General features: G+C 41.4%; 3 protein-coding genes across 5 annotated transcripts; 2 read left to right on the top strand and 1 right to left on the bottom strand.

Moving 5' to 3' along the window:
- Positions 1-14,927: 14,927 nt before the first annotated feature.
- Positions 14,928-29,592, bottom strand: CMC2 (C-X9-C motif containing 2). The gene is made up of 4 exons (XM_082861843.1): positions 29,460-29,592; positions 23,206-23,321; positions 18,827-18,898; positions 14,928-15,280 (listed from the first exon to the last, which is right to left on the bottom strand). Exons 2-4 carry the CDS (start codon positions 23,284-23,286, stop codon positions 15,194-15,196), a joined length of 240 nt encoding a protein of 79 aa, XP_082717969.1. The 5' UTR covers positions 23,287-23,321; positions 29,460-29,592; the 3' UTR covers positions 14,928-15,193.
- Positions 29,593-32,524: 2,932 nt separating this feature from the next.
- On the top strand, positions 32,525-50,303 carry CENPN (centromere protein N; the record flags this gene model as incomplete). 3 transcript variants are annotated; one of them, XM_082862738.1, is made up of 10 exons in its annotated part: positions 32,525-32,705; positions 33,959-34,004; positions 35,853-35,912; positions 36,213-36,289; positions 42,335-42,511; positions 44,305-44,406; positions 45,702-45,765; positions 47,288-47,400; positions 49,436-49,562; positions 49,822-50,303. In XM_082862738.1, 10 exons carry the CDS (start codon positions 32,535-32,537, stop codon positions 49,902-49,904), a joined length of 1,020 nt encoding a protein of 339 aa, XP_082718864.1. In that variant the 3' UTR covers positions 49,905-50,303. The 3 variants fall into 3 exon arrangements, with proteins under 3 accessions (XP_082718864.1, XP_082718865.1, XP_082718866.1); XM_082862739.1 differs by lacking the exon at positions 35,853-35,912 and having other exon boundaries at positions 32,535-32,705; XM_082862740.1 differs by lacking the exon at positions 44,305-44,406 and having other exon boundaries at positions 32,535-32,705.
- A 3,253-nt stretch (positions 50,304-53,556) lies between these two features.
- ATMIN (ATM interactor) lies at positions 53,557-69,498 on the top strand. The gene is made up of 4 exons (XM_082862737.1): positions 53,557-53,835; positions 64,055-64,180; positions 64,762-64,961; positions 65,660-69,498. Exons 1-4 carry the CDS (start codon positions 53,806-53,808, stop codon positions 67,473-67,475), a joined length of 2,172 nt encoding a protein of 723 aa, XP_082718863.1. The 5' UTR covers positions 53,557-53,805; the 3' UTR covers positions 67,476-69,498.
- The last annotated feature ends 2,591 nt before the right edge of the window (positions 69,499-72,089 follow it).

Raw genomic sequence — 72,089 nt, 5'->3', positions numbered from 1 at the left:
AACATCATCTGAAACCCAATCATACTCAAATTTCTCCAACTGTCCCCCAAAATGTCTGTTTTTCAGTTGGCTTGTTCCCATCAGAAGCCAAACATGATTCATACATTTGGTTCTTATGTTTCTTAGGTTTCTTAATCTTACACCACTCACAAAAATGCACTCAAAATGGATTAAAACTTTAAACGTAAGACCTGAAACTGTAAAGCTCCTAGGGAAAAAAAAATAAGAAAAAACCTCCTTGGCACTGGTCTTGGCAACAGTTTTTTGCATATGGCACCGAAAGCATAAGCAGCAAAAGCAAAAATAAACAAGTGGGACTACATCGAACTACAAATCTCTGCACAGCAAAAGAAACAATCAACAAAATGAAAAGGCAATCAGAATGGAAAAAAACATTTGCAAACCATATATCTGATAAGAAGTTAATATCCACAATACATAAGAAACTCCTACAACTCAAGAGCTAAAAAAACAACCAACTTAAAAATGGGCAAAGGAAATGAATAGGCATTTTTCCAAAGAAGACATATGGATGGCCAACAAGTACCTGAAAAGATGCTCAACATTAGTAATCATCAGAGAAATGCAAATCAAAAAAACCACAGTAAGATAACACCTCACATCTGTAAGAATGGCATCAAAAAGACAGGAGATAATAAGTGTGGTGAGGATGTGGAGAAAAGGGAGCCCTTGTGCACTGTTGGGATATTGGCAAATATGAATCCTCCATGTACAGGGCAAACATTCCAGGAAAAAATAGCCAGGTCTAAAGCTCTCTATACAGAATGTTCCACTTTCTCAGTCCTCTACCCTACAGTGTTGAGTACAAAGCAAATACTCTGAGAATTTCATAATGGCTTTGCTCCAGAGTTAAGTAAGATTTTGCTGTCATATTCAATATGACAATCTCTCACGTTAACACTTCCTCAATATAATATATCACCAATAGGAATGTTCTCAAAAACCTCAATACAAAAGCCATTTCAGGAAAGTGCTTAAAAATGCTTAAAAATTAACTGCAGAAAAAGAACAAAGCCAGAGAAGTAGTGACAAGAGTGGAAGAAAGGGAGTTCCCTGGTGGCGCAGTGGTTAAGAATCCACCTGCCAATGCAGGGGACACAGGTTCGAGCCCTGGTCTGGGAAGATCCCACATGCTGCAAAGCAACTAAGCCCGTGCGCCACAACTACTGAGCCTGTGCTCTAGAACCCGTGAGCCAGAACCAGAGCCCGCATGCCACAACTACTGAAGCCCACATGCCTAGAGCCCGTGCTCTGCAACAAAGAGAAGCCACCGCAATGAGAAGCCCACGCACTGCAACGAAGAGTAGCCCCCATTCCCTAGTGGCTCAGTGGTTGAGAGTCTGCCAGCCGATGCAGGGGACATGGGTTCATGCCCCGGTCCGGGAAGATCCCACATGCCACGTAGCGGCTAGACCCGTGAGCCATGGCCGCTGAGCCTGTGCATCCAGAGCCTGTGCTCCGCAATGGGAGAGGCCACAACAGTGAGAGGCCCACGTACCGCGAAAAAAATAAAAAATAAAAAAAAAGAGTAGCCCCCACTCACCGCAACCAGAGGAAGCCTGTACGCAACAACGAAGACCCAATGCAGCCAAAAATAAAAATATAATTTAAAAAAAAAAAAGAGTGGAGGAAGGTTTTTAACTTCAAAGAAGTAGTCATTTTAAGGAAGTAGTTAGATCAGGAATAGTCTAAGTCAAATTTTCATGTGCATACAAATCGCCTGGGCATTTTGTTAAAATGCAGATTCTCAGGAATTTCCTGGTGATCCAGTGGTTAGGACTCCATGCTTCCCTGCAGGGGACACGGGTTAGATCCCTGGTTGGGGAACGCAGATCACATTGCTCGGCGAGGCCAAAAAAAAAAAAAGATTCTCAGTCGGTAGGTCCAGAATGGAGTCTAAGACTGCATTTCTAACAAACCTCCCAGGTGATGCTGAAACTGCTGATCCATGGACCAGTTAAGTAGCAAGAGTCCAAACATCGATGAAGACACCTGGAAAAGAATGCTCACAGGCTTCCCTGGTGGCGCAGTGGTTGAGAGTCCGCCAGCCGATGCAGGGGACACGGGTTTGTGCCCCAGTCCGGGAGGATCCCACGTGCCGCGGAGCGGCTGGGCCCGTGAGCCATGGCCGCTGAGCCTGGGTGTCCGGAGCCTGTGCTCGGCAACGCGAGAGGCCGCAACAGTGAGAGGCCCGCGTACCGCAAAAAAAAAAAAAAAAAAAAAAGAACACTTGCTCCCTAACAACTCCTCTCTTTGCCATGCCCTTCTCATCTCCCCTTTACTTCCAACCCCTTTCACTCTCCACTCACCCCCTAGGAATGAGAAATTATTCCTTTAACTGTTTAAAATACAACCATTCCCAGTGAGCAAGTTAAATTTTATGCATGGGACATCTGTTTCTGGTAGTATGGATGATTAGATCATCTGAACACCTTCCTACTAAAAAGCTATTTTAAAATACTAGAGCACATATTTCAAATGAGTTTTTTAAGGTACAGTTGAGCTCACAATAAAGTAAAGAAAATCCTTGAGGGTTGAAAGCACTGTTAAACCAGAAAGGTACGAGCATCAGGAGGTGCTGTGCATCCTGGACCAGTTCCAGTAACCTAGAAATAGGTTTTCATTCACACACTGAAAAAAGATGGAAGACACTGGGTCTGTATGAGGAGTGGTGTAGGAAGTAAGAATACCACATAGTGCCAGGACCACCAAAGGGTATCCCCTCTAAGAAAAGGAAACTAGAAAACATCCACTCACCAGCATAGGGAGACAAGAGTAAAGCCAAGACTCATCTTGGGCTCTGAGCAGAAAAAAAATTTTCACCTAGAATTCATAACCTTGAGTCTTCCCCCACCAAAACATGAGCAATTTTCATTACTCAAATGATCCAGAAATTCCCAACCAGCAAAATTAGCATAAAAGGTGGCTCTGAGTCAGTAATACCTCTGTGGTGCCTAGTAGAGGCAAATATAGTAGAGATACACCCTCAAGTTACACTGTACGAAGTCCAATTAAATAAACCCTGCTAAAGATATGCTAACAATAAAGGAATTAAAAACACACAAGGAAACAATCAACCATGAGGAAGAGACAGCAAACAAACAGAAGCATTAGATATCAAAAACTTCAAATAATAGAACTATTGGATAAAAACTATTAAAAAGGAAACTATCTTTAAAAAAATAAAGAATTGAAAACATATGAAATAGCTTTGTGAAAAAAGAATGGGTAAATTTTGAAAATGTACCAAATAGAACTTCCAGAAAGGGAAAATCAGTCATTGAAATAAAAAACTTGATGGGTTGTTTAAATAAGCGAAGGAGGGCTTCCCTGGTGGCTCAGTGGTTAAGAATCCTCCTGCCAATGCAGGGGACATGGGTTCGAGCCCTGGTCCAGGAAGATCCCACTTGCTGCAAAGCAACTAAGCCCGTGCACCACAACTACTGAGCCTGCACTCTAGAGTCCACGAGCGACAACTACTGAAGCCCATGAGCCACAACTAGTGAAGCCCGTGCACCTAGAGCCCGTGCTCCACAACAAGAGAAGCCACTGCAATGAGAAGCCTGCACACTGCAAGGAAGAGTAGCCCCCGCTTGTCGCAACTAGAGAAAGCCTGCATGCAGCAATGAAGACCCAACGCAGCCAAAAATAATATATAAATAAAATAAATAAATTTAATAGATAAATAAGCGAAGGAGACAAAGCAGAAGAGCTAATAAACTGGAAAATAGATTTGAGAAAATTACCAAGAAGGCAGCACAGAGGTAAAGTGATAGAAAATTTGAAAAAGTTCAAGAGAAATAGAAAAGGGAATAAAAAGGCTATATATATATATATATACATACATATATACATATACATATATGTATACATATATATATACACACATACACATACATACATACATACATACATAGATATACATATGTAATAGGGGCTCTAGAAGTAGAAAATAATGAGAATGGAGGGAACTAAGAAATGGCAGCTGAGAATTTTCAAATAAAGGCAAGAATCCTCATATTCAGGAATCAGACAAATTCTCAAGCAAGATTTTAAAAATCCACATTAAGACAAATCATAACAAAATTGCAGAGCACTGAAGACAAAAGGATCTTAAAACTAAAGAAGGACTTTCCTGGTGGCACAGTGGATGAGAATCCACCTTCCAATGCAGGGGACACGGGTTGGATCCCTAGTCCAAGAAGATCCCACATGCCACGGAGCAACTAAGCCCGTGCTCCACTACTACTGAGCCTGCACTCTAGAGCCCGTGAGCCACAACTACTGAAGCCCGTGTGCCTAGAGCCCATGCTCCGCAACAAGAGAAGACACCACAATGAGAAGCCCGCACACTGCAACAAAAAAGTAGCCCCCACTCGCCACAACTAGAGAAAGCCCATGCAGAGCAACAAATACCCAACGCAGCCCAAAAATAAAAATAAAAAAATAATGATGCCTTCTGGTATTTGGGGGGAAAAAAAAGAAAAACTAAAGAAAAAAGAAGAGTTGCTTCAAAGAAGCAACAATTAGACTGACTACACAACAGTAAGTCGGAAGACAATAAGAAAATTTCTTCAAAATGATGAGAGAAAATGATAACCTAGAACTCTATACCCAGCCAAAGATAATACAAGGTGAGGACAAAATTAAGCCATTCTCAGACAAACCCCGAAAAAGTTTACAACTAGTAGACCTTGACTAAAAGAACTTCTAAGGTTTGTTTTTCAGGAACAAAGTAATTAAACCTAGAAGGAGTGGGATACAGGATGGAAAGATGAGCAACCTATGGCAAACCTAAACACATACTGAAGTTGAAAAACAAAACAATCACTACTCTAAAATAAGAGACCTCTCCAAATAGAAAAACAGTAAGGTGTAAATAGGAGTTTAAATTAAGTACACTCTACTCAGGAGATACTGATTAACTCTAGCCTTTGTGAATCAAGTGTGCATGATGGGACATTCTGGAAAGATGGTTGTAGCTGTGGAAGCAAATTTTTGGATCTCTCCAAATCCCCCCCACACACACACACAGACACACACACAGAGACACACACACAGACACACACACACACACACACAGACACAGACACAGAGAGACACACACACACAGAAGAACCAGATAAGTAAACCAAGACAAAGGCCATGGACAACACTTACAACAAAACTAGATAAAAAAGGCAACCTGCAAAGCACAAGTGAGGACAAATCCTCAGGAACCACAAGCGCTGTGATGCATGAGCGTCTACTATGTGCAAAGAGGCACACAGGAGCAACTGGGCATTTGAAGCACGCAACACAGTCAATAGATCTTCACGGCGAAGGCTGGCAAGCCAATCTGAGACTGGGGCTTCCCTGGTGGTACCGTGGTTGAGAACCCTCCCGCCAGTGCAGGGGACACGGGTTCGAGCCCTGGTCCAAGAAGATCCCACAGGCCATGGAGCAACTAAGGTGGAGTTTTGCCTACTTCAATAGTGGGTGAGTTAAAAGGGGCCCGTGGATGGTGTGAAAAGGGCTGGAGCAGTTTAGCCCTTGTGAATTCTCAAAACCCACCCTCCAGCATTCCCTTCCAGGACGAGATCCCACCCTGGGGAGGAAACGCAGGAAGCAGAAAAAAGGCTGAGCAGGATATGACAACAGAGGTAAGGAAAAGTGAATGCCCAGAAAAAAAATGAAAGAGTAAAAGCCAAGGAATCTCAGAAAGCATAGTATTTGTTTAATACTATGCAAAACCAATAAGACTTCACACTGTCAGAAAAATCATCCGAATCAAGACTCCTTCTACAAGTTCAGAAACTATAAGGGTGCAAACTGTTATCATCATGCAAAAACCCAGGGAATATTGTTCCCATGAGACCTTACTGAGGAATCTGCTGGAGAATAAGCTTCAGACATCCAAAATGACTAGAGACATATTAATATAAGACTAGCAGTGAGCATTAAATATACTTATAATATATATAATAAAGTACATTGAAAAGGAAAGAGTGTAGCATGTAATGGCAGAAAAGTATTTACTACAAGGTATTAAGTAACCCTACTTAACTACTGAGGGGGATGAAGAAACTTCAGGAACAAATCCCAAAGCCACTCTGCAGAGCTGGGTATATGTTCCTGACACAATTAGGAAGCTGCCTAGCCAAAAAAAAAAGGGTGGGCGGGGGGAACCGCAGCAACAATGGCTGGCCCTCTGACTGCTCCCTGTGTGCTAGAATCCACACCAGCTAAATGGACACCTGATGTGCTGCTTCTCCCGCACCTTAAGTCAACTTTAAACTCAAGTCTCACTGGTGAATGGATACTAATTCGTATCTGAAAGCCTGACTGTAAGGGAACCTGAGAAAATGCAGCACTGAGCTTTCCCTTCTCAGTAGTTTGGGGAGGCACGTGGAACTGAGGTGGAGAAAGTCCGTCCACAACATGTACCACAGGAAGCACTTCCTTAACAACAGACAGGTGTTTTCCAAAAACCTACTACAAACACGTTCTCCGTGAAATGTTAGGATTTAGTGTCAGTAACAAGAGAAACCTGGTGTTTCTATTAAACATTGTACTAGATGCCCTAAGTGCAATTAAAAATAAAAAGTCTGAGCACTGGGAAGGAAGAAGCAATACTGTAAACATTCACAAGTGACAAGATTGTCTACATGGAAATATCTAAGATAAACTATAAATTACAGCAAGCATTCTAGATATAAGATCAATATAAAGAAATCAATTCCGTACCTATATACCACTAACAATAAGATCACATATGTAATTTTTAAAGCACCACTTAGGAACAAATTTAGCAAAAGATTCATGAGATGGTTATTTAAAAATCATAAAAATTTATTTTAAAACATAAAAGACCTGAGTAAATTGAGAAATATACTATGTTCATAGACAGAAAAACTTAGTATCATTAAGATGTATTAATTATATGTCTATAACCATTTGAGGTGTAATTTAGAAACTCCTAGTAAAGTTGAAGATGCATACCTTACAGCTCAACAATCGAAATCCCAGGTTATACCCAAGAGATTCTCTCACAGATTGCACAAGAAGACATGTAAGAATGCCAATTAAAGCATTGTTTATAGTAGCAAAAACTTGGTGTCTCAATGATCATCAACAGGAAAATGCATAAACAAACAGTGGTACAGTTATACAATGGAATATTATATAACAGTTAAAATGAGTAAAGAGCTTCATTTATCAACATAATATTTTGTGAAAAAAGCCAGCTTCAGGGGGGCTTCCCTGGTGGTGCAGTGGTTGAGAGTCCGCCTGCCGATGCAGGGAACACGGGTTCAATCCCTGGTCCAGGAAGATCCCACATGCCACAGAGCAGCTAAGCCCGTGTGCCACAACTACTGAGCCTGTGCTCTACAGCTTGTGAGCCACAACTACTGAAACCCACATGCCTGGAGCATGCGCTCTGCAACAAGAGTAGCCACCGCAATGAGAAGCCCACGCACTGCAACGCTCACCGCAACTAGAGAAAACCTGCGCACAGCAATGAAGACCCAACACAGCCAAAAATAAATAAATAAAATAAATAAATTTATAAAAACAAAAGCCAGCTACAGAAGGCTACATACATCATGACGACTTCTAATTAAAATGTTTAGACATGCAAAATAATAGTTTATGGATACTTAACCTATAAATAAGAAGTATAAAATCATACATGGGAATGAAATATAGCAAAGTCAAAATAGTTACCTCTGACAGAGAAAGGGAATGGGATCGAGGTGAGACACATACCCAGGCAGCTTCACCCACATTTGTAATGTACTATTTCTTAAAAAAAAGAAAAAAAGAAAAAAAAGAAAACAAAAAACATCACAACCCTGAAACATATATGGCAAAATATTAAAATTAATAAAGCTAGATGGTGGGTACCTGGGTGTTCATACAGCATCTGTATTTTTCAGTAAATCTGAAATATTTACTTTACAAAAAGAATGGCAACATTCACGCAGGGATGTGGCACTCTCCTCTGGCTCTTGTGTCAGAGGGGATCCACATGGAGCCAATTTCTTTTATGAGTGAGAGCAGCTCAGCCATATCGCTCTCACTCCCTGTCTCTCTACCATCAGTCTCGTTTTCAGCCTCCTGTCTGCCCATGTGACCAGCTGCCAGTGAGATCAGACTTGAGCTTAGAGGAAGGAAACTACCAGCCTCCAGCCTAGGCCACCAGCCTCCAGCCTACGCCACCTGCTCCACCTCTAATACCACAGAGGAGGCAGGAGACTGGTAATAATAAAGCATCCCTCTGCTTTCGCTTTCACTCACATGTCTCTTTCAGTGACCTCACTGGGGGAAGCAGGCATGCCTGTGGATGAAGGCAGGATTTGGCCTATCTGAACCCCTGGACCTCATTTAATGGGCACCAATTTCCATCTCTGGGCAGGGTAGAAAAGGGAGCTCACTTGGGACTTGGGGACTTGTTCTTTTGCTAAGACTGAATAATCTCGGGTGTGTCCACCTGGCAGTCCAATGACATCACTGGGGTTCGCCCAAACTCTTTCTCAGGAAACTAATTCTGTGCTTTGAGCTAAAAACCCCATGGAGATTAACCTGGTTTTAAACTCCATTTATGAAGGGTCAGAAGAAGCTCAACTTTTCTCTCCTCAGTCTTAAGTAGAACTGTGTAGAGTGCTCCTTGCAATAAATCATTAATAAATTTGTTGTGACCAGAACATTAGGGCTGACACTGTTCTGCAAAATTAGATTTCTCTGGAAAACACTGGCTTGAGCTCTTCAAGAGATGGTCCTTTATGACCCATAGGCACTGGACACTAGGTAAACCTATCACTTCACTCTGCAGCCCACAGAAACCCGACAATGTCTTCCAGTGCCCTTGAAAGGAAAGCCAACTCTGTACCAGGACTTAGGTGGTCTTTCATAACACAAGCCCTCACCTGGACTATGTCCAGCTTGTTCATCACTGCATCACCAGCACCCAGCACAGTGCCAGGTGCTTGAAAAAGGCAAGAGAACATAGGACCTCTGACCCTCCCTACCCCTCTCTCCTTCCAGCCTCTTAGGCTTCTACTACAAGTGGCAACTGAAAAACAAATTTAAAAGCCAGAAATCCCTAGGAGGAAAGTGCTCTTTCTCTAGCAGCCTGGTCCCCTCTTCTGCCACATACCAATCATTTCACCGTGACCCGCCCCACCCCTCTGCCATGGCCCTGCCCAAATGGGACCACCCCAAGTGATCTGGTACATTCTACCAAGGTGCAGGGGAAGTGTTTCTATTACTCCAGTTTGAATGCACTTATAAAGAATAACAATATTGAGTGAGCCCTACTTTGTACTAGCTAATTTGCTAAGACCTTTACATACATTATCTCAACTAATCCCCACAGTAACCCTATGTGATAAGTAATGATATTATTCCTCATTTACAGATTTGGGATGTGAGGCTTAAAATTTTTTAAGTAACTAAACTTGGGTTGAATTAGTTTCACCATAACCATTCTTCACCCAGCCACCAGACAGATCTTTGTAAGATCCCAATTCCTTGCTGTGGCTCCCCAGGCCCTGCCCACCTTCCTCGTCTTACCTCTGTCCCCTCTCTCCCTCACCCGCTGTGCACCAGCTCCACAGCCTTTTCTGCTTCACAAACTCCCTTCCTAGAAGGAGCTAGAAAAGTAGAAAGGGCTGATATGGCCAAGGCCTTGAGTGTGCACATTATTGTACAGGGATTAGGACCAGCTGGAATATTCGGAGTAGGACATGAAAAGCAGAGTGTAGGGTTTCCCTGGCAGTACAGTAAGTCCCCTCCATACCAACCTTCAAGTTGCGAACTTTCAAAGATGCGAACGTGCGTTTGCATATCCAATCACGTAAGTTAGTTCACATGTCTGGTGTACATTATCACGTGTGTGCATCCTCTACAAGTGGTTGTGTTTTGTGTACTTTCCTGTACAGTACTGTATAGAGTACAGTAGTACAGTATCTTTATTTCGTGCCTGTTCACTAGATGCCAGCCCCTGTATGCCAGCTGTTGTACTGTACTACTGTACTTTTCAAGGTACTGTACTGTAAGATTAAAAATGTTGTTTATTTTTAGTGTTTGTTTTTTATGTATTATTTGTGAAAAGTATTATAAACCTATTACAGTACAGTACCATATAGCCGATTGTGTTAGCTGGGTACCTAGGATAACTCTGCTGGGCTTAACAAACAAATTGGACTTACTAACATGCTCTCGGGACGGAACTCGTTCATATGTAGAGGACTTACTGTACTGGGAGAGTTGGTTGTCTAGAGGAGGCCAGACCAGAGCAGGGAAAGGAGTTCTGAGCGGTACTTTGTAACCCTCAATTTAGCCTCAATCCTCCAGGGATACGATATAGTCCTGTTAGTAAAGGTGGCGTCTTACAGCAGTCAGAAAGAGATGCGAAGGTAGGAAGCTAAGACCTAGATGGGATGGAACTTTAAAGGGAAAATGACACAAAACAACAAAAACATCCGGGCCAAATTTCCCTGACAATCATAGCTTTTTTTATTGCAAAACAAAATTATCTCCTACTGATTACTTAGTGCTTAGTAGGCCTGAGGTAAACAACGCAGTAAACTAGTCAGACAACCTCATTTTAAAAGTAAGAGTTGGGGCTTCCCTGGTGGCGCAGTGGTTGAGAGTCCGCCTGCCGATGCAGGGGACACGGGTTCGTGCCCCAGTCCGGGAGGATCCCACATGCCGCGGAGCGGCTAGGCCCATGAGCCGTGGCCGCTGAGCCTGCGCGTCTGGAGCCTGTGCTCTGCAATGGGAGAGGCCACAACAGTGAGAGGCCCATGTACCGCAAAAAAAAAAATTAAAAAAATAAGAGTTGAAATCCAGACTGAACAACCTGTGAGAAGTCACACAGCCAGGTGACAACTCAGAGACAGCCTGTGCCCATTTTTGAAGGTCCCCAAAGTCCTTGAGATGGCTACCAAGGTAATGTGATTATGGAGAGGAGGGCTGAGGACAGGAGGCATCTCAGCTCCTGAATTCTGCTGCTGGGGCCCTCAGGGCAGAGGCAGGTCTCATTTCCTTCCTAAACCACCTGGCATATGGTTATTCGCTCCTCTACAAAATGACAGCCCTGGAGACTCTCTGAACTCCAGGAGTCCTGGACCACAGCTGCCCTGTCACAAAAGTCACATCACAACACTCTCGCTTTTGCGTTCACCTCAGTTACAGGAACTGTCAACTGACCAAACGCTGGAAGTGAGAAAGGTGACAATTGGGGCAATCAAATGACTTGCAGTCCCTTCTGTGCATCAGTGGAGTGCCCTACAGGGCGGGTACCAGCTGATACCAGCTCAGGAGAGACCCCTGTGCGCACCTCTTCCCAACGCCACCTTCAGTGAGGTCAGCTTGGTACCTTAAAATCTGCCATGGCAGGAGTATTTACACCATGGGAAACAGAAAAAGCTGCAAAGGAGTTGTTCCATTCTGTTTTTGGTTTTTTTTCTGAGAGTCAGTTATTAAACATTTACCAGCTTATCATTGGTAACTGGTGACCATGTTAGTGTGTCTGAGCTTTTGGTGCTCAGAAAGCAGAAACAGAACCTCCTAATTCTTTGGAGAAGAAACAGCACTGCGTCCTGCACAAATAGGTATTTATTGCTCTCTGAAAGGAATACTTAACATTTCCTACAGTGCTTCAAGTTTTCAGAGTTTCTAATTTGCCTTCTGGAAAAAAAACATATCACTGTCAGCATGAACCCTGAATCTCATCCATTTTTGCATCCTCAAAGACTTGACTCCATAAATGTATCCCTCTCTCTTTTCTGGCATTCTTTCAACACATACCCATTCCCAAGTGTCACTCACCACTTCTTTTGATTTTGTAAAAGACTGTCTCGGGCTTCCCTGGTGGCTCAGTGGTTAAGAATCCGCCTGCCCATGCAGGGGACATGGGTTCGAACCCTGGTCCAGGAGGATCCCAAGTGCCGCGGAGCAACTAAGCCTGTGAGCCGCAACTACGGAGCCCACGTGTCACAACTACTGAGCCCGCGTGCCACAACTACTGAAGCCCGCGCCTCTAGAGCCCTGCTCTGCAACAAAAGAAGCCACTGCAATGAGAAGCCCACGCACCGCAACGAAGCGTAGCCCCCGCTCACCACAACTAGAGAAAACCCATGCACAGCAACGAAGACTCAACGCAGCCAAAAATAAATTAATTAATTAAATTAAAAAAAAAAAAAGAAGACTGTCTCTCAACTCTCCACTGCCCTTCCCTTCAGAGCCAAGCCTTTTCAAAGGTGCTTGAATCCTCCAGCTCCACCCGGACTTCCACCCACTTCTCCACACCCCACACCACACCATTCTAAGGTCACACATGACAGAGGAACCAAATCAACTGGTACCTCAGCCCTTACTCTGACCCAGTGAAACTCCCTCCTCCGTAACTACCCGGCAATCTGAGGCACCCTTCCCTGTGGTTTGCCTTCTACCTCTATGCCTGCTCCTTCTCTGTACACAGGGATCCTTCTCCTGTCCTGAAATATCCATGTAAGTGCATAAGACCCACCCAACTGTCAACTATAGATTCCTCTTGGGAGTCAAGTAATATAGGGGTATAAAGGGTTTCAAATTTTTACTCTGTAAGACATAAATTGTTTGAATGCTCCATAAAAAATGAACTTATACAATTGTTTTTTAAGTTAAGTGACCCCAAAGTTTCATTCTGGTCTATAAAACACCACTCACAATCCACTGTCAACATGGGCCCATGGGCATTAGCTGCCACCTGCATGCTGCCCTCTCTCAAATCTGCTCTAGTCCCGATGACTCTAACAAGCTCCAGGTTTGAACACTCAAAAGTCTAAGAGCCATCTCCATCCGGATCTTCCACACACACTGCAAACTCAACACTTCACCACACCTCTGCTGTACTCCCTCCAGCTCAAGGCAGGGACCATCAGCATGAAAACACAAATCAAAAGCCTGCGACTGGCCTTCCCTGGTGGCACAGTGGTTGAGAGTCTGCCTGCCAATGCAGGGGACACGGGTTCGTACCCCGGTCCGGGAAGATCCCACATGTCGCAGAGCAGCTGGGCCCGTGAGCCATGGCCGCTGAGCCTGCACGTCCGGAGCCTGTGCTCCGTAATGGGAGAGGCCACAACAGTGAGAGGCCCGCGTACCGCAAAAAAAAAAAAAAAAAAAAAAAAAAGCCTGCGACCTCCTGGACTCTTCTTAAACCCTCCACCTAGTCAGTCATGCTGACTCTAGGTCCAAATTCCCCTCAAATCTAGTCCCTCTTCTATTTTATTTTTAGAAGATGTTGGGGGTAGGAGTTTATTAATTAATTAATTTATTTTTGCTGTGTTGGGTCTTCGTTTCTGTGCGAGGGCTTTCTCTAGTTGTGGCAAGCGGGGGCCACTCTTCATCACGGTGCGCGGGCCTCTCACTATGGCGGCCTCTCTTGTTGCGGAGCACAGGCTCCAGATGTGCAGGCTCAGTAGTTGTGGCTCACGGGCCCAGTTGCTCCACGGCATGTGGGATCCTCCCAGACCAGGGCTCGAACCCGTGTCCCCTGCATTAGCAGGCAGATTCTCAACCACTGCGCCACCAGGGAAGCCCTCTAGTGCCTCTTCTTGATCCCCAAGCCACTTCTTTAACTCAGGCCGTAATTTCTCATTTACGTTGGGGCAAAAACCAAATTGGTCTCCCTAGGTGTAATCTCCCATCTCTTCCAATTTATCCCCCAAATCATAACCAGAAAAATATTATTAAAATACAAATTGAAACACATCATCCTTCCAACTAAGGCCCCTCCACAAATCCCTAGTCACCATTTCTACTTCCCCAACTGGTTATCATAGCACTGAAGATAAAATTGCAACAGAATTCAAAGCTGTTTGGGATCTTCTTCCACCAGTAGTTCTCATACTCCAGTCAGGCTAAACAACCTTAAGTTCCTGAGAAAGTTCCATTTTCACTGTTTGCCAAAGGTCACCTTTGCTAAGGAGCCTCTTGGAATGGCTCCTTCCTCCTGAAGGCTGGGCATGGATGCCCGATGTTTTCCATGACACCTACCTAATCATGGTACTTACTACACTACTGTAATAGTCAACTTGTCAGTTTACTACAAGCTTCTGAAGACAAAATGTCTCACTTCTGTACCTGTTCTGCCTGACACTTGGGGGAGGGCTGACTGAATAAATATTCATAAATCTCAGTCTTGAAAGGGACCTCAGAATTCTGCTTCTTCCTCCATGCCTTTATCGAATGTCTGTTACCCTGGGTAACCCCCTTGCTAAATGTATGTCCAGCCTCTTGAACACCTCTTGTGATGGGGAAATCACTACCAAACACTGATGCCCAACAAGGCCTCCTGCTGCACATGAAGGCAGAGTTCACTACAGAGAGCTCATGGCTCACAGTCTGCTGACACCTCATCCAACAGGAAGTTCAAGGCCCTGCTGTGGCCATGGCTGGAAGCTGGCTTCCAGACTGTCACAGGTCTCAGAAACACCCGGCGAAAGGAACACTGGCAGGATGGCTGCTAGAAATGAGACTGGGAAGAAGGGCCCTGTGCCCAGCAAAGAGGAGGCACGCGTGCCTAAGGTTGATGCCCACGAGACAACTGGCACCCAGGGTGGGCACCTTCAACCAAACGGAGAAGCTAAGTCTGCTCAGACTTAAATCCTAGCCAGACACAATTTTACCAATGCTAAACATTTAACCTTTTGGAAAAGAGCTCTTTAAAAACAATAAAGTTGGAAGACTTTCATAGAGTTAACACAGCTGGGATTTCCCCAAGCTCTGTCTGCCCTAGCTCTGCCTTCAACGTTTAGGCTCCAGAACTGCCACACTGCAAAAAGAGAAGTCTAACGGCACCATTTTGCCCTAATTCCAAGAGAGTCTAAGAGAACAGAGAAAATATGATTAGAATCAATGATTTTATTGAGGGAGATAAGTTACTCAAATGTCAACGGGCTGTAGGCAAAGGGAACAAACACGTTAGAAGTCTCAGGTGCGGTGGAAGAGGAGAGAGAGTACTAACGGCTCTGCCCAGCCAAAATTCCGGATCCAGGGCTTCCATACTTCTCCAATGCTCGATTTCTCATGGGTCACTTTCCATTCAAAGGATTCTGAAGACCAAATGCAACGGGATTCCTTCAACTACCACCCAAGAGTCTTTGGGTCTTCTCTCAGCCAAGGCATCCAATGAAAGTATGATCTATTTTTCAGATTCCTCTGGAGGATTAAAAAGTCTCTTTCGCATTGCATTGCCACGCTCCCTGCTCTTGTTCCTCTTTTCCATGTACTAGAAAATAAAAGGAAGGGGGGGAGAAGAGAGACAATAGATTACATCATCATTTACATACGTTAAATATTTAGATATATTTGCAAAATAAAAATAACATTTTTACTGACAAAATTTCTACATGGCTCTTATTTCACTGAATCTGAGATTGGAAACAGTGAGCTTAGAGGCCATCTAGTAAAATTTCATTCAATACAGTACAGCACCTAACTCCTAATAGGTGCAGAAATATTTGCTGAGTTAATTTCCTCCCGAAATGTGAATTCAATAAATATTTAGGATGGATGAGTCCTGTCCCTGTTCTCCAGAAGCTCACAATCTAGCGTGTCATCTAACCTCTACTTGAACACTTCTTAATCAGGAGGCTCCCTACCCTGAGACGCAGCCTGTTTAACTGTTGGACACTTCTACTTGTTCCAGAGCTTCTCGTGTTGAACCAAGTGTTTCCCTGTAAATTCTCCTACTTCCCTCTATTTCTCGTTGCCTGCTACAATCTTCCAAACATCTGATTACAGGTAACCCACTCACTATCTCTTTTACAGGCTGAACGCTGCTGGTTTCTACAACTGTTCCACAGAACACAGCTTCTGCCTTCTAAAGTCTTATCTGTAAAGTGCCTTTTATACAACACTTTAATATGAATAACCCCTTATAAAAAAATACCACACCAGAATTAAATACTCTAGTGCTCTAAACAAAGTCCGGCAGATATGAACTACAGGGGGCCTTCTAGTTCTTATGACCTAAACACACCATATTTCTATAAATATTGCCAAAAGAGTAACTGGCTGTTAGTAACCATATTATCCTAATGGTTCATATGGAAACTTATAGTCAGCTGAACTTCCTAGGATTTTTTCATCATGAATAGTCATCAAACCCAATTCTCCCCAAATCTTATGTTTCTGTAATCGGTTGGATCTAAATGTAGTTTTCACCTTGGAGGATTTTAGCCTAGTATTCTGATCTGGCCAGCAGGTTATAACTAACAGGAAACCCAGAGCCTGGCACTGAGAAAAAGTACTTGTTTAAAGCAGAGAAACTTGAATGTAAGTGGTTTCATACGTGTATATTTACATGCTTATAATAAATACACCAATAAAGACATATTTTAAAGGTGCAAGAGGGGTTCTTAGGCAGAGTGGAAAAAAAGGAAAAGCAAATTCAAGTTGAAAAAACTGAGTATATGTGAATAATTGGACATCAAAATCTTTCAGCTGTCAGAGATATGGAAAGAAGCCATAGAAGCAAAAGATTAGTGACAGAGCACTAACCAGGGACTCTGGCTGCCCTCCCCTGAGTCCTGAGATTAACACCTTTGAGTTACTTCATCTTCTGGGCCAGTAAGCTCAAATGTAAGGAGTTGGGTTAGATAATCTTTAAGAAGTTTTCTCGGTCTAAAGTTTTGACTGAAGAGTTCTAACATATCTTCTGGAATAGTAGAGTTTTCAAACTTTTTTTTTTCCTCATCAAAGGGCCATTTCAAATAACAGATGAAACACCAGGTCCCTTTAACCAAAACATTCCTTTTATCCGTCATACATTAATTTTCTTCATAAGACTGTCGGTGGGGAGAGGGGAAGGGCGTTTCATTGCTTTAAAAGGTTAAAAAAAAAAATGTTGTAGAACATGGAGGGATACCTGCTCTGAGAAAAATATTTGATATCCCTCTTTAATCATATGAAGTCTCCAACAATCAGGTTCAAAGGAGGGTCTAATGGGTAAGTCTTCAGAAGACAATACTCTGTAGCAGGCCAATAAAATAAGTCATAAAGCAAATTAAAACAGAGTGTATATTAAAATACATGTTACGGTATCTCCAAAGGGAGTCAACATGGCCCCTGAATAAAAGAAGAAAAAAAAGGATAACTATAATGTTATTCACAAAACACCACCAAACAACGCAGATAGCATGGAAGGTCAATTAGCCAAAAACCAAACCAAACAAAACAAGTAAGAGAGACAAAAGAGGATGCTGCAAAAGTAGTATTAGCGATTATTTCAATAAAAAGAACAAAAGCAGCAACAAAGCAGCAAAGAGAGCATCAGAAGGAACTGGCCGGACCTTTTTTCTAGTTAAAGCTTCAAAGAATGAAGTACTTAAATGACACATGAAGGAAATGGTAGGAGGAGAGCATTAGAAGCAGTAAATGGGAAACTGGGAAGCATTAAAAGCAGAGAGGAAATAAATGAGCACAGGTTCGGAGAATTGAAGGATGAAAGAACAGACAGAAAAACATCTATAACTCAGGTAATGAAGCAATATAAAAAAACTACATAGACGACTTAGAAAGCAGTCAAGGAGAAAACCTGACATTTATACGAAAACAGACTCAGACAAAATAAGAAAAATATCTACACATTCTTCTACCAAATAGGAAAAAAAAAATTTCATATGAGGATCTAATCACCAAACCAATGGCAAAATCACTGAAATGTAAGGGAAAAAAAAAATCTAAACTTAGGAAAAAAGCTATCTTATACAACTGAAAGCATGTAAGAAACAAACAGCTATACCAAATAAAACACTATGGGTTTTATTTTTCCATAATCTTACTAACACAGGAACACAGCCCTAGGTTTAGTTTCCATATAAACTACCATTTACATATGATGAAAAAACTCTTTTCAAAAACCAGTTTAAAACACTTATACCCATTTGTTCACACAAAGAAAATTATCAGAACTCCAGGAAGTTTTTCAAACAGGAAAGATGCTGTAAAGGGATTCCAGGAAGGGCGGGATGGCGGGGGGGAGAGCCCCAAAGTGGAAAACACAAAAAATGATTCATAGATGCTGAATGGCTTCAAATATCATATGTAATACCTTTCAATATGAGGCTCATAGGGGAAAAAACGTTCAAAAGTACAGAAAACGCAAATTGGAGGGCAGATTTTTAGTAGTTATATATTTTTAAAGGTTCTGGACCTAAAATATCTGATGAACAAAACAGAAATGGAATTAAATTTCTTTTCAAAGATTTAAAACGCACTCTGTTCAGTTTGCAGTACCTGCAAAAAAGACAATAAACTTTGGCCGTTTGCCCAAGTCCAAGTCATAGCCTAAAACTCTATTCAGGAAACGAGTCTTTCCAAACAAGTCAAACTAGATCCCTACGGGTTGTACATACTATAATTATAAAGAAATTCAAAATTTTAAAGCTGGAAAGAGCCTAAGTCTAGCCTCCTCATGTTATACAAGGAAACTGAGGCCCAGAGAGTTTTAGTTACCTGCTATAGCTAAACACTGACTGACAAGTCTTTCTGCTGAACAGCTTCAATGTCCTAAACCTTAAAAATCCATCCAAAGGAGTTACAGTGACTATTATAAGATAGTTGTTTTCATTTATGTACATGCAATAAAAAATCAGCAATGTCCCCAAACTGTCCCCAGAAGATACTTTCATTTCTCCTCTTGGTTTTAGGGGAAGACATACATATAAAGTCAATTTTTGGTGTTATACAAAAATTTGCAAAAAACTCAATATTGGTCCAAGATGTTCTTTTCTATTGTTCAACCATTTCCATCCTTTAACATTTTCCTTACCTCATTCTTCAAGCATTTTCTCATCTCCCGATCAAGATCATTGCAATGACCAAAAAATTTCAGAATGCTGTGCTAAAAGGAAGAAAAGGTGTAAAATATTTCATCCTATAATATGCTACGGTCTCTGGCACACAGAATTGAAACACTTATTCCTACAGAAATGGGTTTAATGGGTCACGTTGTCAATAAGCAAACAGTTAATAGTTAAGCAAATAGTTAAGTCACAAGTATAAAATATACAAATAAACAGGCTTATTCTGGCATTCCTACAAAAGAGGAATAAATGTTCTATAGTTGGAAATGAAAAATAAAAAGACTTTTCTTTGATAAAAGAGAAGATTATTAACCTACCAAAACCTCATAATGACCGAGTGAAAAGCATTTTATTACCTAATACCCTTTCTTTAAGGGCATGTTATCCATCCTCTATTATAGAGTGATGTCAAAGGGCAGTGTAGCCATATTGACACGACCAGTAACTTCCTTCACCAGCAAACACTCCTGTCCCATAGAAGAGTTACTTATGGAAACCGTGGTGCCAAAGCCATTCTCTCATTTGCCTCCATTCAAAATGTCATCAAAATAAATTAGAAACACATAACACTATTATTAGATGGCCTGTAAGGGCCACATAACCAAGCCAGTAATTCACAATATAAGAAAATCAATGTCTGAATTCAAAGTCTGCTTTGTTTGAAAAGCAAAGATAAAAATCTTCTAGTGGTTTCAAGTCCTGTGACTATTATCATGGCAAAAAGTATATATGCTCCAAAGCAGATAAAGACTGACATCAAGAACCTGAATTTTAGTAGGGCCATAATTACTGTGTTTGCACGTCACGATTTTTATGGGCAGGTCGGACAGCATGGTGATCTCCTATAATGACATGCCATAAATGCTGAACTTGTAACAATAAGCACATTTTTCCTTTTCTTTCTAATTAAGGCTTTCATGGAAACCAGACAACACATAATTAGTAATAGTCATGCTACTTCTTTTTTCCCTGTTTCTTCACCACTTTAAATGTACTTTTCTGGTCCACATTGAATAAATGGTCAGAGTTTTTCTGGCAAGCATTTAAGATCTCCTACTGATTACCTAATTACCTTTTCAGGATAAATATTTCCTGTGTATAAACTACCTCTTTGACAACAAACAGGGACAATGCTTTTTCACACACCTTCTGGCCAAAGAGAAATACCAGAAAGGGTTAAACTTTTAGAATGTAAGGCAATATTTCATAGTTTAGTTTATATTTATTCATATCATCCCATACACATACATCTTATTTTAAAATTCAAGACAAAAACTAATTTATATTTTCACTTTCACCTCAACATTAGCCCAAATGAGAATTATACTCTTGTGACATTATGTGAAAAACAAACCCAAAACGCCCCAGTGGAGTTGGTAAAAGAAATGCCCATGGACTGCACTTCTCTTGTATACACGTGCATAAGCCTCGAGTGCCTGGTGTCTGTTCATAGAGAACAAACTGGTAGAGCAACTGATTGAATAAGTGAATCAATTAGTCAGTGTCTGGAAGACAGTGTCCCAGGCACTAGGGACACAACAGTGAGCAAGGTGGACCTGGGCCCTACTCTCATAGCTCAGAGTCAGAGGAAAGAGACAAATCATGAAGTGATTGCTATAAAGCAGCGGTTCTCAAAGTGTAGTCCCCAGGGCTACCCAAGACCTTGCCAGGGGAAGGTAAAATCTATCTTCCTAATAATTGAAGATCTTATTTGCTTTGCTCACTTTCATTCTCTCACAAGGGTACAGTGGATTTTTCCAGAGGCTACATGAAGTGTAATATCACCACAGATTGAGTGCAGAGACAGATATGAGAATCCAGCTGTATTCTATTAAACTAAACATTAAAGAGAACTGCAAAAATGCAAAAGCAGGGCTTCCCTGGTGGCGCAGTGGTTGGGAGTCCGCCTGCCGACGCAGGGGACGTGGGTTCGTGCCCCGGTCCGGGAAGATCCCACATGCCGCGGAGCGGCTGGGCCCGTGAGCCATGGCCGCTGAGCCTGCGCATCTGGATGACTGTGCTCTGCAACTAAAGAGGCCACAACAGTGAAAGGCCCGCATACCGCACAAAAAAAAAAAAAAAAAAAAAAAAAAATGCAAAAGCAATGTCACTCTTCCCACCGTTTTTTTGTTTTGGAAAATAAGGTCTTTTTTACGAAAAATAACTATTAACATGTAATGGGTTTATTATTATAATTTTTAAATAAATTAGTATTTTTCAATTTCTCAGTTTTAATTTCTAATTCACTAAATATTGGGAGATATAGTCCACATAAACAAAAGTTCTTTGGGGTCCTCAATAACTTTTAAGAGTGTGCAGGAGTCCTGAGACCAAAAAGAGTAAGAGTAACTGCCATAACGTAGGAAATCTATTCTGTACAGTATTACTGGAGTACAGAGAATCCGGGTCAGGAAAGAAAAGGAAGAGGAAATGACAAATTAAGCAGAATAAAGCCTGGAGGATGATAAAACCTGATCAAGCAAATGAGAAGTTGAGACAGTGAGGAAGGCTCTAAGTTAAGCATAGGAAAAAAGCAAGTACAAAGGCTTAGAAGACAAAAACATGCTCCAGTACAACTGCAGACAAGAACACGCAGGAAGGATGAGGGGCGCGGGGGCGGGGGGGGGGGGTGGCGTGTAGTCAAGCCCAAGAGTAAGTAGGGGCCAGTACATGAAGGCCTCGAAACACAAAGAAATTTTAGAGTTTATTCTACAGGCAAAGGGAGCCATTAAGGGGAACAGTGATTAAACTTATGTCTGAGAGAGAACTCCAGATAGAGCATAGAAAGTGAACTGGGACAGAAAAGAGGACAAAACAGTCATGGGACCAGGTGGCCCCAGTAAGATAATGTTGGAATCAACTGGTGTTAAGAACAGACATATAAATCAGTGGAACAGACTAGAGAGCCCAGAAGTAGACCCATTCACATAGGTCAGCTGATTTTTGACAAAGGCACCAAGGTAATTTAGTGGGGAAAGGACAGTCTCTTCAACAAATGGTGCTGGAATAACTGGGTATCCACAGGGAGAGAAATAAACCTTGACTCATACCTCACACCATACACAAAAATTAACTTGAATCACAGACCTAAATTTTAAAAGCTACAACTATAAAACTTCTAGAAGAAAAAATAGGAGAAAATCTTTGTGACCAGGAAATATACAAAGATCCTTAGAACACAAAAAACATAAACAATAAAAGAAAAAACTGGTAAATTAGACCTCATCAAACTTACAAACGGCTCTTTGTAACACATCTTTAAGAAAATAAAAAAGGATGCCACAGACTGGGAGAAAATATTCACAATACACTTATGAGACACAGGACTTCTATGCCAAATGATAAAAAGAATTCTTACAACTCAATAACAAGACAAAACAACCCAATTTTAAAATATGGGCAAAAGACGTTATATGAATGACCAATAAGTACATGAAAATATGCTTAAAGTCATCAGCCCCCAGGGAAACACAATTTAAAACCAAATAATATACTATGACACATCCATAGAATGGCTAAAGTTAAAAAGACTTACAATATCAATTCTTATTAGTTATCTATTTTATACATATTAGTGAATATATGTCAATCCCACAGTATCAATTCTTAATCTAGATGTATGGCAGAAATAGTTTACCGAAAAGCATATTGTCATCAACAACATTCTTTGAACCAGTATAAATACCTGACTTCACAGGTCATCGGCATTCCTTACTACCTTACTTTTAGTCTTAAAATTGTACTCATTTAAATAATACTATTATTGGAATCTGATATATCTACAGTATATGAATAACATGAAAGAAATAATGCATCATGCAAAGTTAAAGAAAAACACAAATGCTCCTTATAACTGTCTCATACATCAAACACATGAAAAAAGCTAAATAGTTGACATTGGGAAAAATATCAGATTAATTTAATGCATTCCAAAAATGGGCTTATTTTCTATTTTGGTTTTAACCATGGAATTTTATTTCCATTCCACTAACAACTAAGTAAACCTGTCAAATTAGGCCAGTCACAATTTAAATCTAGTTAACATATAATTATAAAAAATGTTTCAACTTCCTTTAAACACAGAACTGTGGAAGTCAAGGACAAGGAACAGGGATTCTAATTACTATATATCATTTCAGAAGCTCCCTAATAAACTACCATGCTTGATTTCTACTCATCATAAAGGGAAATGGTTTCTAAAAAGATCACAAGCATCAATCTTTACTAAGCTAAGACCCATAACTAAGACATTATCATTTCCTTCCATTAATGGAGATAACGTTTTACATCGGTGTGCTGTACCTAGGTTTCATTTTTGCTTTATGGTCATTTTCTGAACTCTTACATTTTTGTGACATTCCTTAAGCAAGTTAATCAAGACGTTGCATTCTTCAGTATGCAAGTGTGGAGATAAGTCAGGATGCATCTTTAGGAGAAGGAGATGGAGCACAGCAGAGCAACCTGTGGATACAAGAGTGTCTTGAATATGTGTGACTGTACTTGTTAATGCGACCTAAAAGTATTTTCAGTAAGAACCTGCAGTGACTTTTATCAGAAAAGAATGCTGACCTTAGGCAAATTATTAAACTTGAGCCTCAGCTTCCTTATCCAATGACTTAACAGATTTGGCAGGTTATCAGGAGTGTTTAGAGAATATGCAGGTTCAGAAAAAAGCGGACTCCTCAAGAGACCCAATCCTGGAAATAGGTGCTCAAGCAGAAACAGCTTGCCTATATTAATAAGTGTGCCTTCAATTACTTTTCCCACATTCCTGAAATTGATTACAACTCATTTTGTTTCGATGAAATTCTACCAATGACGAGAACTGGCCTATTAATCCTTTTTAAATGTATAAGGGTTAAAGGGCCATTAGTCAGTCTCACATCAGTGTGAATTAATGTAGACTGCTTTCTTCCTAACTAACATCTGGCTGAGAAAATCTAACTAAACCATGAAGAGAAACAAGAAGCAGATGTGGAAATTTTTTTCTCAAATTTAGCATATATACTCATAAAATGCAATTATTACAATGAAAACAAGAACCTAAAATCCCTGAAATTAAGTTTAATTGCTTCATTTCACAAAGAAGAAAATTAGCAGCCAAGGTCTAAGATAAAACATCATTTTCAGGTTTTGCTATATTTATGCAGCACTATTCACCTATTCTTTTCCTAAACCTATTCTTTTTAGCTCAGAAAAGATTACTAAACATCCACCAGAATAGCTATAATCACAAAATCAGACAATACCAAGCACCGGTTAGGATGTAGAGGAAAGGGACCTTACTCATTGCAACTGGGAACACTAAATAGTACAGACACTTTGGAAAACAATTTGGCAGTTTCTAAAGAAGTTAAACACAAACTTAACATATGACCTGGAAACTGCACTCCTAAGACCACACCCAAGAGAAATGAAAACATATATCTCCACAAAGACTTACATGTGAATGTTCATAGCATTATTCATAATAGTCAATATTGGAAACAATCCAAACGTCTAATAATCAAGTAATGGATAAACAAATCGGTATATCTATACAATGGGATACCACTACCTAGCAATTAAAAAGAATGAACTTATACATGTGCCAACATGGAGGAATCTCAAAAGCACTAAATTAAATGAAATAAGCCATATTCAAAACACTGGAATGTATGAGTCCATTTATATGCAATGTCTAAAAAAGGCAAATTTGTAGAAACAAAAAGCTGATCGATGCCTAGGCCCAAAGGTAAGAGTGGGGATTAATATGCAAATGGCACAAAGAAAACTTTGGGGGATGAAAATGTTCTAAAATAGGATTGTGGTAATGGCTGCACAACTGTAGAAGCTTACTAAAATCACTGAATTCACTTAGAGTGAGCGAATTCTATGGTATGTAAATTATACCTTAATAAAGCTGTTAAAAAAAGCTCCAAGAAATTCAAACTGCCCATCAACGTCCCACTCCCGACAAATAAAATCCTTAAAAATGACTAAACAAATAATTGCAGAGAATTATAATATACCTATTTCAGATTTCAAGTGATAAAAATATCAGAAGATCACTGTTCCACTGACTAACTACTAAACACACACACATACACACACACACACACACACCACAGCTAAAGATCACAAATCAGGCCGCTGTGCCAAGTATTTGAGTATTTGAAATGGAAACTGGAAATGCAGCCAAGTTCAAGTTCTGTTTGCCTGTCACTGACAACAAAGTCTTTTCAATGATATAAAAATTTTGCCTCAGAAAAATGAGGTCTCATACAGTCCAGCAATTTAAGTCATCTAACATTACACCAGTATTATATACCTACACTTATGTATATATTAGTTATCCTACTTCTGCCTTGCTTATTTTTTCTGAAGGGAGATGTACACTGGTTTAGTCACCTAGAAAATGCCGTTAACATTTTATTCTGTAAATATATTTGACAAAATATTCTTGCATATTTCTATCACCCAGCCCTCAAATGTGTGCTTTTACAGTTCAGAAACAAGCTTCTGATGTACTGAAATAACCTCTCTCATTGGTAAGGTAAAACTTAAGAACACACTTGGCTGCTGAGATAAATATACACATGCACCTTGTATATAAGCGTAAATGTATATCATGATACATATTTTTCCTCCCTCCACAAAAGTTTACTTCAAACATGTACGTTACTGTAGACCCAGTCATGGTGCCAATGAAACGTCTTCCTGTCTACCCACTTATCCTAGGTGATTGTGTCAAACAAGAAAATGGTTTCATATAGTTTCCTTTTCTTATTCTTCTTGGTGAAAGCTGTGACTTAACCTAAAGCTCTAAACACTTACCTATCCCTTATCTAACAAATTCCTTGCTTTATCAATCATTCCCCTCTTGCCTCCACCCTATCTTTTTAGTTAGATATTCTCTTCTTCCCTTTTCCTTCTATCTACTGGCTTTGGCTAACTGTTGGTGTATATGCAGATGCACTGCTGTACTCTTGGGTGTAATATACAAAACATAACTCTAAAACAATGGCATTGTTCTTAGAGCACATTTAAATGAGTGCTGACACCCTCCAGTAGTCATCTTTAAAAGCTTATTCTATTAACACTATTGTAACTCAAAGTAACGTTTTATGAACTGAATAAAAGCTAAATATATATTGCATATGCTTATTTTTAAAATTTCATAAAAGCCATAAGAATATATCCACATTATTAGAGTAGAAAATAATTTCTTGAACACTTAACCACCTGCAGGCACAAGTCTTATAATCCTCCCAATAACCGGAGGAAGTAGGTACCTTTTTAAGTTCAGTTGAACCATAAGAAAGAGCTTTTTTGTAGGTCAAAATACGCATTACTCATATTTTCATAGCAAAACTAAGCCCCGGGTCACACAGTAAGTGACAGAGTTACTACCCAACGTAATCTCCCACCGTGACAGATTTTTCCCACATTCAAAGTAGGAAAGACATGCCTTCCCAGCAGTTTGTGAATGAAATAAATTCAGATAGAAAAAAACTATTTCCCAAAGAACCTCTGGTTAGCTACAACTTCAACAGGGACTAATTCTAGGCCTAGGTTCAAAGAAGTCAATGTAATATTATCCTATATTATTAGAAATAGAGGATCTGTCTACATCAAGAAAAAGAAAAGTATTGTGTTTGTCCTGATCAGCCATGTCCAGAATACTGACAATTTGAGTACCCCCGGAGGGAATGCTCAGGATGGAGATGGCTCTGACACTAGGTTTAAACAGGAAGCCATTCATGAAATTGGGAATATTTACTAACTTAGGGAAACCCACAACAGAGGAGACAGATAAAAAGAACAGCCTGGTTAAGTATGACAAGTAATGGATTTGAAGGGAGAAGATGTGGGTCTGAAGGCAAAGGCTGTGGACACAGCTATTCACAAGTTATATATCACTTTGGCTAACTTAATCTGAGACCTAAGTCTCTTCTTCCATAAAATGGAATTAGCTCTTGACCTATATCATGAGGTTTAAAATAACATATGTGAGAGTATCTGAAATAGTGAAGAGTGAGTGCGACAAAGGTAAAGTATTATTAGTATATGTGAAATGCCCTGTCACCTGATGGGAAAGGCTGAACTGAACTCACTCTGAGATGTGTCCGAGGACAGGACTGGAAACCAAAGTGTGGCAGTTACAGAGGCAGTTGTCATCTTCCTGGAGCTGTCCAACAATGAAACAGGCTGCTGTGTGAACTTCTCATTTATCTGTCCTAATGTGCCCAAGAGACTGGCTAAGTTAATTAAGGATGTTACAGAGTATATTCTTACGTTGCATCCTTACCTTTCTTCTCAAATCTAAGTTCACAATTGAATTTAAGCCATTGCCAAAAATAAAATTTGCCCTCAAGGGATAAACGCTTGTTACTACTGATAACACAGAAAACAATCTCAAAAGGCAGCACCAAGGTAATTATGAACATCAGCCGCACTATTGAAGCAAAGGTGAAGGGAGTGTTCATTGGTGACAAGACTTTGTGTACGGGTATATGCAGTGAGAAAGACAGGGATAAATTCCATTCAAACTGTTAGTACTTAGTTAAACACAAAACTTCAGTCCCACTTTTACACTAGCATTTTGAAACCATCAGAACGGTTTACTTGTCACAGCTACAACTCTTCCTTCCCCATGCCAATCCCATCCACTTCCTCAGGTATGCACACATTGATACCACAACAGTCCACTTAAACTCTTAAAAATGTTCATCTGTGACAATTTGATATTTTGATAACTGGCTAATAGGCCCCTGCAAAGCAACTGTAACTTTTACTTCGAGGTAAGCTGGGAGGGTTTAAGCAGTAGGGTGCCCTCACTAAAGATATAAAAACTATAGTCTTATTTTATTCACTGCTTCACCTTATTCTACCAAGACCCTGAGGTAAAATTTTTCTAACGAGTATTCTATGATAGGCAGAAGACTTCAACCACCAGGTGGCACAATTTTAGAAAATAAAAAAACCGAGAGTAAGAAATACATTAACTAGTGAAGAAAAGGGAGGAAGCATTCTAATAACACATTTCAGCAGAACTATGATCACAAGGGGGAAACCCTATATTTTAATGCCACTTAGGCTTTCTTTAGAAAGATTTTGCTATTGTGTGGCCCCACCAGAAAGAAATTTACACTACAGTTATAATTTCTAATGTCATTTTAAAACAAGCCCAGAAAAGCTCTTGTTCAGAGTCTGAAGAATCTGTTCTCCAGGAAAAATGATAAAATAAGAGTTAATGCTTTCTAAAAGATATTTTTTTAAGTCTAATTTCAGAAAGCACTGGAATTAGTTAAGTGAGTGTTTCTCTACTTCAAACTGCACCATATTCAGTAGAGGTAGCAGACATAGCAGAGGACTCCGTACCCTACCCACTTTTACTTATCACAGCTGCAAAGTCACCAAATCTAAACAGATGCTTTTGAGTGACAAGTGCTCCCAGAGTATAGACCATGCCCCACTGCTACTGAGAGCAACCCACATAATTTCTTAAGGAATGGGCCCAGGTGCAGCTTTCCCTGAACTAATATTTACCAGCACTTACTTGGTGCTGAGCACTCTGTCAGATCACTTGAATTTCAGAGGAAAAAAAATTGGTCCATGAACTTCAACGAACACACAGGCTAGTGAGGGAAGGGACATTCCCCTAAATGCACATAGTAAATGCCCAATAAATGTTTACTGAACGTTGAATATAGGATTACCATGGATTTGAGAATTGATTCAGACATCGACATAGTTATTTTTTTTTAAAAGGTGGGAAATGAGGGTCACTTTAAATCAACCAAACAAGTGCAGAAGCCTGTGTGGATAGAAAAGGAGACACAAGGGGTGTCACAACAGAATTCCTTTGCCAGCGCAAACTTCTTTTATGCATTTAAGTCTTCAAATGAAGGCTTCCAGAACTCGGATTTACTTAAGACTCTTCATAAACCACTTACTGTGAAACGACAAGCTCAGTAATCTTGAAACCCAATAAACGAGATTTGAATGTCACTTTCCTTGAAAAGCGTACTGAGGGTGATCTCACTGGATTCTCGCATCGCAAGACGGATTGGTGGGAACTTTCTCTGAAGCTGAGATGCGCCCTAACAGGCTCCCACCTACCACAAGCAAATCCTAAACGCCTGGATACCCAGTAACAGTAATCATCACACAACGTACTGAGCGCTCACCGCGTCAGACACGGTGTTCAGGGCTTCCCTTCTCACAACCGAGGCGCTGGGTTATACCCATTTCACAGGCGAGGAGGCTGACGCTCGGGGTGAGGAGGAGCTCGCCCAAGGTCACAGGCTCGAGAGCGGCGGCGAGGCCGATTCCCGCAGGCAGTGAAGGTCTACACCGAAGCCGGCTCTCAACTACCAGCGCGCGTCCCAGAGAATGCCCGAGGGCGGGGAGCTCAGGACGACTCCAACGCCCCGGCAACACCCAGCGCAGTGGTCCCAACCCCCCAGGCGGGCGCGAAGTCCCGGCAGGATGGCACACAGCGGCGCGCGCGAGTTTGGGACCTGAGGGGGGACAGGTGAGTGTCCCGCGGCCTCCCCTCACACCTCGGCCACGAAGAGAGCGCTCCTCGGAACGGCCCGGACCCCCGAGACTCACCCGACTGGCGGCCACACCCGGAGAGCGGAAGCGGTATCCACCGGCGAAGACTGCACCCAAAAGCCGGCGGCCAGGGCGCCGGAACCCGAACAGCTCCGGGCGGCGAGGGTTCCGCGCCCTCCACGCCTGACCCCGCGCGGCCAGCCCCCACCGCTCGCCGCCCGATGCGCATGCGCCATCCGGCCTGGACAGGCCCATTTTCTGGCGCTGTAGGGGGAGAGAGAGCGAGTCCGCGAAGGCGCGGCAGAGCCTGAACTTTAAGTCGAACCGACGAGCCAGACTTCGTGGCTGGGATTAAAGCATTCAAACAATATTCTCTGCTAAGAAGAGTGAGGCGGGGACTCGGAGAGTTTCACTTCCGTCGCTCTCCCCACACGGTCCCCTGTGCCGAGGGTACAGTCCAAAGTTTTGGCTCCGCCGGGCGGGGCTCCAGGGTGGCGGGAACTGCAATTGGTGGCTTTGAAGGTGCAGCAGGCGGGAACATCTGATGAGGAGAGAGCCGGCCGGCGATGTGGTACGGTAAGAGGACCCCTGGCGGCATGGCATCGGGCCCCCGAGCGTGGAGGAAGCCTTGAAGAAGCCACGTCCCGCGCCTCTGAGGCGACTTTTTCGCGACTGCCGCAAGTCCCAAGGTGTGGGATTGGCCCTTGCTCTCGGGCCGGAGGCTGGGGACTACAGTGGAGGCTGAGGTGAGGAGGGCGATGACGCTGGGCCGTGACGTCACATCCGCCCGTGGTGGGGCGGAGCCTTACGTAAGGCCTGCGTCACGCTGGAGCCGCGCCGAGCTGTCACCGGCTAAACTATCCCAGCCCTGCCTGGGTTGCTGCTTTCCCCAGAGTTGAGTGTTCTTGTTTTTGGTTAACCTTGGCGTCCGTCCTTTTTAGTCTTTGCAGCCTCTCGCATTACTCCTGCTGCTCCTTGTGGCAGCTCTTAGGCTGTGCAGATTTCCAGGAAAGTTACTTATAAGGGACCTTTTTTGTCATGCGTTCATTCAGCTGTTATATCTCGAGCACCAAGCCAAGCACTGTGCTAAGCGCTCAGATGTAAAAAGAAGTTAGCTAATCACAGGGAATCAGAAGAGTTTATTCAAGGGTTTTCCAACTTTATTGATGAGATTGTGTGGACTCTTTCTACCAGAATTCTTTAGAATGGCATCCCCAAAGTTTAGCGGGAATTAAGACTCTTAGTCTTAAAATGCAAAAATCTCAAGCCCTTCTCGGTCCCCCACCCCAACCCCAGTTTAAATCGTTGGAGCCCAGGAATCTGCATTTTAACAACCACCATCTCCAGTGTTTTTGATGGGAGACGTTGGCTTGATATTGTCACCGACTGTTGGACCCTAATCCTTCCCAGGTTGTTTACCTCCTCAGGCACGGCTGCTTCAGGAGAGCCTCTAAGACCATTCCACAAGTATTTCCACTAGACAGTTCTTGGGCTGACCCTGTTCTAGATTCTAGGAATGCAGCTATGAATAAGACAAACATAGTTCCTGCGCTAGTGAAGCTTAATCAAATATTTAATGCAATAAAGCAATAAGCAAGATAATTTCAGATAGTTCTGTAAAGACAAGGTGAGGAAATAACTAGATTGGGTGGTCAGGGTAAGTCTCTCTGTGAAGAAGCATGGCTGAGACCTGAATTACAAGAGCCATGTGAATATGTGCAGAAGAACCTTCTAAGCAGGGGTCACCGCAGATGCAATGGCCCTTAGCTGAAGGGATCCTCTTGTAATAGAGAAACTAGAAGGGCAGTGTAGCTGGAGCTCAGAAAGCCAAGGAGAGAGTGGTGGATGACAGGGAGGCAGGAACCAGACAACGCAGGGCCTTGTGGACCATGGTGAGGATTTCAGCCCTGACATTAAGGCAGGTGGGTCCTGCATCTGGACAAGGAAATGAGTCAGGCTCAATTTTCATGATCCTCATGCTGCTCCCACATTCTTAATTCAGTTACTTTTCTCTCTAAAGAACTAATCATTCCTCTTTATTTTTAACTATTGTTTTTAGTATCTTTTCAAAGTATTGGGTTGGCCAAAAAGTTCGTGCGGGTTTTGCCATAAGATGTTACAGAAAAACCCGCACGAACTTTTTGGACAACGCAATATATTCAACTACCCACATATTTTCAGAAGTGGGTGATGGTAATAAATTATATGCGTGTTCAACACTTAAATGGTAGAAATACGTCGCAGCCAGGATTCTTTTAGGGGAATCTCCTCTATTTGCCCTTGGAAATCCCATAGTCGTGGTGGAAGCAGGTGAGATTGACAGACTGACTTCTGCCTCTAGTCATAAAGGCAGCCCTTCATGATCTCTGACCTCACCTCCTCCTCTGTGCCTTTTCACTCACCACTCTGACCTCTCTGGAGGCCTCCTTCTCCCTGTCCCTTGAAGACCCCGAGGCTTTTGCACTTGCTGTTCCATCTGCCTGGAAAGCTCCTCCACCAGCTAGCCCCATGGCTCACTCTCCCTCCCCCAAGGATTGGCTCAAATGTCACCTTCTCTCTGAGGCCTGCTCTCCATCCCCACCACCCATTGCCAGCCTGCTCCACTTTCACTGCTTCCTAACACCGCTCCGTTTTCTCCTCAGCACTTATCACTTTTAACATTTTTTGTGATTTTCCTGTTGCCTGTCTCTCCCAACTAGAAAGGACGCTCCATATTGGCAGGGATTTTTGTCTTTTTGGTTAAAGGTGTATCTATCCTCAGTGCCTAGAAAAGTGCCTGGCACACACAGGTGCTCAATAATTTGATACATGAAACAGTAAATGAGTGAATGATTCACATGTCATTGCCATCAAAAGATCAAAACACTCTAGCCAGGAAAGGAGGGAGAGCACTAATTTTTAAAAACTCTAAAACATATTTAAATGTACGCTTAAGGAGAAAATAGTTTAATCCTCCTGTTGGAACACTGTTCGCAGAGCGCCTGAAAAATGGTAAACATTTGGGTGCTTGACCTACAAATCAAAATTCTGGCTAAAAATATCATGCTGAAAATTCACTAAGTTACACTTTTGTGTTTGGTTAATACTTTATCGTGCTGTTTTTGGTTTTGTCTTTATGAAAGTGCCAAAGAGATGGATGAAACTGTTTCCGAGTTTTTCAGGAGGACCATCTTGAAAATCCCATTGACTGAAATGATGACAATACTAAAAACCTGGAATTTTTTGTCTGAAAATCAACTGCAGACTGTAAACTTCCGGCAGAGAAAGGAATCTCTTGTTCAGGACTTGGTTCTGCTTTGTGAGGTAACAGTGTTCGAAATGATTAACCTTGAACATGATGCTACCCTTTGGTTTTTTTCTTTCCTTTCCTTAGTCCGAAAGAGATGTAAGGTAGCTGCTAGGCTGTGAAGTTAGGAGGGCTACGTACCACGATAGCGGAAAAGAAACTAATTTTTTTTTTAATTTGCTCTTGGCTGCGTTGGGTCTTCGTTGCTGCGCGCGGGCGTTCTCTAGTTGCGGCGAGCGAGGGCTACTCTTCATTGCGGTGCACAGGCTTCTCAGTGCGGTGGCTTCTCTTGTTGCGGAGCACGGGCTCTAGAACACGGGCTCAGTGGTTGTGGCGCACGGGCTTAGTTGCTCCATGGCATGTGGGATCCTCCCGGACCAGGGCTCGAACCCGTGTCCCCTGCATTGGCAGGTGGATTCTTAACCACTGCGCCACCAGGAAAGCTCCTCCTCATTCATTTTTAAATAAATATACTTTATGACCCAGCAATTCCACTTCGAAATTTACATATATGGAAAACATAATTTAAAAAAGGAGGTATATGTAATATCATAATTGATAAACATTTATATACCTAGTTATAGATATGTAAATATCTATATATAAAGATGTTAACTAGCATTGTTTACACACAAAAAATTGGAAACAACTATACTTAGGAGATTAGATAAATAATGATATGTCCACATAAAATATTCCTTAACCATTAAAAAGAATAAATTAGATCTTTCTGTATAACACTGAAAGAAACTATATAATATGTAAACATATAAATGTGTGTGTATAGAGCAGTGGTTCTCAGCTGGGATGATTTTGTCTCCCAGAGGACACAATGTCTGGAGACGTTTTTGGGTGTCAAAACTGTGGGATTGGGGTGCTGCTGGCTTCCAGTGGATAGAGGCCAGGAATGCTCCTTTACATCCTAGGACAGCTTCTACAACACAGCTTTATCTGACTCAAAATGTCACTAGTGCCTGGTTGAGAAAACCTGGGATAGAGGAAATCTAGACGGATACCATAGATTAAAAAAAAAAAAGTTAAAAGTGATAAATGAGGATTAGATCGGGGGAGAACAGTTGTGAGAACCTGTAATGAGACACGAATCAGAAGGTGTATGTGTTACTTAACAGAAGAGCAGAGATGGGAGACAGGTTGTCAGTAGAGTACTGAGAGAGCCCTCATCTGCTCTAAGCAATCCTAAAATGTGCTGTAGATGGGGTAGAACCACACCTATCACCACGATTACTAAAAATGGTATATTCTCTTTCAGGAAAATCATGCAAGTCTCAATGATGCAGCCCTTTTAGACATCATTTGTAAGTTTTGGTGATTTGTATTTACGCTTAACCAGTCCAGTTTCATCAGAGAGGCAGTTTTGTACGTAACGGCTCAGATTCTAGAGTCAAGTTGACCTGGTTTCATATTTCAGCTCTGTCACTTACCAGTCTTGTGTCCTTTGGCAAGTCACACGACCTTTTTTTAAGCCTCAGACTTTTCCTAAGTAAAATGGACATAATAACAGCTTCTACTTCACAGGATTGTTATGAGGGTTAAATAAGATAAGACTTGAAAAGCCCTTAGCACAGTAACTGGCATACAATAAGCACATAGTTAGTGTTTGTTAGGCTTTGTATTATTATTAACAGAATTTGAAAGTAGATGTCTGCGAATGTGTTCTAATTACAGTGCAGCCTGTAAGGAACGTAAGGATTAACAGTGACCGTACTTGCACATAGAGTGGTCATGGGGGCACTAAGTGGGAGAGGCACACATGGCTCTGGGGTCTGCATGTGCAACTAGAAGGAAATTGGGCCCCCGGCTAAGATAGGAGACACTAGAGGTGGACCAAGCTTGTCACAAATATCATGGATTAGTCTAGCATGTGTTCTATTTGAGGAAATATCTGCATTTGTATTTAAGTCCTTGCCATTTATCATGAACTTCTACACGGTGTTTAAAAGAATCATTAACGACAAAAAGTTTTTAATCTCCATTATTACGACAGCAACCTTATTCAAAGATCATTTAGCAGGCCATCTGAACTCTGAAACAGAGAACCAAGGAAGAAAATACCGGAAAGAAACAAAACCCTTTGGATGCTATCTTTCAGGGCAGGCATCACATTATACCTGATTACACCTGTTTTGGACAGAACTGGATAATCAAGAATTGTCAGGCCATCGCCATAAATGGGGTGGGATGGGGAGACAAGGATGCCAAGGCACCAAAAAAAGAAAAAAAAAAAAAGACACAGGACAAGAAAAGTAATAAGACAAAGGCACAGCAGGTTGGTGCCCTTGAGTATTGGGGCCAACAGCTCCTCTTATGGGGTGCAGAGCACCTTGGTCCTAGGACCAAAGACACAGGGATGCAGACCGAGGTCAGCGCAGGGATAGAGTAAAGCCAGGATGACAATGTGTTGGGACTGAACTCAGTAACTTCCTAGGCCCATTTTTACTCCAAGATACTCTTAAGTTTGTAACTCCTGGAGGGTGTCTTCTATATCATACATTCATTCATTCATCAAATATATATGTTTAATGCCAGCCAGTGGCTAGATGCTGGGACTACAGCAGTGAACAAGACTCAGTCCAATATCCCACAGGTACAAGCAGTGTAAAAATGAACATCTAAATGTATGCTGTAATGTCAGGTAGTGGTAAGTACTATGAAGGAAACTAAAGCAGGGTGGGATGGGGGGTCGATTTTGGTAGGGTGTTCAGGGTAGGCCATTCTGCACTGTGGCATTTTAGTAGAGGCCAGAATGAGATGTGCAGCGAGCTAGGAGAAGAGTGCTCCAGACTAAGGAAAGCCGATAGAAACACCAGTTCCAGGAGCACATCATCCCTGGCTTGCTGCGTAGATGCAGCAGTCTATGGAGTAGACCTGTGTGGACAGAATAAATGGTCTAAGAATAAATGCTAAATCTCTACTATGTTGAGTAATTCTTTATGACTTGTTTTATTTGTCTGGAGTAAATTTAATCCATTTAAAATTTATATTTTGAATAAAGTTCTGTATAACTTAATTTGTAAATTACTGTTAATTTTCTCCACTTTCACACTATTAAAAATATGTATTTATAAGTTGAAAGTTCTCTGATATGATAGTTACTCGCAAGTTCTCCTGATATGATAGTAATAAGCTCTTCCTCCCTGTCTCAGATACTCAATTTCATCGGCATCAGAAAGTTTGGGATGTTTTTCAGATGAGTAAAGGACCAGGTAATGTTTTCCATTTTTAACTGAACACTTGTATTTGATGTTTTGGCAATTTAAAAATGAGTAGCAGTTTGTTCCTCGTAAGTCTCTTTTCTTTCCAAATGCAGTGATTATTACTTATGTATAAAAAAATGAGAAATATATCTGGTGACGCTCTGTGAGGCGTACCAGCAGCGTTTGTGTGATTTGATCATTACTGCTCTTTGAGGTTACACCAAATGCTTATCTTCAGGATCTTTGTAAATGTATTGAAGACACTGTAGCTCCCTTGATTCTTCTTGATTTTTCTTTTCATTTTGACAGGTGAAGACACTGACCTTTTTGATATGGAACAATTCAAAAGTTCATTCAAGAAAATTCTTAAGAGAGCATTAAAAAATGTAAGATTAAAATTTATCTGAATTTCCATAAAATTCAATTTCACGGCATCTGTGCACTTAAAATTCGCTACTACATTCTTTTTTTCAATTCGTAAGAATTTCAGTTAGTAATATTCCATACTGTTCTATTCCGTATCAAAGACAAACGCTACTCGGTGTAAAAACTTTCCTCTCCCCTTACCTCTCAATTCAGGGGCACTGCTTCTTTCTCAAGAGCAGCACTGCCCGGTAGGACTGTACAACGATGGAACTGTTCTAGATCAGCACCGTCCAGGACCCAGCTAGTAGCCAAGTGTGGCTGGTGTGACTGAGAAACTAAAATGTTCGTCGTGTTTAACTGTGATGAATTTTAGTTAAATGGCCCTAGGTGGCTCGTGGTCACAATGTTAGGGTAGCTCGAGAGCACAGAAGAGTCCTCAGCTGCCAGTCTGTTTCCACAGGTACCACCTCAACATCTTATCCTAGGTTGAGGTGATTGCTTTTTTTTTTTTAATTTTTATTTTATATTGGAGTACAGTTGATTAACAGTGATGTGTTACAGGCATACAGGAAAGTGATTCAGTTATACCCATACAAGTATCCATTCTTTTTCAAATTCTTTTCCCATTTAGGTTATTACAGAATGTTGAGCCAAGTTCCCTGTGATATGCAGTAGGTCCTGAGGTGATCACTTTTTAACAGCCTCCCCTCCTTCATTCCCTTTCCACCTTACTCTGCCTTAGTCCTCCTTGCATATAAAGACATGCCAAAAACTGTCCCATTCACTGTGCACTGCCCGTCCTCTCTGGCATAGCGGTGTTCCCTCTTCTCTGATAAACTCCTTGACCTGTCTCTCCATCCCCTTACCTCATCCTGTCTCTAACTGGTCCTGCTTTCTACTTACCCACCTGTCACCGAACATATTCCCTCATCTCCTTTCTTATAATGACCCTCTGTGTGTGCTGTGAATCCATCTCCTATGTCCTCATCCAACATACCTGCTTTATTTTCCTCTGTTCTCTTGCATCCTTAATCTCTTGCCTCTTCTGATTCCTACTATACTGCTTATAAATGTGCTCAGGTCTCAGTAAAAGTACATCCTTTCCCCAGGCTCATCCTCAAGCTCTGTTCTTTCTGCCACAAGACTCTTGGAGGGAAATATTTCTTCTTGCTCCAGATGTGTCCCACACGTGGAAGCAATCCCACTGGCCCCTCCTCACCGCCCCCTTCACTTTCCTCCAGCAGGAGCAGGGCCTTAGCCTGAGTGAGAGCAGCTGCCTGCAGGCAGCACCTATTCTGGTCTGTTCCTCCAGGGCCGGCTCTGCCCCTGCAGGGAGACCACTCAGCGTGGTCCTGCCAGTTACCATGTAGGCTGCTCTGCCTGCTTCTGGATTTGGTATCAGGAGGGCCACTTGCCTGGAGCAAACTCCCCATTCCTTTAATCGCTGTATTTTTTAAAACATTTCAATAACCCTTAAGACAAGTCAACCGGGCCCCTACCCCCAATTACTCTTCTTTGTCAAAAATGTCCTAACTGTTTCTCCAGATGAATCTTAGGAACATTTTCTCAGGTTTACAGAACAAAACGAAATCTTCAGCCGTTTGAGTAGGGGTGCATTTATTTATTTTTTGACTGCGCCACACGGCTTATAGAATCTTAGCTGCCTGACCAGCGACTGAACCCAGGACCTCAGCAGTGAGAGCACAGAGTCCTAACCACTGGACCACCAGGGAATTCCCTGCATTTAATTTATAAATTAATTCAAAGAAAATTGTGAACCAAGAGAAGGTATGTCTCCTTTTTTTTTTTAATTTTGTGAATAAGCAAGCACTTTTTTTTACCTTGCTCCTAAGTTCTTATTTTGGATTATATTATTTGAAAACTCTTCTTACCATGAAATTATGAACTTTGCAGACATTACAGGAGAGTCCTGTCTGGACTGTGGCTGTGGCACATGCACCTGCTTTTTTTTTTTTAAACAAAGAGCCTCATTACCACATGACCCCTGGCCAGCCCTCCACAAGTGTTGTGGATATGTGGTTTGGACCCTTCTGGAAGCAGCCTTCTTATGAAGCTGAACATGACTGGCTAACTCATCTTGAGAAACACTCGTATCTCTCTCTCTCTCTCTCTCTCTCTCTCTGGTCCAGTTCAGAGTTTATCCGCATCTTCCCTCCCAACACCTTCTCACTTGATGGTCTTTCCTGTCCCTGTTTTAGGCACCAGGAACTTCTGTTCTTTTAACCCCAGGCCACTGCCCTCACCAGGCATGGAGAAAAGAGTCTGAAACACTCACATTTCCTCCCACTTTGATGCCCATGTATTTCAGTTGTTAGATTTCTCTTTTCTTATCACTACCAAAAGCTTTTGCCTCCTGAATGAATTTCAGGCACACTAGCGGGGGAGGCTGGGGGGACAAAGGAGCTTTTTTACTGATCATATCTGTCCTGCTTGAAAGGCCAGCTAGAGAGTGACGTGCTTTGTATACTGCAGGTTTTAGATGAGGATGAGCAGGTAAAGGCCGTGTGTCTTCTCTGTCTCCCCGTCCCTCTACTCTGAGCTGGCCCACGTGTCCTCAGCCCTTTCCTCAACTGACTGAGGACTCCCGGCTTATCTTCACCTTCCTCCACATAACTTAACTAGTGGCTGGATAACTCCACTTTCCCAAAGGCTGATGATGGTGACGTCATGACAAATAGCACCTCCTGGTGCCCAGGAGTGAAGAGTGACTCACCTGCTGCTCTAGGATAGGCACCTTAACCTTTTTGTGCCAAGGACCCTTTGGCTATTAGTGAAGCTTATGGACCACTTCTCAGAAGAGTATATTTAAATGCTATAAAATAAAATCCATAGACTCACAGGGGAAACAAATGGTATTAAAACTACAGTTAAGGTATTAAAATGGCAAATTGTGATAAGTAATGCATGTGCTTCTTTATTAACACAATAAATAATCTCATGATGGGTCTAAAAGCAACTAGTTTCAAAGTACTAATAGGTGTAAATGATATTTTTGAGGCATGTGCAACAATTATAATATGATAAGAGTATTTGGGATTTCTATGGACAACAAAGTAACGGGTCTTAAAATTCCACTGTTTTGATGCCTACTTTCCAGTTGAAGGAGATGCTAAATTGCAGTTAGAAATTAGTACAAATAAAGATGAAATTTTTCCCCCACCAAGTCCACAGATGCCCTGAATTCTAACCATGGACTTCAGGTAAAGAACTCCTGCCCTGAACCAATGGGGGAGAGAAGCTGATATGAAAGGTCACAGGGAGCCTAACTGGGGAGTGATGGGTGGAGAGTGAGTGAGTGAGTGAGTGAGTGAGTGTGTGTGTGTGTGTGTGTGTGTGTGTGTGTGTGTGTGTGTGAGAGAGAGAGAGAGAGAGAGAGAGAGAGAGAGAGAGAGATTAACTGCACATCATACCAGGTAAAACTCTTCAAAATACAAAGTTCTTGGAAAAACTTACAAAGAAGAGACAAACTAAAAACTGCTTCAATCGTAAGGTAGCATATTTTTTGTCCCTTTCTATGCCTGTACCATGTAGTATAATAATGATGGTCTGTGTTAAGTATGTTAATGTTAAATATGTGGTGATTCTTTGTATTGTAAGCTTCATTTGATTCTCACGCCAAACATAGGTATGTTCAGTAGCTTGTGGGCCTTGGCCAGTTACTGACAGTTGATGGCTAGTGGAGGATACCCTGGCCAAGAGAACAGTCCCAGTTTCGCCAAACCACTTAGGACCCTTGGCCACACTCATTTATGTCATCTTAAATTTTTTTTTTTTTAATTTTTTGCCTGTTCCACATGGCATGTGGGATCTTAGTTCCCTGACCAGGGATCAAACCTGCGCCCCCCGCATTGGAAGCACGGAGTTTTAACCACGGGACCGCCAGGGAAGTCCTTTGGCTGCACTCGTTTAAGCTTGAGCAATATTAATCTGAGCTCTCCTCTGTGAAGCGCTTTATCCCAGGTATTGCAGGAGGATATCCATTGAGGTAGTTTCTTGGGAAAATAATAAATATCTATATTTGGGCCCTGCCTCTACAGGTATCTGAGTATCTTCTTTACTTTAAGAATGTGAGATGGAGCATCGGCCAGCTGGGCCAGGATTACACTGACTCTGTGGATGCCCTTTCCTCTTAGCCTATTGATTTTTAACCTTTTTTTGGACTATAGACCCTTATGAACATTTTGATAAGTGGCACAGCACCTCTCTAGAAAAGCACACCTTTAGACATGTCCATCCAACGGTGCATCCAATTCAGGAGGTCACAGACCTCTTTAAGTCCCTTCATGAGCCCTCACTTAAGTTATCCTCATTCTAGACTAGAGACTACCTGACTCCGTTGAATGCTACCAATTTTCTCCTAGCGAAAATGTGCCCTCCGTACACTACACTCAATGTTGACTTTACACACTTATTTTCTTTTGTAATGTGATGCAAAGAGGCTATTCAGAATAAGATCCTGTCCTCTTCCATTCAAGCTGGCAGAGGTCCACTGCATGCCTGCTGGGGCCGAGGGCTGTGCTGTTCATCTAGGGGAAGGTCAGACTGCTCTGTACCCTCCATGCCCCTCGTCGTGGGTTCCTTGTCTGATACACTGAGGAAATTTGGGGAAGCAACCAGATAAAGAGTGGGCAGAGTCAAAATACAGTCGGCCCTCCATATACATGGGTTCAACATCCATGGATTCAACCAACCACAAATTGAAAATATTCGGGAAAAAAAATTCTAGAAAGTTCCAAAAAGCAAAACTTGAATTTGCTTTGGGTCAGCAACTGTTTACATAGCATTCATGTTGTACTTATGATTATTTGCATAGCATTTACTTTCTATTAGGTATTATAAGTAACATGGAAATGATTTAAAGTATGTGGGAGAATCTCACAGGTTATTTGCAATTACTACACCATTTTATATGAGACTTGAGCATCCTCGGATTTTGGTATCCCGAGAGGGGTATCTGAGAGGGGTCCTGGAACCAATCATCCAGAATCCTTAGGGACAACTGTAACTGCCTTCTTTGCTAATGTCAGCAGCCATGTGATCACCAGGAATAAGATACAAGAGGGAGGAAATAAAGAGATGTGGGCAGGGGATTCCCTGGTGGTCCAGTGGTTAGAATTCCACGCTCTCACTGCCGAGGGCCCGGGTTCAATCCCTGGTCAGGGAACTAAGATCCCGCAAGCTGCGCAGCACAGCCAGGAAAAAAAAAAAAAAAACCAGGGATGTGGGCAAGCCAAGTGTGCCTGTCTCAAGTATCTCCAGGGTCTGAGCTGCAAGGGGGGCTAATAATCTAGGAGTGAGCTATTAATTCCATAGAAACTGGCAATCATATTTAAAAGTTTAGAAAGGTCTATATTTTATCCATGAAATGGAAACCATGTAGAATTTCTTATATTCTCGCTATGTAACTTTGCTTTGGGGTAATTTTTAGCACCTGAGCTAAATGCGTAAAAGCATTAGGATTAGTATTTTTTTAAGCCCATTGCTACATGGAAGTCTTACTATTAAACTTTACAGTGCATGCTAGGTCTATGTTCAATGCTAAAAATGCTTCCTTATAAGATATCTCATTTGTGAGGCTGCTTTGCTTCATAAACTCTTACAGTTTTTCAGGACAAACCCCAAGAAATTACTGAAAATTTCTGATGTCATATCCTGCTTGTAGGATTTAAAATTTTTTTCCTTCCAAAAGACTTTGCAAGGCACGAATGTATCTTTACAAAACGACCACAAAATATTTTCCCAAAGATTTCCCAAAACACTGTAATGAAGAGTAGGAGAGGGACTTCCCTGGTGGTCCAGTGGTTAAAACTCCATGCTTCCACTGCAGGGGGCATGGCTTCAATCCCTGGCTGGGGAACTAAGATCCTGCATGCCTCACGGCACGGCCAAAAAAAAAAAAAAAAAAACGTAGGAGAAAAGACTGCCAGACCTCAGCCGGTGTGCAAGATTATAATAACATCCTTCACCCCTAAAAAGCACCTGTTGTTGGTGCCACATGAGATTTTAATTAGGAAACTTACATCTTTTTTTTTTTTTTAAATAAGGTGACAGTCAGCTTCAGAGATGCTGAGGAGAATGCAGTATGGATTCGAATTGCCTGGGGAACACAGTATAGAAAGCCAAACCAGTACAAACCTGCTTACGTGGTGTATTATTCCCAAACACCATATGCTTTCACTTCTTCCTCCCAACTGAAAAGCAATCTACCCCTTCTGGGTCAGGTATGGAACCAATTACTATAAGCTATAATGCTGTATTATCCTTATCTCAGGTCCGTGTAGGTTTAAACTGCTCAATATCATTTGATATAAAATGCGACCTGTAGGGGGACTTCCCTGGCGGTCCAGTGGTTAAGTCTCCGCGCTTCCACTGCATGGGGCACAGGTTCAGTCCGTGGTCAGGGAACTAAGATCCAGTATGCTGCACGGCGCAGCCAAAAAAGAAAATACCACCTGTAATTCTTTATCTCCTAAAATAAGAAGCAGAAAACGTTATTATTCTACAAGTGGGAGGACAGCATAAGCATTGGTTTAGAACTCTTCATTACTGTCTTGTAATTGAGAAGTAGTACACAATCAAGGTAAAAATCCAACCAACATAGAAGTCTCTGAACAGTCTTTTAAGACTCCATACCCTTCTGCGCAATCCCATTCACCCAAACTAACTGCTTTTAACAGTTCTGCTATTTCCTTTCAGAAGATGTTTTATTACAAAAACCACACTGGTACATAGGGTCTGTAATTTGCTTTTTCTAACTTAACAGAACATTTCAATGAGGTTATATATGAATGTACCTCACTACTTTTTCATGACCTCATCATTTACCTATTAATGAACATTATTTTCATTTGTAACCATTTTCCCCATGTTGCGTACACAAGAAGCGTGCTTTAACAGAAGATGGTCCTCTGGTCAGAGCCTGCTTCTGTTTATGGTTCTGCCTTTGGTGTCATAGGCTTCCTAGCATCTTCCCCCAAATAAGCCATCCCTAAATTAGCCTGGCAACTGCTGCTGCTTCCACCATCTTAACATTCACAACTACAATGGTGCTTCAGTTGGTTCCAGAGCTGATTGTAGATAAGCAGCTCTGCCATCCTGGCTGCATCATCTCTAGTGCCAAGTAGAACACCAAGTCCTCCAGGCAGGCGGACTTGTCATTTAAACTCCTTAGGTGTTTACTAAAATGGCAGAAAGATTGCTACTGCTGCTCACTTCTATTTCTTTCTAACACTTAACTCTCCTTTACATTTGGAGTCTCTTCCTCCATAATAAATGGTGGTTTTCCATCCACTGACAGCCAGGTGAGTCCACCCTGTCCCACCTAGTTTAAACATCACCCCAAAAGCTAATGTTCTTTTCTAATGTGTATCTTAAGGCAAACTTATTTCTACCTTCTAGTTCCAGGTAAATACCTTATTCTATTAATTCTGTTTCAGTCTTCCAACTTGTTTCCCCAGACGATGGGAAGCTTTTATAAGTTGCATTTAATTTGCACTTTTTTCTTCAAAATTTGTCCTAGAGCATACATACATATTTGCATTTTTGTATGGCAGTATCGTAGTATTAATGACTAGTAATCAAAAATGGTAACATTTGAGTATTTACTGTTTATTCTTAACTCTGAATTTCATTTATTATAATTCCTAACTTTAAACAGGATCACTTTGGGACTTCCCTGGCAGTCCAGTGGTTAAGAGTCGTGCTTCCACTGCAGGGGGCACGGATTCGATCCCTGGCTGGGGAACTAAGATCCCACATGCTGCTTGGTGCGGCCAAGAATTAAAAAAAAAAAAATTTTTAATAAAAAAAAATAAACAGGATCACTTTTCTAAAAATGGTATTACAAAAGACCTTACATTTGTGAGAATCTTAATGCCATTAGCCCCTGTTTTTGTTTTTCAAGCTGAGTAACAGGCCATGAGATTTAATTGTTCTGGATTTTTTCCTGAACAAGTATTGTAAATACAGAGATAGACACAGTAATGCTAATAGTCTTGCTAATTTTCACTTCAAGGCACTGACAATTGCTAGCAAACACCATCAGATTGTGAAAATGGACCTCAGAAGCCGGTATCTGGACTCTCTTAAGGCTATTGTTTTTAAACAGTATAATCAGGTGAGCCCATCAGTGACTCTATTTAAAGTTAAGTCTCCATTTTCTCTTTCACACATAATTTAGAAGCTGAGCAGGTGGGAAAGTCTACCTCCAGCGATAGGAGATCACGTCAGATATCCCTGAAGTGCAGAAAGTTTTCAGTTAACATGAAAGGAAACAATATAATTTCTCTCTCTCATCTTTTTATAGTTGCGTTGTATTTTATACTGCCCATTAGTCATTAGGGTCTATGTTAGGGTCTATGTTAGGGTCCCCGTTTCCAAATCATCTATTCCAATCAGAATTTATTTTCTCTTCAGAGTAACTCGACACTGTCTTTTGAAGCTGATTATATTATTCTGTTCTGCAAGAGAGAAGCAGAATTTTTTGTCCCATCAGTCAAGCAGGTGATACAGGAGTTGGAAGTAAAGGAGAAGGCATTGGTTTATTAAGTCCCACAATTTATTTGTCAAAATTATTTGAACACATTGTTCCCCTTTAATGATAAGAACGGATCTGGCCTTGCTCCCAGGCTCAGGGGGTTTTTGTTTGTTTGTTTGTTTTTTCCTCTGCATGGCATCTGTGTGCTCAGATGTTCACATTCCTATAGGATTGTTAAGGCTCTGTGTATATCTTTGAGCCCTTAGGTATGTTATACTTATGTATTTTCATCTGTTCTAAGTAGAAAGAAGTGATGGCTCTCTGCAAGCTACTCTTTAAGGAAAAAATCTAACATTAAGAAGTTAGATAATGATTTTCTCCCACAGCAGCCCCTCCCTCTTACCTACCACCCTCCTACCAAATTGCTATCAATGGTTCTCCTATGACAGTTGCATTTCTAGAAAAATTCATATTGTCAAACACTTAATTATAAAAACAATGGCTTCAGTGGGGAAAGTAAGCGAAGGGGTCTGAGAGGTTCAGACTTACAATAGGAAAGTTATTTTTCGATAAGGAATCTCAGCAAATTTTTTACAGTTATAAAGACATATATATAAAGCTGAAACATCACATTGTAAATGCTGCCTCTGATTCCTCTAGCTTTTGCATTCACCAGCTATACTTCTTCCAGATCCATTTTTTACGTTAACAAGGTACAGAGCTCCTCAAATAAAGCAGCCATGTTGCTGGCATTCTCTGCCAACATCGCTCTAGGAGAAATGCTCAACTCAGTCTGCAAATGGCCTCAAATCTTTGTGTTGGGAAAACTAAAGATAAGATTTGCCATATTTTTGTGCATTAAAAGAATTAATATCTATACTTCAAGGTGATAAAATTAGGAAAACATTCACTTTTTTCTTTTTTCTTTTTCCTAGATCTTTGAAACTCACAACTCTACTACACCTCTACAAGAAAGAAGCCTTGGGCTAGATATAAATAGTATGTGTGTTTTAAGATAAAAACTGAAATTTGGAAGGACATTCCTTTTCAGATTTCTGTCACCCAGGAAAACATTTATGTACCAGGATGTGATTCAAAAGTATTTACTGTTTTCAGAAAATTGAAAATTACATTTCTGTTGAAGTGGGGAAGCTAAGCTACCATAATCTCTTTTAGAATTTACTAGACTGGCATCTAATAATAATCAGAACAAAAACAAAAATTAACTAACAGTTGTTGAGCATTTCTTCTGTGCCAGGCACCATACTAAGGTGTTTATATGAGTCACTTCCTATTTCTTCACAGCAGTCCCATGAACAAGCTCTTTTCATCAGGAAACTGGGTTTCAGAGAGGTTTAGTAACTTGTGAGGCAAAATCACATAGCTAGGAATCGGCAAAGCCAGGAGCGAGATCCGAATCTGAGTCTGGAGCCCAGGCTCTTAATGCTTCCTGAGTACTTTATTGCATCTCACAGGTATTGCGTTATTTACAAATTGAAGGTCTGTGGCAACCCTGCGTTGAGCAAATCTCTCAGCGCCATTTTTCCAACAGCATTTGCTCATTTCACGCCTCTGTGTCACATTTCCATAATTCTCACAATATTTCAAACTTTTTCATTATTATTATATTTGTTATGGTGATCTGTGATCAGTGATCTTTGATGTTACTACTGCAAAAAGATTACAACTCCCTGAGGGCTCAGATGATGGTTAGCATTTTTTAGCAATAAAGTACTTTTTAAATAAGGTATGTACATTGTCCTTTTAGACATAATAGTGTTGCACACTTAATAGACTGCAGTACAATATAAACATAACTTTTATATGCACTGGGAAACCAAAAAATTCAAGTGACTCACTTTATTGCAGTGGTATAGAACTGCACCCGCTTATCTCTGAGGTGTGCCTGTAATCAGAATTCTTACCCTGTTGCTACTCACAGGTGACATGAGTCCTTTCCTAGAAAACCCAGGAGAATATAGTATGAAACTACTAATGTAGATCAGAAAGTTCAGAAAAGTGATGGGGTACAATATAGATTTATAAAAATGAAAATGTTCCTCTCTCTTGGCAGTGACTTGGCAATAAAATGAAATGGTACAGCCATTATGAACTAAACATATTTATGACTTTCCAATGGCATAGGAACTGCTATTGATGTCATGTTAAGTAAAGAAAGCAGGATACAAAATTGTGTGTATTTTATAATCCCAGTTTAAAAAATACATATCTTTTTATTCACTGAAAAAAGGGTTAGACAAATAGATTAAAATGTTAACAGTACTTATCTCTGTGTGGTGGAATTATGGGTGATTTTTATTTTCTCTTACCAGCCTATACTTTCCAGCTTTTCAACAATAAATTATTACAATCGAGAAGAAACAGTAAACATTATTTTTAAGTTATGCAAGCAAGTTGAAAGGTTAGGAATGAAAGGATGATACTTTATGGATGAAATATATATTATTATAATAATATTAAATATATAACAGCTGTTTCTCTTGAAATCTTCCATCTGTAGTGGATTCAAGGATCATTCATGAAAACAAAACAGAAAAAGAGAGGGTCCAGAGAGTGACTCAAGAAATTTTTGGAGACTATCCACAACCAAGGCTAGAATTTGCACAATATAAGGTAGGACACTGCTATAAACTAACTACAACTTATCAAGATTTTTTAAAAAGAAGTAAAACTAAGTGGAAAACAGATCTAAGAAACTGTCTCTTATTCATTTGTCACTTTAATGTTGTATAAAAAGTTTATGAGTTAAAATAGACTTCTTTATCATATTTAGTAAGTTCCTCTGTTGCAAAGGAGACCTTTGGAAATTTTGAATTTGCCTTTTCATTTCACCTTTCATATTAATTCAGTTATGTATAACCAGCTGTGATCTGTATTTTTGAGAAAAAAAAAAAAAAGGTAGGTTATACCTTTCTAGCCCACCCACACCTAGAACAATGCTTGCACATGGTCAGTGCTCATAAATCTTATTAAATAAAAGAGTGAATAAATAAGTCATTACAAAGCCCAGTTGGCATCACGTGGAGAAAACCCAGCAGCCTGCAAACCTGGCTCATTACAGAAGCTTGCCCACCAGGAAAGCCAGGTGGGGGGCAAGCCCATGGCCACCATTAGAAGAATTCAAGGCTTATATCATGATCACGCTAATCTAATACTCATGCTCATACTCGTAACACCCTCCTCCCCTCAGACCTTCCAATAAAATTCTTTCTGCTTAGAAGGAACCTTCTGCAGCTACGGACCACACTTTAAGTCTACCATTGATCTGCTCACTCAGGCCCAGTGCCTGTTTGGTTTGATTTGTTTTTAGTGGGAAAAGTTGACTGACACCTTTCAAGTTATGCTCCCTGAATGGCAGGTTTCAACCCATTTCTTTTAAACAGCTCACACTCTTAAGAAAGTCATTCTCAAAGTGTGGTCCCTGGACCAGCAGAATCAGCCTCAGCTGGGAATACGGGTAAGAAAGGCAGGTTCTTGGCCCCATTCTAGTCCTACTGGATTGCGGACTCTGGAGGTGGGTCCCAGACAGCTGTCTTCACAAGCCCTCTAGCCGATTCTGCACAGAGAACCACTGATCTAGGATACATAAGATTTAGTCCACAAAAATTCTCTTTATACACATCTTAGAATGGGTCTATTCTATAAGTCAAGGCATACATTTTTTCATACCTGCTACTAATTTTTCCCTACCTTTTCTATTTTGAAAAATGTCAAACCTTCAGAAAACATGCAAGAATATTACAATGAGCATTCATTTCCCCTTTGTTTCAAAATTTACTAATGGTTAACATTTTGCCACATCTGCTTTCTTTCCCTTTCTTTATTCTGAACCATTTGTATTAACTGCAGACATTACTCACCCTCTAAATATTTCAGCATTCTGTCTCTAAATTTTAAGGATCATTTTAAGTTAAAAAAAAAATAAAATGAAGTTAGAATCTAAGAGCCAAGTACCTACTGAAGTAACAGTACTTATATATTTGATGATATGAAGGAACTGTTATTAATTTTTTTAGGTGTGGTAATGTTATGGGGGTGAAGTTTTGAAAAAGAGTCCTTTTTAGGACTCTTTTAGATACATTGAAATATTTGCAGGTGGGATACTATGGTGTCTTGGATTTGCTTGGAAATAATCCAGTGGGGGTGGGCAGTAGGGAACGGAAGGTAGGGTAATAGATGGAACAAGACAAGTCATTGTTTCAGCTGGGTGATATGCACATGGGGAGTCATTACACTGTGCTCCTCGCTTTTGTATGTTTTCTAAATCTTCTATAATAAGAAGTTAAACTGCGGTAGTGACTCAAAACACAAGACATTTTTACATCGAAATGACAGATTACAAAAAACTGCTCATTTTCCATTAAGAATGCAAACCTAATGCTCAGGTAAAGGGCATCTGAGGGCAGAACTGACATGCAAGTTCTCTTGTGTGTCAGGCACTGTGCACGCTTGGCTTTTTGCATGCGATATTGTTGGATATACTGGTTGCCTTCAATGTTTGCAATTAGCAAATTAAATGGTTCCCACCCCCATTAGTCCCTGTGTTTCTTGATAACAAGAATTAGTGAAATACATAATCCTATTTCTTTATATTTTGCCATTGCAACTGATATATTTAATCGTCACTTAAAAATATATCTGTTGACAGCTTGAAACGAAATTCAAAAGTGACCTAAATGGGGGCATCCTGGCTGAGAGAGAAGAACCCCTCCGGTGCCTAGTTAAGTTCTCTAGCCCCCATCTTCTGGAAGCACTGAAATCCTTAGCACCAGCCGGTAAGTAGTCAGGACACTTCATCAGCCAGAAGAATTAACAACATACTACATTTGACCCTCTCTTTGCTGACTAATTGCCCCTGAGCTTTCTCATGGCTCTAGTCTGCTATCCCATCATGCCCTGTTTTGCATATTCTGCTTCACTTAATGGGGGTCCATGATCCACCCTCTAATCTCGGTCATTTTTAAACTGACTCAAATCGTTGTCCCTGTGATTATTTTCATTTTCTTTTCTTTTTTTTTTTTTTTTTAATTTCAGGTATTGCAGATGCACCACTTTCTCCATTGCTCACTTGCATACCCAATAAGGGAATGAATTATTTTAAAATTAGAGATAAATAAGATGTATGTGGTTTTGTAAGTACAGCTTGACTGTATTGCATATGCATTTTATAATGACTAGCTGGATAGCTTCTATCTGCAAACTTGTTTTAGAGATTAATCCTTGATGTTGATGATTTAGAAATGTTCAGTATAATTCTTGGGACTGATTCTTTCCTCCTCCTGCAAAGCATAGCAGTTGTGGGACTTTAAGATGTGACAAGATGTCATTTCTCTCACTCCTGTCTCTCCTCAATCCTGGAGAGGTCTGGTTCCAGTTGCTGGTTTCCAGGGATTTTCTCTTAAGCCTTGGATCACAGAAAGAAGAAACAAGAAACTATACCCAACCCAAAACTTTCCAGGAGAACCATAAAATTGGTCCATTCAAAAGGTAGAATTGGGCCCATTAAGTTATTATTGCAGGAGGTAGCCTATCAGTTGATTCAGCTATATAAAATAATGATTTCATTGTAAATATGGTACTTCTCGTCTATTTTATCATACATCTGGCATTCGAACTGACAGATAATATACAGGTTTGTGAATAAAGATATTTAAAAATGGATGTATCGGTCACTTGTGGTGAAAATCCTACAGTGATCATCACTAAATTGCATGTCCTTTTACAATAACACTTTAAAATCTACTCCCTATCTTGATCCACAAAGGATTTGGGGTTTTAACAACATATGTTACAATTATGATAAAATTAAAAGGTGAGGGGCTTCCCTGGTGGCGCAGTGGTTAAGAATCCAACTGCCAATTCAGGGGACACGGGTTCGAGCCCTGGTCCAGGAAGATCCCACATGCCGCGGAGCAACTAAGCCCGGGCGCCACAACTACTGAGCCTGCGCTCTAGAGCCCGCGAGCCACAGCGACTGAGTCCACGTGCTGCAACTACTGAAGCCACGTGCCTAGACCCTGTGCTCCGCAATAAGAGAAGCCACCACAATGAGAAGCCCGCGCAACACAACGAAGACCAAACACGGCCAAAAATAAATTAATAATTAATTTTTAACAAAAAATTAAAAGGTGAGGAAATCTGGGCAAATGAAGGACAGAAAAAGAATAGGAGGACAAAATAAAACTAGAGGTAAGATTACCACGTAAGAACATACAAGTGCCTCCTCAACTGCTAGAATAAAAGGAAAAATTTGGATGGTGTTAGCCAGTGGCCAAAGCAGAGGAGAAAAACACCAATTTAAATGAGATATTTAAGAACTAGTATATCAGTTACTTCTGATGAAAATCAAAAAGAGGCTTAATATACAGATATAAACACAATCAGAAGGGGCTAAATAATGCTTTATACCAATATAATGTATTGGTATTGTCTATACCAATAGGTATTTTATGTGAAATATATTTGTTTAGATTTAATTAGCAAATGGCTTAGACACTTCAATTATCTCAGAGTGAGGCACTGAGTCTGTAGGGGCTTAATAACGCTAATTTTTTTTGTAGACCACAGTCATGGTTTAGAGCATCTGTTCCTATGTGCACACATATGGTAGGCACTTCTACTCAGTGCCTGAATGCCCATATTAGGTCTGTACAGAGGCCCTGCAGGTTCCTGGGATGGTTTCCCATAGGCTCACAGCCCTTTCTGGTGCTTTGCAAGGATGTGCAATGAGAGCCTGAACGAGAAAGCCACTATTCATACTGGGTTGGCCAGAAAGTCCCTTTGGGTTTTTCTGTAAGATGTTACAGAAAAACCCAAAGGGACTTTCTGGCCAACCCAGTATTACCCAGCCTAGAGTGGAATCACTTGAGCCTGCACCCTGCAGCCCTCCCAGACAGAGGCTTCTGCTTCAGGAAATGAGATACAGGGAATGCTTACCTGGTATGTGCTTGACGGTCCAGAGACACAGACGCCATTCAGATGCAGTCGTGGGATCAGATGGAGCAGTAAATGCAGATCCAAGGATCTCTAGGCCAAAGGAATTTAATGCACATTAGGTAGGGTCTCCAAAAATGGAAAAAGAGCTCATGTTTACTGAGCACTTACTATGTGGCAGGCACTGTGTCAAGTATTTTATACGCTTTGTCTTATTTTCATAATAATCCTATAAGGCAGGTGGCATTACTAGTCTCACTCTACTGGCGTGAATACCAAAGCTTAGTACTAGCTAGTAAGTGACTGAGCCCACATTAACCCCAGGCAGTTGGCCTCCAGAGCCTGCCCTCCTGGACACTGTGCTGGAAGAAACAATAGCCCGTGGATGCTATCTCTCACGCAGATGTGGGGGGTTTGGGGCCCACAGTACTTTTTAATTCAGAATTCGTTACTGTGAAGCAGAATAGTACCCTTCTCAGAGATGTCCACATCCTGATCCCTGGAATATGTAAATCTGTTACTTTACAAAACAAAAGGACTTTGCAGTTGGGGAGGTTATCCCGGATGTCCTGGATGGACCCAGTGTGATCACAAGGGTCCTCAAAAGTGGAAGAGGAATAGAAGAGAGCAGAGGGAGACCTGACTACTGAAGAAATCAGTGATGTGAAGAAGCCTCAACTCACCATTCATTAATGACTTCGAGAAGCTGGAAAAGGCAAGTAAACAGATTCTTCCACAGAGCCTCCCGAAGACATGCAGCCATGCCAACACCTTGATCTTCACCTAGTAGACTCATTTCAGACTTCTGACCTCCAGAACTGTAAGATAACAAATCTGTGTTGTTTCAGGCCACCAGGTTTGTGGTGATTTGTTATTGCAGCAATAGAAAACAAATAGAGCTACTAATATATAAAAGCTGGGAGTTTTCACATAAAAATCTTGAAAAATAAATCCTGCAATACCAAAGACGAGTAGTAGCTACTGCCCCCTTTAAACAAAGGATGTAACTCCCATTCCGCTGCAGTCCTCACCCCTCCCTTTTGACTACACCTGGCCTCCTACACTCATTTAAATGACCTATCTGGTGGTCCCTCTTCCGACTTAGGATTTGGAACCCTCCTCTGAGCTACACTGTCTCCCAAACAGTAATCAAATTTCAGCAGTTAAAATACAGGCAAGTAAATCTACCCTCCCTAAAATGATTAACTCTGTCAATTATAACAATCCTTTTTTTTGTATGTGACCTCGGGCTAGTTACTTACTTCTCTTCAAATATGGGAAAACTTATAATACGTACCTGCTAGGTCTGTTTCGAGGACAAAATGAGATACTGAATGAAAAGTGCATTCCCAGTGTCTAGTAAACAGAGATAGTTGTAATTCACATACTCTCGCCTCTCCTCCTGTTGAACACTTGGGTTATTTCCAATCTTTGGGAAGTAAAGTTCCTGAACGCATTGCTTTTTCTTCTATCCAATTGTGGCCCGAGGTAAGATTTCTAGGAAGGCGAACAATGGATCAGCGGGACCAATACGTGCTACCTGTCCCCAGGAACCCCTGTGACGTTTTGTAACCCGCCCGCCTCATCTGGTCGTGGCTCCTGGCAGACGCGCCCTCCGCCACCCGCACGCGACGCCGCGGCCGCCCGGGCCCGCCGGATGCTAATGAGCCGAGAGGCCCCGCCCCCTTCCGGAAGTCGCTGCGGCGAGAGGCGGGGCGTCCTAGCTGTCCGGGCTGAGGTGCGGGAGCCATGGCGGCCTCTGAGGCGACTGTGGCGGCGGCGGCGGCGGCGGCGGCGGCGGCGGCGGCGGCGGCGGGGCCCACGGCTCTGGCCTTGGGCGCCGCGGCCGTCCCGGCCGCCGGGAGGGGAGCCGCTGCCGCCCCCGGCCCGTGGGATCCCGCCGGGCGGCTGAGGGGCAGCCGGCCGCGACCCACGGCAGCGAGGCAGCAGCCTGCGGGTGCGGCGCCGCCGGCCCGGGAGCTCATCCAGCCGTCGGTGAGCGAGCTGTCCCGGGCCGTGCGGACCAACATCCTGTGCACGGTGCGCGGCTGCGGCAAGATCCTGCCCAACAGTCCCGCGCTCAACATGCACCTGGTCAAGAGCCACCGCCTGCAGGTGAGCCCGCTGCGGACGGCGCCTCCCGGGGCCTGACGCGACCGACCGCCTGAAGGGGCCGAGGGCGGCCAGAGTCGCGGACGGGAAGGCGCCGAGGTCCGGCCGGCGTCGGCGGGGGCTTCCGAGGCCCTAAAGGGCCGGACCGGGGAGGGGGTCCGGGCGGGGAGAGTGGGACCTAGGAGGCAGGAAGGCGCAGCGGTAGGAAAACCCTGTGTCATGCCACTGCGCTGTCGGGCTCGGGCCGGCCGGACCACCGGCCTCGCACTTGGCGTCGCGGGCATATCTCACGTTCGTCTCGTGAGCTCTCACGGCACCTTCGTTCTACTGCAGAGAAACCGATGACGCACCTGCGTAGTGCTGGGCTTTAAACCCGGGCTCGGGTCGAAGCCGGTGCCGTTTGCACCGCACCCACACTGCCTCCTCCCCCGGGCCAGTTGTTAGCAGGGAGCTGCAGCTTTGGCAACATGTTCCACAGTGTTGGTAAACATCACCTTTGCTCAGGGATGAGACCTAAGGGAAATTTCTCCCGTGAATCTTGTTTAAGAGGGGACACGGTATATAATAACAGGACAATAATCTGAACGTCCCTTCCACCTTACGTAAAATGGGGCGACTTTCAGCCTTCAGTGCACATCTGCGGAAAGCTTCTTAAAAATCCAGATGTCCAGCCCCATCCCAGACCTATTAAATCATGATTTCTCAGTCACTACAATGGGAAGCTTACTTGCACCACTTCTTCAAGTCTTTCTAGGCCAACAGGGGCATAATTCCAAAGCACGTTACTGAAAGGAGTTTTGCGAGTATGTAGCTTTCGGTGGCCTGAATTGATTCAGGAGTAAGTTTAAATTACCTCGCCTCTTGCATGTCCCGTCTGCCCTTCAGGTAAATCTTCCTCAGAAACGTTTTTAGAATCAGGCTTCTGATAAGAATTTAACAGCAGGAAGTTTGAGGTGATGGTCTCTAGTAGGGCAGATGTGATGCCCACGAAGGGCAGCCCCCTACTAGCACCATGACGGTTAGGGAGGCCCGATCGGGAGAGGTACATGGAGGTACGCTGAGGAAGACCTTGCAGGTGGGGCTGCAGTTTCCCTGCAAGTTCTGCGTTTCTTCCACAACACAAGTGAAGTAACTCTGGGAATGGTCTTCGTTCTCCTGTTTTCTCCTCCATCCCGAATTTTAATTAAACACTTCCTTTTCTTAACCATATTTTATCTTGAGTGGATGAACTGTATATTTGCAGGAATTCTTCAGCCTAATCCCTGGGTTCTCTTCAGCTCATGTATAACAGCCATCATCCACCTTTCAGTATCCTCCCCTCACTGGTAGACAACTAAGGCAGACATTACATCTCTGAGCACAGAGGAGGCTGCCAGTCTGACCACAACTCTCTTTGTGTTGGCCTGAACATCACTCTCGCAAGCACTTTTTAACAGTTTACATTGTTCTTTTCTATGGAATTGCTCTCAGGGGCTGTGTATCTCTGCAGACTTTGTGAAGCATCTGTTAAGCGCAAAGATACCATTTACTTGTCAGGACTAGTATACAATGGGTTTGGTAGTATGCAGTAGGTTTATTTCTAATAATGTTTTTAAAATATGTGAAGTTCAGGAATTCTGAAGCTACCAATCCGAAGCATATAATAGGCCTAAGAAGGAGGAATATGTTTGAGGCAACTGTAAATTTTAACAGTCAAACCTTTACTTGGACCTTAGCACGGCAGAGTATCAGCATCCTCCCTTGCTTAGAACCTGTGTGAAGCCATTTTTCCAGTTTTAGTCATTTTTTCAGAGTTCTCTTGGCTGCAGACAGCACAGTACGCTCAAGATTGCTTTCTGAACGGCAAATCTTGAACAACCGAAAAATGGACTCTCCTGAGTTTCCTTCCTGGGTCACTAGAGAGACCTGTTTCAGCAGGAATTAAAGAAACCTCACCCTGAACCATCGTTGTTTCTTCCATGTCAAACAGGCTCACTTTCCTGCCTTGTTCCGTCTTTCTAACCATGCAGCCCCTGAACATCTGCTGTCTTGGTGGAAAGGGGGTTCTTTTTTTTTTTAATGAAGGTAGCCTATGTGACAAAATAGCCATATCTGTATAGTGTTGCCCCAGTGTGGTGAATCTGTCCGCACAATTGGGAGCCAAGTAGTAGGCTCTTGAGTTCAAACATCATGCTTGACCCTTGATGTTCTCAAAGTATTGGGAGGAGGGAGGGGGATGAAGGAGGCCTAATAAGGACAAGAGCTGACTGAGAGCTCCCTGTGGCTTTGAAGGTGGGCTGCGTTTGGACCAGAGGCTCCACTAGCAGTCCAGTGTGCTCCTACGGGCCCTGAAGCGTGAGTGTATCTGCTTGGCAGATCTGCGTCGTATTCAATGGCAATTTTTCCCTTTGTTCTCTTGGTTACGGCTACTTACATAATTCTAGTTTCTGTCCTAGTTGTTGTGTTTTTTTTCTCCTAGATTATGATAATATATATTTTTTTAATTTATTTTATTTATTTATTTTTGGCTGCTTTGGGTCTTCGTTGCTGCGCACAGGCTTTCTCTAGTTGCGGCAAGCGGGGGCTACTCTTCGTTGCAGTGCGCGGGCTTCTCACTGCGGTGGCTTCTCTTATTGCTGAGCATGGGCTCTAGGCGCGCGGGCTTCAGTAGTTTTGGCTCGTGGGCTCAGTAATCGTGGCTCGTGAGCCCTAGAGCACAGGCTCAGTAGTTGTGGCGCACGGCTTAGTTGCTCCACAGCATATGGGATCTTCCTGGACCAGGGCTCGAACCCATGTCCCCTGCATTGGCAGGCGGATTCTTAACCACTGCACCACCAGGGAAGCCCCTATGATAATGTTTTATTCCCATCCCCATTATTTGTTGTAAGTTTCTTATTTATTTCTAGTCTTCAGAAGATACCCTGCCCTCAATCAAATACTCCCTTCTTAATGATTAACAAATCCTTCTGAAGGATGATGAATAAAAGTGGAGATAGAGTTGTAAGGTGTAAGGTACATGATACCTTTTGGTTTTATGTGGGTTCTTAAGATATATGTCTATATTCCATATCCTGTAAGTAAATCTGGAAATATCCTAGTCCAGCCTTGCCTACAAGGGGATCCATGGAGAAATGAAAGCTGGTGATTCAGGGAAAAGAAGAGTAGGAGTAAATGGGCATTTCTTGATTCTTTTATCCCTCACGTTTGAAAATAGTGAAGGGGACAGGGGCCCCCTTAAAGAACCTCTTATCCAGCAACACATATTTTTAAAACATGGCTTAGTGGATATTGTGTTATGTTCAGTCCAGGGGTTTGCTTTTAACGATTTGCCAGGAATTTTTTTTTTTTTTCTAAGGAAAGACAATGTTCCAAGTTGCTCTATAGATCATAGTATACAAAGACTTCTAATTTTAAATTTACAATAAGACAACAACAAAGCAAACTACTTTTCTTCTTGGATGTTTTTCTGTGAAGGCAGAGAGATGCTAGAGTAGCTATAATGCCTTTTCTTCTTTTTTTTTTTTTTTCCCCAATTTGTGCCAGTTCTTACACTCCTTTCCTTTTATCCTCACTTCATTGGGGTCCTTCCTCTTGCTTTGCTTTTCTTCTCTTTGTTTACTTTTGTCCATCTTGTTTTTCAGTTATTTCCTCTCATAGGTTCTTTTTCAAATTCTTTTACTTAAAATGTTTTATAAACAGGTACCCAAAAGGTACAGAAAGCATGAAGTATTTTTTGTCATTTTTTTCAGTTATGCACACAAAAGGCACAGTTAAAAAATAAGTCTGCTAAGTTTTATTCTAGAATGTATATAGCACTTCAGAACAAAAACATCACTTTCTTACTTCAGTTCATGTCTTATTGTGCCATTACCATTTCTTATTACCCCATTCTAATCTCAGAGCTTATTTTCTAAGGACAAGAATGGGAAGAAGGTCAGGAACTGGGGAAGAGAGGTGGTGATGGGGAGGAATGAGGAGTTGGCCGTCAGAAAGCAGGAAAGCAAACAGCGTCGGGTTGTTTCCACACCTGTAATGACAGCAACAAGGAGATGTTGTTGATGTCCAATATGACTGCCTTTAGTGTCTCATCCTGGTGTGTGATACAGTTTTGACTTAGATGGCCACTTAAACATATTCAGTATAATGCCCCAAGTTTTTACTGAACATTTACTCTTTTTAAAACATTTCCAAGTGCAACAAAGTTATAAATATATTCCTCCTTTTGAAAAGGTTTGGGGAATTTCAAGTAATTCCATTAGATATAACAGAGAAATGACGGAAAAGAAGCATAGTTTGAAGCTATATAGTACAGGACTTTGGATGTCCCTGTGGCTAGAGGAATTTGGACTTGGGGAGTGTTGGGGTGCCGTTGAAAATGTTTGAGTGAGGTAATGTCATGATCAGAGGTATATTTTAGAAAGGTGAATGTGGCAAAGTGTGAATGAAAAAGAAATTGAAGGTCTAGAAATTAGTTAAGAGGTTAGTGACAAAGTCCAAACAGAGAGTCAGGAATACTTGAACTAATGGTGGTAGCAGTGAGAAAGGAAACGCGAGGAGGTGGTAGGAGACATTTTTAAAGCATAACTGCCAAAACTTGGAAGCACCCAAGATGTCCTTCAGCAGGTAAATGGATAAATGAACGATGGCACATCCAGACAGGGGAATATTAGTCAGCACTAAAAAGAAATGAGCTATCAAGCCATGAAAAGACATGGAGGACCCTTACATGCATATTACCAAATGAAAGAAGCCAATCTGAAAAGGCTACATACTGTATGATTCCAACTAAATGATATTCTGGAAAAAGCAAAACTACAGAGACAGTAAAAAGATTAGTGGTTACCAGGGCTTAAGGGGAAAGGTGTCATGAATAGGTGGAGCACAGAGGATTTTTAGGAAAGTGAATATACTCTGTATGATATAACGATGGATAGCTGTCGTTATACATTTGGCAAAACCCATAGAATGTGCGGCACGAATAGTGAACGCTAATAAAATCTATGGACTTGGGTGATAATGACGTGTCAGTGTAGTTTCATCAATTGTAACAAATGTACCACTCTGGTGAGGAATGTTAATAGTGGAACAGGCTGTATTGGGGTTGGGGGGGCGGGGGCGCTACAGTGTATGGGAACTCTCTGTACTTTGCGCTCAATTTTGCTGTGAATCTAATAAAATTTCTCTTAAAAAATAAAGTTTATTAATATTTTAAAAAGTGAAGTGAACAGGTATATTGAGAACATGATAGGGAGTTTGAAAAGGGATAATAAAAGGATTGCTAAGCAAATTGAAGATGTATTAGAAGTAAGCATGGGGACTTCCCTGGTGGTCCAGTGGATAAGACTCCATGCTCCCAATGCAGGGGGCCCGGGGTTCGATCCCACATGCATGCCGCGACTGAGACCTGGTACAGCCAAAATAAATAAAAAAATTTTTTAATTGTCCTAGACTTAAAAAAAAAAAGAATTTTAAAGCTTTCTTAATATTCTCTCCGTATTTGATTTTTTCTTGCAGATAACACTAGAAGGAAAATAATATGAGTTTAAAAGTATTTCATTTAAAAAAAGATGAACTGGTAAATGGGATGAGTTTGGTGATTGAGAGACAGTGTTGGTTGTCATTAAAGCTAGCAGAGGCCAGTGTTTCAATAAAAGTGGCATTTCAATCAGACTTTCACAAGGACAGTATTTTTTTTTTTTTGAGATGAATCCATGGATTTTTCTTTCTTTTTTTAATTGAAGTATGGTTGATTTACAATGTTGTGTTAATTTCTGCTGTACAGCAGAGTGATTCAGTTATATATACTTTATATATATATATATTATTTTCCATTATGGTTTATCACAGGATATTAAATGTAGTTCCCTGTGCTATACAGTAGGACCTTGTTGTCTCTCCATTCTCTATATAATAGTTTGCATCTGCTAACCCCAAACTCCTAATTCGTCCGTCCCCTACGCACCCTCCCCTTGGCAACCACAAGTCTGTTCTCTATGTCTGTGAGTCCATGTCTATTTCATAGATAAATTCATTTGTGTCATATTTTAGATTCTACATATAAGTGATATCATATGGTATTTGTCTTTCTCTTTCTCACTTCACTTAGTATGATAATCTGTAGTTCCATCCATGTTGCTGCAAATGGCCTTATTTTGTTCTTTTTTATGGCTGAATAGTATTCCACTGTGTGTGTGTGTGTACACACACACACACACACCCCACATCTTTATCCATTCATCTGTCAATGGACATTTAGATTGTTTCCATGTCTTGGCTATTGTGAACAGTGCTGCTGTGAACATAGGAGTGCATGTATCTTTTGGAATTATAGTTTTATCTGGATATATGCCCATGAGTGGGATTGCTGGATCATATGGCAACTCTATTTTTAGCTTTTTGAGGAACCTCCATACTGTTTTCCACTGTGGCTGCACCAACTTACATTCCCACCAACAGTGTAGGAGGGTTCCCTTTTCTCCACACCCTCTCCAGCATTTGTTATTTGTAGACTTTTTGGTGATGGCCGTTCTGACTGGTGTGAGGTGGTACCTCGTTGTAGTTTTGATTTGTATTTCTGTAATAATTAGCAATGTTGAGCATATTTTCATGTGCCTGTTGGCCATCTGTCTTCTTTGGAGAAATGTCTGTTTAGTTCTTCTGCCCATTTTTCGATTGGGTTGTTTTTGTTGTTGTTGAGTTGAATGAGCTGTTTGTATGTTTTGGAGATTGAGCCCTTGTCGGTCCGCATCATTTGCAAATATTTTCTCCCATTCCATAGGTTGTCTTTTTGTTTTGTTTATGGTTTCCTTTGCTGTGCAAAAGCTTGTAAGGTTGATTAGGTCCCATTTGTTTATTTTTGCTTTTATTTCTGTTGCCACAAGGACAGTATTTAATGTAAAGTACTAGTTTAGATTAGCTTATTGGCCTTAAGTTGGTTGGCAGAAAGCAAAAGAAGCAACAAAAATCTCCACAGCCGATAACTAATAGCTGTAATAATTAATTGAGTGATTATGTGATAAGCACTGTTCTAAGTCTCTTAAATTATTCACTAAATCCTCACAACAACCCTGAGGTAGATCGTACTATCATGCCTGCTTCACAAATAAGGAAACCAAGACAGTTAAGTTTTTCAAGGTCACAGGAAAGGAGCAATGTAGAAAATTCCATATTCCAGAACCCATGTGTTTAACCACTGCACCATGGTTCTTAAGCCAGGCTACACACTGGGATCATCAGGGGAGATTTTTAAACCAAATACCAAACCCACCCCAAACTAATTATATCATTACCTGGGACTGGGACCAGGCACAGGTATTTTTTTTTTTAACGCTTCAAGTGATTTTTCACAGGCCGCTAGATTTCAGAGCTGCTGCCCTACACTGGACTGCCTTTCTAAACGTGCTCTGCCTTTAGTGTGCAGTCTAAAGCATGAAAACAGTACCAAGAGGTGTATAAATTAGTTTCTGCCCTTAAGAAGTTTAGTTAAGGAGGCAGGAATTGTAGAAGAAAACGATAGTTTACAAGTTAAGTTAGCTGCTACCTTGGAATTCAGACAAGGAATAGAGCTGGGTGGTGAGCAGAACAAGGGAGTGCTATTTATTGAGAATGTGAGCGGGCTCCATGGCAATCCAGTACTAGATAATCCTGAGAGTTAACTATTCTCTCTGTTTTTGAAATGAGCAAACTGGCTCAGAGATTAAATAACCTGTCTAAAGTCATGTGCCTAATCAGTGGTGGAAATGGCTCACAGGCTTCTCCATGCCGTGCCCTCTTCCCACCGTTGCATTCTGCCTGAACGGAGACAGTCATCCGAGAGTGGCTGTAGAAGGTGGAAATGGAAGTGGGAAGAGTGTTTAGGCTGAGCAGGGGAGTGTATGAAAAGGGAACAGAAAAAGATATGGTCATAATGGTAGATTGGAGGCATAATGAGGAGATGGGATTTTATTTTATTTATTTATTTATTTATAAATTTTCTTTCTTTCTTTCTTTCTTTTTGGCTGCATTGGGTCTTTTGTTGCTGCGCGCAGGCTTTCTCTAGCTGCAGCGAGCAGGGGCCACCCTACATTGCGGTGCACGGGCTTCTCATTGCAGTGGCTTCTCTCGTTGTGGAGCACAGGCTTTAGGCACGCAGGCTTCAGTAGTTGTGGCATGCAGGCTCAGTAGTTGTGGCTCGCGGGCTCCAGAGCACAGACTCAGGAGCTGTGGCACACAGGCTTAGTTGCTCCGTGGTACATGGGATCCTCCCAGACCAGGGCTTGAACCCGCATCCCCTGCATTGGCAGGTGGACTCCTAACCACTGCACCACTAGGGAAGTCCCGGGATTTTATTTTATGTGCCTTTTTTAAAAAAATAGTATTTGGGGCTTCCCTGGTGGCGCAGTGGTTGAGAGTCCGCCTGCCGATGCAGGGGACACGGGTTTGTGCCCCGGTCCGGGAAGATCCCACATGCCGCGGAGCGGCTGGGGCCGTGAGCCATGGCCGCTGGGCCTGCGCGTCCGGAGCCTGTGCTCCGCAACGGGAGAGGCCACAACAGTGAGAGGCCCGCGTACCGCAAAAAAAAAAAAAAAAAAAAAATAGTATTTGGTGATATATACAAATAATTTTTTGGAATGTCAAATTTGTTCTGACATTAGAAGAGGAAGGAAAATTATTTAGGAAACCATTTAAATAATCCAAATGAATATGAATATCTAGACAGTGTAGTGCAATAGGATTATAAAAAGATGGACCAAGGTAGAAGACATGGAGGAATAACTGACTACATTTGATATCACTGAGAGATAAATTACGTTGTTTAAACATGAAACAAGAATAGCTTCTTTTCCCCTCTACATGAGTGGACACAGACAGACTCAACAAGATCAACATGTTCCTCTTGAGATCCAGTAGGAAAGCAAACGGAGGGAGTCCTAGCCGCACGGTTATTCGTTTCTTCTCTAGATGCACACTGATGGAAGCGGAGGAGGTGGGCGTGTTCCAAAAGTAGTGAATCATTTCCCATCACAGCACCTAAGGACTAAAACGTCTAGGTGCTACAGCGGTAGCTGAGGCCTGAGCACGTGTCCAGTTGTTTCCATCCGTAGTGGGGAGGTTCTTCCCCACCCCAACCCCCCATCCACACACCTTCCTCTGGGGCCAGCTGGGGGTTGCCAGGTAAGAATTATACTGGAGGTCATAGGTTTCTCACTCCTGAGGTATGTGGGCTCATCAAGGGCAACAAGACAGCAGTTTAAGCTAAATTAACTCACCAATTATTTTAAAATTCCCAGCCAAAAAGTCAATCACATACTTAATAAGAAAGGATTACTAGGATGAGTTAATATATATAAAGTGCTTAGAACAATGCCTGCCACGGTAGTAAAAGCTATGTTAGCACTGGCCATTATAATGAGTACTGAATTTCAAACAGAGCATGGTGCCTATATTCACGCTACTGTATAAAAGTTGTGTTAACTAGCTTTAGCTACTTTAGGGGGCATTGTGGTGATCAGAGAAAGTCACAGTTCTCTTTATCAGGAAGACTAGATCATAGTCAGGTTTTTTTCAGAGACTCACACTAATTCAGTGGGGTTGGGATAAAAAAGAAAGGAAGACTTAAGGATGATACCAGGTCTTGAGCCTGAGAAACTATAAATATACCACTTAACGATTAGAGAAGCTGGCTTGAAGGGCAGAGATTTTTAAGTCTAGAAGGAGTGCTAAAGGAATGGATAGAAGATTTTTAAACAATATAGTTGGTTTTTGTTTATTTTGTTTTGAAAAATTTTAACAGATTCATTGAGCTATAGTTTACACATGATATAATTTACCCATTTTAAGTTAATATTAATAATTCAGTTACTTTTTAGTAGATTTACAGTTGTGCAACCATCACTACAATCCCAAATTTTAGAACATTTTCATCACCCTAAAAAGATCCCTTGTGCACATCTTTACTTATTCCTTGTTATCACTCCCAGCTCGTTCTGTTGGGGTTTTTTTGTTGTTGTTTTTTGTTTTTTGCGGTACGCAGGCCTCTCACTGTTGTGGCCTCTCCCGTTGCGGAGCCTGTGCTCCGGACGCGCAGGCTCAGCGTCCATAGCTCACAGGCCCAGCCACTCGGCGGCATGTGGGATCTTCCCGGGCCGGGGCACGAACCCGTGTCCCCTGCATCGACAGGCGGACTCTCAACCACTGCGCCACCAGGGAAGCCCATCTGTTGGTTTTTTGAAGATAATTATTTAAAGTAATTTTTCTTTTGCAGGATGGCATAGTGAATCCAACAATAAGAAAAGATTTGAAAACTGTACCAAAATTCTACTGTTGTCCAATTGAAGGATGCCCTAGAGGCCCTGACAGACCATTTTCTCAATTTTCTCTCGTAAAACAGGTATTTTACTTGTCTTGAAGTATACTTCTCTGAGGATGAAATGCAGATGTCATAAACCTCATGTATTCTAATTACTTACCAATCATAACTAGAGAATTGAGCAGAAAGCTGCTTGTAAGGACAGCCACCCAAGTCTCCCACTTGGGGAAAAAATGAGTAGGGTGTAAGTGAAGGAGACATGGCTTGTTCTGGAGGGGAAGTTGTCCAGAAGTGGATTTGGAAAGAAAAGAAGACCAAGTCAGCAAAGTATGATAAATTGTACTTCCAGATCTCTTGTGTGAATCTGCATGCCTTCAAGGTCAGAGGAGCAAAAGCACAAAGGAAATGTTCTCCCAAGGGATTAAGAAACTGCAGGGAAAAGAATAATTTCAGAAGCAGCTATCTTAAAGAGTAGGGAGGGACCCAACCAGTGGGGAAAGAGATGATTCTGGACTGGAAGAGTTGCCTGCTTTTACATTCTTTTGATTTGCACTGCTATATTGTATCATGTAAAATCATTGTTAATTTGGGTATGTTGATGGTTTTTGAAATGTTTTGAGCAGTTGCAGTTTTTCATTTTAGTCCTTTTGTGTTCTTCCTAGCACTTTATGAAAATGCATGCTGAAAAGAAGCATAAATGTAGTAAGTGCAGCAATTCGTATGGCACTGAGTGGGACTTGAAAAGACATGCAGAGGATTGTGGTAAGACCTTCCAGTGCACATGTGGCTGTCCCTATGCCAGCAGGACTGCATTACAGTCCCACATCTACCGAACTGGCCATGAGATCCCTGCAGAACACAGGTAAAGGGGAAAAAATGGTGGCCCAAAAGCCAATAGCTGTGGGAAGATTTTCAAATGAAACTTCCTGTAGAGCCATTAGTGTGGGGAGAAAGGAGGAATGGCGGAGAAAAGATGTGACATGAAGAAGGGAACTTTTGGAAATGGCAGCAGTACTAGCAAATGATCCACATCTACTTGACCCAACTGTTCTTCCTTATTCTTTCACCAGCTCCTTTTGAGAATCGCTTAATTATTCCCAACTGAAAATCTATTGGGTTTTCAATTCTTCAAAAACTTCCAGTGTTTTCTGTTAGAGGGATACTAGATTATTGAAGAGTTTTTTTATCATGAAACTGTGCTTCATTTGAAAGGTCATATTTATAATTGAATTAAGAGCTTCCTACTTTAGAAATGATAATAGTTGCATTATATAATCTGTTAGCTTCCTGATGCTTACGGATCTAAGTTGAGTTCTGGTACTTAGCACTTTACTCAAAAAAAGGTGTGCTTCCCTGTTTGCATGTTTCTGAACTTCTACCTACCATATATTGATAATAGGCTGGGTTACAAAAGAAGGGATTTCTCTTCGCTGGGTTGAATCTGACCTCTGCTGTAGATGTGGGAAATAGAATTTGTAAGTGAAGATACAGTGCCAGGGTTGATGAAGAAAACTGCAGTTTAAAATTGTTTTTCTCTTTTTACTCTGTCATTGTTTTCAGGGATCCACCTAGTAAGAAAAGGAAAATGGAAAACTGCCTGCACAACCAGAAGTTGTCCAGTAAGACTGTTGAATCACTGAACAACCAAGCAACCCCAAGACCAGATGCTCAAGAACTAGAAACTTCAGAAATAAAGCTAGTGGCTTCGTTTGAAGATTCTTGCAGCTCTAATGCCAGAAAGCAGACTCTTCCAACACCTCCAAGGTATCCTCAGAAGTTGCTTTTACCAAAGCCCAAAGTGGCTTTGGTTAAACTCCCCGTTATGCAGCTTTCTCCTGTGCCTGTATTTGTGCCTACAGCCGACTCCTCAGCCCAGCCTGTGGTGTTGGGTGTCGATCATCAGGGCTCTACCCACGGTGCTGTGCACTTACTGCCCTTGTCCGTCGGAACCCTGATCCTCGGCCTAGATTCGGAGTCTTGCTCTCTCAAGGAGAGCCTCCCTCTTTCAAAAATTGTAAATCCTGTTGCTGTTGAGCCAGTTAGCACAGGTGTTCAAGTGAACTTGGGTAAAAGTCCATCTAACCCTTTACAAGAACTAGGGAACACATGTCAGAAGAACAGCATTTCTTCAATCAATGTACAGACAGAACTGTCTTATACCATACCACACTTTATACCGTCTGCAGAGTGGGCTAGCCCTGATTCCTCTGTGTCATCTTGTTCTCAAACTGATTTGACATTTGGTTCTCAAGTTTCCCTTCCCATTAGTGTTCATACTCAAACTTTTTTGCCCAGTTCTAAGGTAACCTCATCTATAGCGGCTCAGACTGATGTGTTTATAGATGCCAGTTTCCAGTCAGGTGGGATCTCCAGAGAAACTCAGACCAGTGGAATGCAAAGTCCAACCGATGATCGAGTACAGATGGACCAAGCTGTAATGTGTGGAGACATTTTTGAGAGTGTCCATTCGTCATATGGTGTTTCTACAGACAGTATTATAAGCAGCAGCTTAGTAGCAGAGACTGTGACTCATGGTTTGTTACCTCAGAACCACCCTAAAACTTTAAATCAAGATATTGAGAAATCTGCACCAATTATAAACTTCAGTGCACAGAATAATAGTATACTTTCTTCACAGAATATGACAGATAATCAGACCCAAACCATAGATTTATTAAGTGATATAGAAAACATCTTGTCAAGTAATCTGCCTGGTCAGACACTGGACAATCGTAGTCTTTTGTCTGACACAAATACTGGACCTGACACCCAGCTTCCATCTGGCCCAACCCAGAATCCTGCAATTGATTTTGATATTGAAGAGTTCTTTTCGGCCTCAAATATCCAGACTCAAACTGAAGAGAGTGAGCTTAGCACCATGACCACGGAGCCAGTCTTGGAATCCCTGGACATAGAGACCCAAACTGACTTCTTACTTGCAGATGCCTGTGCCCAGTCCTACAGTTGTAGGGGAAATTCTAACTTCTTAGCCCTTGAAATGTTTGACACGCAGACACAGACGGACTTGAACTTCTTTTTAGACAGTAGCCCTCATCTGCCTCTGGGAAGTATTCTGAAACACTCCAGCTTTTCCATGAGTACTGATTCATCTGACACAGAGACCCAAACTGAAGGAATCTCCACTGCTAAAAACCTACCTGCTCTAGAAAGCAAAGTTCAGTTGAACAGTGCAGAAACACAGACCATGAATTCTGGCTTTGAAACTTTGGGGAGCTTATTCTTCACCAGCAATGAAACTCAAACAGCAATGGATGACTTTCTTCTGGCCGATTTGGCCTGGAACACGATGGAATCTCAATTCAGCTCTGTTGAAACCCAGACATGTGCAGAACTACACCCAGTCTCCAACTTCTGAAAGTGGAATCCACATGGGGGATGGCATTTACAGTTGGTTCCCTTCTGGATTTAGAAGATGGAGAACGGGGACAACAGTGTTAACTCTATTGAATGTACTTGATGATAGTTACTTCGATTATCTGAGGTTCTTTGCCCTTTGTACTGTAAACATGAAATTTGTGTAAAAATGTGTGAGTGTATTATAAAGTATAAGATGTTGATCTAACAAGAATTGTTTTTGTGTTGCCTACATTTGCCCCTTCAGTGTAGTCTTCCCTTCTTAAAAAAAAAATGTATTTCACATCTTTAAAACCCATCTAGCCATTCACCTGAAGCCAAGCTCAGCAGGACTAGGGTACAAACTTTTCAAACCTTCAAAACACTTTAGTCAAAGTATGACTTACTTAAATTGCACCTAAAATACTTTTGCCAGTGCTTGTTAGAAATTCCTGTGTCCCAATAATGTCTAAAGAAGTCTGATGCTGTACCATCAGATTTAAACACCAACAGCTTCATCTGCTTTGACATCTTACTCTCCCCTGATTTGAAGACACAAAGGAAACTACACTTGTCTTTAGCTTTTGAGACAATTTTCATATAGTCAATGCCATCCCTCCTCTACATGAACTCTTACTGATACCAACGTTAAGTGTATAGTACTTTCCTCACAAGACGTGTTGCTGTAAAATTATTGCTTAAAGAAGTAGCGGCAAGCACTTAGTGTAAATAGTGATCCTTTCAGTCTAAGTGACAGTAAGTCACCCCAACTATGGAAATGCTGGGCTGTGAAATCATGCCTGTTAGCCCAGACTGGAGTGTGTCCTACCAGCATCTCTCCTACTCTCTACAGAAGGCCAGGACGGTGCTCCAGAGCTGCTCGTCAAAGCTCACCCACCAGCTGAGCCTGAGTTTTTCTCTCTAAATGTTTAAAGAAAAATAACATAAGGAGAAAGGGACATTCCCCCCTAAATTTCAATAGTTTGCATAAGCTTGATAGGGCAAGAGTGCAATCAGCAGCTATTCTAAAGTGAATCTTGTTTTCATCCACCTCTCATTTTTTCCTTAAATGAGGAAACACATTGGTCTAGCAAGGATAGTATTTGTGCCTTGAGGATAGTAATTATAGAATAGATCCATCTAAAGTATGGTGTTCTGCATTTTGTTGCTTTGTTTGTTTAGAGAGGGTAATACCAAACAGTCTTCAAAGAAAATGAGGTGAAGACCAAGTGCTTCAATAATCAAGAACATCTGTGTTTTGAGATGGGTGTGTGGTTAAGTATGCTTTTGGAGTTTTCTGTGTTTAGGAGATTCTGAGTTCTTGATTGTTGGCCAACTTTCAGGCAAGTAAAAATCAGTGCAGTCTGTAAATTTTTCTGAGTTTACCCAGAAAAATGCTCTGTTCTTTCTGTGGCACATGCTTATGCTGCTGAAGGCTAAATCCTCAAAATAAAACCTAAGGAGGGGACTAAGAATTCATTAAAGTAACTCAGTGGTGTTGCTACTAATTCCTATCCTGTAGAAGAATTATTGGTAGTGGATAAATAACATATCCTGAGTAGATGAACTCAGTCTGATAGATAAAAGTTTGCTTTGGTCACAGTTGCCTATGAATATGGGTTTCAAAACAAACATAAAGCCTTAACTTAGAATTTCATTATGTTTTAGAATCATCACTGCCTTAATGTTCAAACATCTATTTAAGTTCTCCTAATAAGGAGAAATGCATGTTTGTTTATGGCTTTTTGTAAATATATATGCAGCGATCTATGGCTTTAAAAAAATTCTGTGTTTCTGTGACAGTGTTTGTTAATCCAGCCAATAGAGTTATTTGCAGAAAAATGGAGCATGTAATAGTTCTTCATGTACAAGTAAGAACTGTTTCCCCCAAAAACCTTAGTTACCTGAATTGTTCTAAGATTATTTGTAAAATCTGAAACTCAGTGATTAAAGAGAAGTGAGAATTCTACCTTTTGTGTGAATTCTTCAGCATACTCATAATGTGACTTCGTTGCCTTAACTTTTCACAAACTCATCATCATCTGAAAGTCACACGATGAAATGACTGTGCCTAGTTATTTCCATTACTGTCTTATCTTTGTTCATGAAAATATGCTAACAATTTTCCTAGTAGAAAATGAAAAGACATTCCATTACCAAAACTTCTGGTTTTTTTGGGCCACGCCATGCAGCTTGTGGGATCTTACTTCCCTGACCAGGGATTGAACCTGAGCCCTCAGCAGTGAGAGCACAGAGTCCTAACCACGGGACTGCCAGGGAATTCCCAAAGCTGCTGTTTTGATGTAAAGTTTTTATTTTGATAAAAACTGCCCTATGATTTAAGTTTTGGGAAATTTTTTTCAAAGGAAATTTGAAAAAATAATTTCAAAGAAAATTACTCTGATTCATTTTTCATCCAAATGTCACCATTTCATAATGGGGTGTCTTTTTCTTTGTAAGTAATATGGTTCTGGCTTAAGAGCAAAATTAAGAGGGTAGGACTATGACTAGTTCTTTGCTCATACTCAGTCACTAATTGCAGGAAAGCCCAATCAGTGTGTTTGATTCCCTTTAGATAAAGGGAAATAAAAGTAGAAAATTTTTATAGACTTACCTGAAAGATGCAGAGTAAGGTTTGCAGCTACTTTTTTTTTTTTTTTTTTTTTGGCTGCGTTGGGTCTTCGTTGTTGCTAGTAGGCTTTCTCTAGTTGCGTAGAGCGGGGGCTTCTCTTGTTGCGGAGCACGGGCTCTGGGCACGTGGGCTTCAGTAGTTGTGGTTTGCGGGCTCTAGAGCGCAGGCTCAATAGTTGTGGCACACGGGCTTAGCTGCTCCATGGCACGTGGGATCTTCCCAGATCAGGGCTCGAACCCGTGTCCCTTGCATTGGCAGGCGGATTCTTAACCACTGCGCCACCAGGGAAGTCCCAGTTTGCAGCTACTTTTGATTGGAAGAAAATGTATCAGTGTCAGGGTAGTTGTGAAGTTGAGTTGTTTAATGATAGGATGATATTTTCATGTAATCCTTTATAGTCTCAATTTTAGAATGCTTATCTTATTCCCAGTCCAAACTTATTATCTAATTAATATTGACTCTGAAGAGTACTTTCTATCATGTATACTTAAAGAAATGCTTCTCAGACTTGTTTTCGGAAGGCTCTTTAATGAAGAGTAGGAGGAACATGTAACTTTGGGGCATTTAGGAATGAAGCCTTTGAAGTCTCAAGTATTATGCAGTTTTATTTTCCTTATATCTCAATATATGTGTGTGTTCTCACCTGAAGTGTGTTAAAGTGCCACAGATTAGATTCGACACTAGGAGAGGACACGTCAGTCTGTTGGCTTAAATGGCATGAATTTAATCTAGTTTTTTCAGCAAGATGTTGGCTAGTCTAATGTTCTTATAGTCAAGAAGATAGTCGACTAAATACCATTGTTTTGCAATGCTTAAATCCAAAGGGTTCTCTCAATTGTGTGAAATGTATTTATTAACAGACACACTGATACACTAGTTTACATATCAAGAGAAGGAGGCTAAAGAGCAAATGGAAAGGCCGCTCAGGTTGTTGGTGTCCTCAAATTGACACATTTGGGCACTGTAATTTAAAAGTATGCATGTTTGAAAGGAGCAAGTGTCAAAGTACGTGAATGAAGAAGAGCATTGTCTATAATACTGAAACTGAAAGAGGGCTAGTATTCATTCAGTTCTTTCAACTTCAGAAAAAATCTAGATTTATATATTGCCTTACTAATAACTAACAAAATAAACACATTTGTAACTTTGTTCTAAATCCACAAAATCAAGAATAGTGAAGGTTGTCATGGGAGAAACTCGTGGTCAAGGCCCTTCCATTAACTTTTGGTTCTTTACCATCAAGCAAGTTAATATTACAGGTCATAAAGGCTACAAAAAAGAAACAACAAAATTAAATAATATTTTTTAGTTTATCAGTGAAATAGTCAGATATTTCAGAAAATAAAAAATTGTTTAAAAAAACATGTCTCCATGGTGACTTTGTTATTCTCAAAAATATATATGTTACATATGTGAACAAAGACTTTTTTTTTTTTTGGCCTAAAGGAGTGAGCTGATTAGCATATTATGTGTCAATAAGACCTTGTTCCAAGTTTGGCATCTTCTTATTGCTTTTGCTTGCAGCTTTTTACTCTTTGCTTTCTGGTGATCTAGTGCTTTTTCCATGTCCTAGGTGAAATATTTGGTTTTATGATTGCATCTCAAACATTGTTGCTGCTTAGGACTGAATTTGAAACTGATCCCTTTCCTACTTTATCTTCCTTTTCCTGTGCTGTAACGAGAAATTTCGTGACTTCAGAAATCGTAGCTCGTGCTGCAGTAAAAATTTGGCAGGAGTCAATGCATCTGAATTAACTTAATCACAAAAGGATATCTAACCTTAAAATGCTCTTCAAAGACTTTTCCCTATTTAAAAAGTGAGCCTTCAAAAATTAAGATTTTTATAGTATGCTTTTTGAGAAACCATCCAAACTTTGGCAAACTGTGCTTTAGGAACTGTTTATATTATCTTAGTTCAGTTCGTGGTAATAGTTTTTGTTTAGCTATATTTGAGAGTCTAGTACTTGTTAATGAATTGTAAGCTGGTATCAGTTTTTTTTTCTT

The sequence above is a fragment of the Leucopleurus acutus genome (assembly GCF_964270905.1).
Source record: "Leucopleurus acutus genome assembly, chromosome: 20".
NCBI lineage: Eukaryota > Metazoa > Chordata > Mammalia > Artiodactyla > Delphinidae > Leucopleurus > Leucopleurus acutus.
Note: the sequence above shows the minus strand (reverse complement) of the source record. Positions and strands in the feature narration are given on the sequence as shown.

Coding starts and splice junctions, on each gene's coding strand:
- CMC2 (XM_082861843.1), bottom strand. CDS start 23,286: ATGCATCCTGACTTATCTCCACACTTGCATACTGAAGAATGCAACGTC. Junction 18,899..23,205: donor TTAAGGAATGTCACAAAAAT/GTAAGAGTTCAG, acceptor TCTTCCTTTTAG/CACAGCATTCTGAAATTTTT. Junction 15,281..18,826: donor GAAAATGCTTGAAGAATGAG/GTAAGGAAAATG, acceptor TTTATTTTCTAG/TACATGGAAAAGAGGAACAA.
- ATMIN (XM_082862737.1), top strand. CDS start 53,806: ATGCACCTGGTCAAGAGCCACCGCCTGCAG. Junction 53,836..64,054: donor TCAAGAGCCACCGCCTGCAG/GTGAGCCCGCTG, acceptor TTTCTTTTGCAG/GATGGCATAGTGAATCCAAC. Junction 64,962..65,659: donor GAGATCCCTGCAGAACACAG/GTAAAGGGGAAA, acceptor CATTGTTTTCAG/GGATCCACCTAGTAAGAAAA.